This window comes from Hyperolius riggenbachi, chromosome 1 (assembly GCF_040937935.1).
Source record: "Hyperolius riggenbachi isolate aHypRig1 chromosome 1, aHypRig1.pri, whole genome shotgun sequence".
NCBI lineage: Eukaryota > Metazoa > Chordata > Amphibia > Anura > Hyperoliidae > Hyperolius > Hyperolius riggenbachi.
In genome coordinates this window covers 256,122,489-256,194,577 of record NC_090646.1, presented here as the reverse complement: position 1 = coordinate 256,194,577, position 72,089 = coordinate 256,122,489, and the positions used below count along the sequence as shown (strand labels likewise).

General features: G+C 43.4%; 2 protein-coding genes across 3 annotated transcripts in view; both read right to left on the bottom strand.

Annotated features, from left to right (window-relative positions):
• Positions 1 to 18,199, bottom strand: part of PKD2 (polycystin 2, transient receptor potential cation channel) — a 77,022-nt gene extending 58,823 nt beyond the window's left edge. For both annotated transcript variants that reach the window (XM_068233146.1, XM_068233152.1), the window contains exons 1-2: positions 17,546 to 18,199; positions 12,692 to 12,805 (exon numbers count right to left, since the gene is read on the bottom strand). In XM_068233146.1, coding sequence (XP_068089247.1) covers positions 12,692 to 12,805; positions 17,546 to 18,122 — 691 coding nt within the window. In that variant the 5' untranslated portion in view covers positions 18,123 to 18,199. The remainder of the gene's footprint in view (positions 1 to 12,691; positions 12,806 to 17,545) is intronic.
• A 12,856-nt stretch (positions 18,200 to 31,055) lies between these two features.
• On the bottom strand, positions 31,056 to 45,932 carry LOC137547649 (uncharacterized). The gene is made up of 6 exons (XM_068271108.1): positions 45,847 to 45,932; positions 45,681 to 45,748; positions 38,814 to 38,837; positions 37,390 to 37,518; positions 34,998 to 35,162; positions 31,056 to 32,888 (listed from the first exon to the last, which is right to left on the bottom strand). The coding sequence occupies exons 2-6, from the start codon at positions 45,732 to 45,734 to the stop codon at positions 32,688 to 32,690; spliced, it is 573 nt and encodes a 190-aa protein (XP_068127209.1). The 5' UTR covers positions 45,735 to 45,748; positions 45,847 to 45,932; the 3' UTR covers positions 31,056 to 32,687.
• Between the last annotated feature and the right edge of the window lie 26,157 nt (positions 45,933 to 72,089).

Here is a 72,089-nt window from a genome sequence, read left to right as displayed (position 1 = left end):
GCAGCAGCAAGCTGAAAAACTGACAAAAGGTCTCTCTTCCAGAGACCTGCAGAATGCAGACCTGAACAATGGTCAAAAAGCTGAGCAGATCATTACAAAGGGCTTGTAATTAGTGATATAGTTTAAACGAATGCAAAACTGAAAAAAAAATATTTACAAATAAAATATCGTCGCCATTCACTGTACCAGGGACACAATTTAAACATTGGAATAACCGGGACAAATGAGCAAATAAATGTGTGCTTAAAACTGAGAAATAATTTTTTCAATTTTTTTTCATATTATTTCCGTTAGTGAACCTTAACCGAGAGGGGATAAAAAAAAAAAAGAAAAAAGTTTCACTTACCTGAGGCTTCCACAAGCCCGCTGGAGATGTCCTGTGCCGTCTCTTAACGATCCTTCAGTCCCCTACAGCCAGCCAGTTTCGCTGACTGGCTAGTAGCCGGGCCAGTGCGCCTGTATGGCCCAGGCCATGCTCCCGTCGCCATAGCCATCCTGCGCAGGCCAAAACTAGCTGGCTGCGGGGAACCGGAGGATCGTTCAGAGACGGGCATAGGACGTCACCAGGGGGCTGGTGGAAGCCCCAGGTAGGAAACTTTTTTTTCCTCACAGTTAAAGCGGAATATAACCCAGCATTTCAACTTTGCTCTAAAACATTATTTACAGCATATTATATGCAACCAGTATTTTTTTTTTTTACTAGACCAGCATTGGAAGGGTTACACACAGAGCTTTAAAGTTCCATGGAGAGAAATGTACATCCGAAGTTTAGATAGATACATTTAAGTAAACACAATGTAACAAGTGGTGAATGTTACACTCTCTCTGGCTGTCCTCCAGCTCCTGCACAGTCAGAGAGTGTGTGTCACATTCCACACTTGTTACATTGTGTTTACTTAAATGTATCTATCTAAACTTCGGATGGGTCTGCATTTCTCTCCAAGGAACTTTAAAGAGTAACTGTCAGGCTGCAAAAGCTAATTTAAACCTCTATTCTCCTGTGTTAAACAGTTTAGAAGGAAGCCAAAAAGGCAATACTGAAGTTAAAAATCTCTCTTACTTTTGATGTGTGCTGAACAGCAAGGCTGTTATTCCCAAGCTCTTAAAAGTACGAGAGGCCGCAAAACATACTGCAAAGCATTCTGGGGCTGCTTCTTCCCACCTTGGGGCCTCCCCTCGGCTGCTAGTGAGAAGTTACAGGCTCAAGTTACAGCAGCTTGTAACTCAGCCCAGCTCACAGCACTGAAAAATCACGGCATATGTTCCGTTAGAGTATACTACATGAGTCCGCTATTGTTCCTAGCCACATGGCTAATTAATATTCACTGCACAGTAGTGTTGTCCGGATCATGAACCATTAGGATCTTTTTTGTGAGTTGAATCATCAGGAAGCAGGGAGGACATGACGACACAATTGGCTTCATACAAGACAGACAAACATGGAACCTGCCATGAGCTGTCAGGAGCACCATTCTCTGCAAATACTATATAAAAATTCTGTTAAATCCAAACGTAGACAGTGAAATGCATATGTAATGTAAGTACAGCCAATATTTAGCTACTGATATGTGTTTTTTTTTCTCTGAGACCTTATACCTAACAGCTCCTCTTTAAAGCTCTGTGTGTAACCCTTCCAATGCTGGTCTAGTACAAAAAAAAAATGCTAATTGCATACAATATGCTGTAAATAATGTTTTAGAGCAAAGTTGAAATGCTGGGTTATATTCCGCTTTAAGGTTCACTTTAAAATGCATTTGGAATCAAAGAATTCTTAGCAAAAAGTACCACCCAAAGAAAGCCTAATTGGAGGCAAAAAAACAAGGTATAGATCATTTTGATGTGATAAGTAGTGATAAAGTTATTGGTGAATGAATGGGATGAGTGGTGAAAGGTGAAAATTGTTCTGGTCCATAAGGGGAACACAACCTGTAGTGGTCAAGTGGTTAAGGTATGTTATTCAAACACTGATACCAAAATAATCAGCAGGACTGCCACGCACCTGGCATTGTTTAAAAGGAAATAATATGGCAGCCTCCATATTCCTCTCACTTCAGGTTTCGTTTAGGGCCTTTTTACACTTAATGTGTTGCGTTCCAACCCATTTGCCAAAATGGGGCGCTACACAAAGTAATAAAGCATTAAGTGTAAAAGGGCCCTCAAGGAAACAGAGAAGAGAAAGAGGGATGGTCGAGATGAATGTGCTGCAGATGGCTATGGAGAAGAAATAACGTCCTTAGAAAAAGCAGGACAACAACAATACGCAGCAAGGAAAGAAGGATGAGAAATGTGGAGGTGTGCGTGCGCCAGACACAGAGAGGAGGCAGACAGAGCAGGCACATGCAGCAGACAGAGAGAGGAGCAATGAGAGGAGAAATGTACTGCATGCAGAGAGGAACGATGAATGTACAGTATTGCAGATAGGTGAAATGTACTGCAGAGAGGAGTAATGTACTGCATGCAGACATCAATGATGAATGTACAGTATTGCAGAGAGAGAGAGGAGTAATGTACTGCATGCAGACAGGAATGATGACTGTACAGTATTGCAGAGAGAGGAGTAATGTACTGCAGAGAGGAGTAATGCACTGCATGCAGACAGCAATGATGAATGTACAGTATTGCAGAGAGAGTAGTAATGTACTGCATGCAGACAGGAATGATGACTGTACAGTATTGCAGAGAGGAGTAATATACTGCATGCAGACAGGAATGATGACTGTACAGTATTGCAGAGAGAGGAGTAATGTACTGCAGAGAGGAGTAATTTACTGCATGCAGACAGCAATGATGAATGTACAGTATTGCAGAGAGAGTAGTAATGTACTGCATGCAGACAGGAATGATGACTGTACAGTATTGCAGAGAGAGGAGTAATGTACTGCATGCAGACAGGGATGAATGTACAGTATTGCAGAGAAAGAGGTAAAATGTACTGCAGAGAGGAGTAATGTACTGCATGCAGACAGGAATGATGAATGTACAGTATTGCAGAGAGAGGAGTAATGTACTGCATGCAGACAGTAATGATGAATGTACAGTATTGCAGAGAGAGGAAGAATGTACTGCATGCAGACAGGAATGATGAATGTACAGTATTGCAGAGAGAGTAGTAATGTACTGCATGCAGACAGGAATGATGAATGTACAGTATTGCAGAGAGAGTAGTAATGTACTGCATGCAGACAGTAATGATGAATGTACAGTATTGCAGAGAGAGGAAGAATGTACTGCATGCAGACAGGAATGATGAATGTACAGTATTGCAGAGAGAGGAAGAATGTACTGCATGCAGACAGGAATGATGAATCTACAGTACTGCAGAGAGGAGTAATGTACTGCATGCAGACAGTAATGATGAATGTACAGTATTGCAGAGAGGTGAAATTTACTGCAGAGAGGAGTAATGTACTGCATGCAGACAGTAATGATGAATGTACAGTATTGCAGAGAGAGGAAGAATGTACTGCATGCAGACAGGAATGATGAATCTACAGTACTGCAGAGAGGAGTAATGTACTGCATGCAGACAGTAATGATGAATGTACAGTATTGCAGAGAGGTGAAATTTACTGCAGAGAGGAGTAATGTACTGCATGCAGACAGTAATGATGAATGTACAGTATTGCAGAGAGAGGAGTAATGTACTGCACGCAGACAGGAATGATGAATCTACAGTACTGCAGAGAGGAGTAATGTACTGCATGCAGACAGGAATGATGAATGTACAGTATTGCAGAGAGGTGAAATGTACTGCAGAGAGAGGAGGAATATACTGCATGCAGACAGTAATGATGAATGTACAGAATTGCAGAGGTGTGAAATGTACTGCAGAGAGAGGAGGAATATACTGCATGCAGACAGGAATTATGAATGTACAGTATTGCAGAGAGCGGAGTAATGTACTGCATGCAGACTTTCAATCTGAGCAAGCGCTAAGATTCCTCGTACTGCGCCTGCGCAGTAAGCTCCCAGAGACGTGAGCAGAAGCAAGGATGCACACGGCCGCGCATGAGCAGTTTCGTTCATCTAGCGAAGACAAATAATTGGACTTTGACCGGCGGCGGGGAACGGTGGATCGTAGAGGTAGGTGCGGGACAGGACAGCTGCAGGGGGCCAAAAGAAGCCCCAGGTAAGCGTCCCTATTTGTTTAACCTCTTGCCGTCCGCATAAAGCAAACTGGCGTGAACGCGGTGGCAGCCCCAGGACCGCTCCATGCCAATTGGCGTGAAGTCCTGGGGCGGGGTTTTGCAGGAGATCGCGCGCCGATGCACAAGCATCTCCGCTCGAATGACAGAGCTCCGCTAGAAGACTGTTAGACGGCGAAACCGCTGTCTATTTACTCTGTACAGCGCTGTGATCTACGGCAGCGCTGTCCTGGGGACAGCCGTGAGACACCACTGTCCCCCTGGGCGGCAGGGAAGCGATCCGCTGTTATAGGCTGAAGACTATAACAGCCGATCGCGCTGATTGGCTGGCGGGGGTGGAAGGGAAATTATAAAAATAAATATTTATAAAATAAATAAACATTGCGGGAGCGATCATAGCCCACCAACAGAAAGCTCTGTTGGTGGGCAGAAAAGGGGTGGGAAATCACTTGTGTGCTGAGTTGTGTGGCCCTGCAGCGGCCTTAATTGTAAAAAAATAGCCTGGTCACTGGGGGGGGGGGGAGGGGGGGGTTTAAGACCGTGGTCCTCAAGCGGTTAAATATATCCACAGAAACCCTTCAAAGATCCACCATGATGGTCGTTATCACGTGACGCTAAACGTCATCCGCCTGATCGTGCACCTGTACCCATGTCGTGAGATTGCAGAAACGATTACTCGTTGCTCATGAAAATTGTGTTGCGGGTATAGGCCTTTAGACTATCTAAGCTGAAAAATGGTTCACATTGAGACTTATTTTTGCAGATCTCTTGAATTGCTATATAAACAACAAATGACCACACACACTGTTTACCACCAGACACATCATTCATTTTTTATGTGACAGCGCTATTCAGGGTTCTAACTTGCGCGTGACACAAACATGCTCCTCTATAACTCTTAACTATCATGCTGCATATCTGACTCAAGAAAGCACACTCTTGTAACTGTTGTTTAGACAAAAGAAAACTTTTATGGCATTCTTGCAACGACAAAAGACTCCTATAAAATAGACAAACCCAATTGTTTCTAGCGATCTAACAAACAGCAAACTAAATTCTCCAGCTTGATTTTACTATTGCAGTGTATATACGGTAATCATAGTACTGTATGCCTAAATTCCCATATTATGAAATCCTCCCCAGCTATATACAATTTACACTTTGATCACTGAGGCAAGCACCTACGTAGTGGCCAGAAAACTTGGTGATCAAATATAAGCTAATAATGTCCAGCACCAAAAATCATTTCTGGATTGCCAAGCATCTTACCGGTTTCTACATACATAGGAACTGTTAATCTGGCAATAGGTAGCAAAAGTGGACAATGACCCTGTCACCTTTTAGCAAACAGCAAAGAAAATGTGGGCACTGATTTTTCTGTTTCCATAAGAGTAATAGCTGCAACTAATGGGGAGGCATTGTGAAATCCCTTGACGGAAGTGGGGTACTGCACTTCACAGAGAGGTGTAAGTAATGCTGTGACAGTAAAGCTACTGACAATGTGTAGGTGCTTTTTTGCCCTTTGTTTATATGTGGGTTTTAGGGTTGCTATAGTAAGGATAAGTACCTCAATCCATGTTTATTTTATAGGAGATAATCTCTTCTTTTTGGAAGTGAACAGACAGCAAGTTAATTTTCCTGTTTTAAACTACACACAATTTACATGACATGTGAATGAAAGTCAGTTATTTGCATCTTATGGACCATTTGTCACATATTATGTACATCTGTTCAGTCAGGTAAACAGGCATATCAGCTGTCCATAACCTCTGCATGTTCCCAAATATTTGATATTCTATGCTAGCTACCGTTAAAGCGGAATGAAACCCAGCATTTCTTCTTTGCTTAAAAAAAATTAATTACAGTATATACAAACAGCATTTTTTTTTTTTACTAGAACAGCATTCAAAGGGTTACACACAGGACTTTAACCACTTGAGGACCGCGGGCTTTACCCCCTTAACCTTCCTGGCGGTAACCCCTGCTGGGCCAATCTGCGTAATTTTTTTTTGCTAAACACCGATCGCCGCCGCCCCGATTCGCCGCTATCTGCGCCGCTGCAGAGCCCCCCTAGACCCCTGCGCTGAACGGGATTTCGTGATCGCTTATCGCCGCAGGGGCTGGAGGCTCGCTACATGATTTAAGCAAAAAAAAAAAAACGGCAGCGCTGCCCCCTGGCGGTTTTTAATATACCGCCAGGGAGGTTAAGGACCAGACCCTTTTTTTCCCATTCAGACCACTGCAGCTTTCATGGTTTATTGCTCAGTCATACAACCTACCACCTAAATGAATTTTGGCTCCTTTTCTTGTCACTAATACAGCTTTCTTTTGGTGCTATTTGATTGCTGCTGCGATTTTTACTTTTTATTAGATTCAACAAAAAAGACATGAATTTTGGCAAAAAAAAAATGATTTTTTAACTTTCTGTGCTGACATTTTTCAAATAAAGTAAAATTTCTGTATACATGCAGCACGGAAAATGTGGACAAACATGTTTTTGATTAAAAAAAAAACCCATTCAGCCTATATTTATTGGTTTGGGTAAAAGTTATAGCGTTTACAAACTATGGTGCAAAAAGTGAATTTTCCCATTTTGTAGCATCTATGACTTTTCTGACCACCTGTCATGTTTCATGAGGGGCTAGAATTCCAGGATAGTATAAATACCGCCCAAAAGACCTAATTTTGGAAAGAAGACATCCCAAAGTATTTACTGAGAGGCATAGTGAGTTCATAGAAGATATTATTTTTTGTCACAAAAGAGCGAAAAATGACAGTTTGTGACAAGAAAAAAAAAAATGAAATCTGCCACGGACTCACCATGCCCCTCTCTGAATACCTTGAAGTGTCTACTTTCCAAAATGGAGTCATTTGTGGGGTGTGTTTACTGTCTTGGCATTTTGGGGGGTGCTAATTTGTAAGCACTCCTGTAAAGCCTAAAGGTGCTCATTGGACTTTGGGCCCCTTAGCGCAGTTAGGCTGCAAAAAAGTGCCACACATGTGGTATTGCCGTACTCAGGAGTAGTATAATGTGTTTTGGGGTGTATTTTTACACATACCCCTGCTGGGTGGGAGAAATATCTCTGTAAATGACAATTGTTTGATTTTTTTTTTTTTTTTTTTTTTTTTTTTTTTTACACACAATTGTCCATTTACAGAGATATTTCTCCCACTCAGCATGGGTATGTGTAAAAATACACCCCAAAACACATTATACTACTTCTCCTGAGTACGGCGATACCACATGTGTGGCACTTTTTTGCATCCTAACTGCGCTAAGGGGCCCAAAGTCCAATGAGTACCTTTAGGATTTCACAGGTCATTTTTGTTTCAAGACAACTCCTCACGGTTTAGGGCCCCTAAAATGCCAGGGCAGTTTAGGAACCCCACTAATGACCCCATTTTAGAAAGAAGACACCCCAACGTATTCCGTTAGGAGTATGGCGAGTTCATAGAAGATTTTTTTTGTCACAAGTTAGCGGAAATTGATTTTAATTGTTTTTTTCCACAAAGTGTCATTTTCCGCTAACTTGTGACAAAAAATAAAATCTTCTATGAACTCACCATACTCCTAACAGAATACCTTGGGGTGTCTTCTTTCTAAAATGGGGTCATTAGTGGGGTTCCTATACTGCCCTGGCATTTTAGGGGCTCTAAACCGTGAGGAGTAGTCTTGAAACAAAAATGACCTGTGAAATGCTTTGGGCCCCTTAGCGCAGTTAGGGTGCAAAAAAGTGCCGCACATGTGGTATCGACGGACTCAGGAGAAGTAGTATAATGTGTTTTGGGGTGTATTTTTACACATACCCATGCTGAGTGGGAGAAATATCTCTGTAAATGGACAATTGTGTGTAAAAAAAAAAAAAATCAAACAATTGTCATTTACAGAGATATTTCTCCCTCCCAGCATGGGTATGTGTAAAAATACACCCCAAAACACATTATACTACTTCTCCTGAGTACGGCGATACCACATGTGACACTTTTTTTGCAGCCTAGGTGCGCTAAGGGGCCCAATGTCCTATTCACAGGTCATTTTGAGGCATTCGTTTTCTAGACTACTCCTCACGCTTTAGGGCCCCTAAAATGCCAGGGCAGTATAGGAACCCCACAAGTGACCCCCTTTTTAGAAAGAAGACACCTCAAGGTATTTCGTTAGGTGTATGGCGAGTTCATAGAAGATTATTTTTTGTCACAAGTTAGTGAAAAATGACACTTTGTGAAAAAAAAAAAAAAAAAATCAATTTCCGCTAACTTTTGACAAAAAATAAAATCTATGAACTCGTCATACACCTAACAGAATACCTTGGGGTGTCTTTTTTCTAAAATGGGGTCACTTGTGGGGTTCCTATACCGCCCTGGCATTTTACGGGTCCAAAACAGTGAGTAGTCTGGAAATCAAATGTCTCAAAATGACTGTTCAGGGGTATAAGCATCTGCAAATTTTGATGACAGGTGGTCTAAGAGGGGGCGAATTTTGTGGAACCGGTCATAAGCAGGGTGGCCTTTTAGATGACAGGTTGTATTGGGCCTGATCTGATGTATAGGAGTGCTAGGGGGGTGACAGGAGGTGATTGATGGGTGTCTCAGGGGGTGGTTAGAGGGGAAAATAGATGCAATCAATGCACTGGGGAGGTGATCGGAAGGGGGTCTGAGGGGGATCTGAGGGTTTGGCCGAGTGATCAGGAGCCCACACGGGGCAAATTAGGGCCTGATCTGATGGGTAGGTGTGCTAGGGGGTGACAGGAGGTGATTGATGGGTGTCTCAAGGTGTGATTAGAGGGGGGGAATAGATGCAAGCAATGCACTGGCGAAGTGATCAGGGCTGGGGTCTGAGGGCGTTCTGAGGGTGTGGGCGGGTGATTGAGTGCCCTAGGGGCAGATAGGGGTCTAATCTGATGGGTAACAGTGACAGGTGGTGATAGGGGGTGATTGATGGGTAATTAGTGGGTGTTTAGGGTAGAGAACAGATGTTAACACTGCACTTGGGAGGTGATCTGACGTCGGATCTGCGGGCGATTTATTGGTGTGGGTGGGTGATCAGATTGGCCGCAAGGGGCAGGTTAGGGGCTGATTAATGGGTGGCAGTGACAGGGGGTGATTGATGGGTGGCAGTGACAGGAAGTGATTGACAGGTGATCAGGGGGATAGATGCATACAGTACACGGGGGGGGGGGGGGGGGGGTCTGGGGAGAATCTAAGGGGTGGGGGGGTGATCAGGAGGGAGCAGGGGGCAGTTTAGGGAATTAAAAAAATTGCGTTTACAGATAGTGACAGGGAGTGATTGATGGGTGATTAGGGGGTGATTGGGTGCAAACGGTGGTCTGGGGGGTGGGCAGGTGGAGGGGTCTGAGGGGTGCTGTGGGCGATCAGGGGGTGGGGTGGGGGCGGGGGGGGGGCAATCCGTGTGCTTGGGTGCAGACTAGGGTGGCTGCAGCCTGCCCTGGTGGTCCCTCGGACACTGGGACCACCAGGGCAGGAGGCAGCCTGTATAATACACTTTGTATACATTACAAAGTGTATTATACACTTTGTATGCGGCGATCTGGGTGCTAGTAACCCGCCGGCGCTTCCGAACGGCTGGCGGGTTACAGCGCGAGGTGGGCGGAGCCAGGCGCCGGTGGCTGATCGCGTCACGAATGACGCGATCGCTCCGCCCATGCCCGTACAAGGACTGCCGCCAATTGTACATGCGGCGGTCCTTGCAGGATCCACTTGTCGGCCGCCTCTGTGCAGTGGGCGGTCGGAAAGTGGTTAAAGTTCAGTGCAGAGAAATCTGGACACATCCAAAGTAGAGAAAATGTTATCTTGTGTTTACTTAATTGTATCAAGTGAAGAATGTGACACAGACAGAAACTCAAAGCATTTCTGCCTTCAAAACATAATGAATAAAACCAGTTATAAATAAAATGCAAAGTCAACACTCAAAGCAAAAAACTGTAATTTTGGGAACTTGTAATTTCTAAATGAATAGTAATACTTATGCACAAATGCAAATATGATAACCATATGGCAACTAAAAAGTTTTTTATTGAATATTATGTCAGGGTTTTAAGGCAAGAAAGGAATTTTCTTGGGTTTAAAACATTTTTTTTTAATCCAGTTGTGAAAAGGTAGGGTGACAATTCTTAGATGTCTTGATTCCACATTGTGACTACCGTATATACTCGCATATAAGCCGACCCGCATATAAGCCGACACCCCAACTTTTCCCTGAAAAAACAGGGAAAAATGATTGACCCCCATATAAGCCAGGGGTAGGAAATACTGGCCGCCTTATTCCCCGAGTGTGTCCCAGTATAGCTAGTAAAGTGGCCAGTATGGGTAGGTAGTGCCCCAGTATAGCTAGTATAGTGCCCAGTATAGCTAGTATAGTGCCCAGTATCGCTAGTATAGTGCCCAGTATCGCTAGTATAGTGCCCCAGTTTAGCTAGTATAGTGCTCAGTATAGCTAGTATAGTGCCCCAGTATAGCTAGTATAGTGCCCCAGTATAGCTAGTATAGTGCCCCAGTATAGCTAGTATAGTGCCCCAGTATAGCTAGTATAGTGCTCAGTATAGCTAGTATAGTGCTCAGTATAGCTAGTATAGTGCTCAGTATAGCTAGTATAGTGCTCAGTATAGCTAGTATAGTGCTCAGTATAGCTAGTATAGTGCTCAGTATAGCTAGTATAGTGCTCAGTATAGCTAGTATAGTGCTCAGTATAGCTAGTATAGTGCTCAGTATAGCTAGTATAGTGCTCAGTATAGCTAGTATAGTGCTCAGTATAGCTAGTATAGTGCTCAGTATAGCTAGTATAGTGCTCAGTATAGCTAGTATAGTGCTCAGTATTGCTAGTATAGTGCTCAGTATTGCTAGTATAGTGCTCAGTATTGCTAGTATAGTGCTCAGTATTGCTAGTATAGTGCTCAGTATAGCTAGTATAGTGCCCCAGTATAGCTAGTATAGTGCCCCAGTTTAGCTAGTATAGTGCCCCAGTTTAGCTAGTATAGTGCCCCAGTTTAGCTAGTATAGTGCCCCAGTTTAGCTAGTATAGTGCCCCAGTTTAGCTAGTATAGTGCCCCAGTTTAGCTAGTATAGTGCCCCAGTTTAGCTAGTATAGTGCCCCAGTTTAGCTAGTATAGTGCCCCAGTTTAGCTAGTATAGTGCCCCAGTTTAGCTAGTATAGTGCCCCAGTTTAGCTAGTAAAGTGCCCCAGTTTAGCTAGTAAAGTGCCCCAGTTTAGCTAGTAAAGTGCCCCAGTTTAGCTAGTAAAGTGCCCCAGTTTAGCTAGTATAGTGCTCAGTATAGCTAGTATAGTGCTCAGTATAGCTAGTAAAGTGCCCTAGTTTAGCTAGCATAGTACTCAGTATAGCCAGTATAGTGCTCAGTATAGCGATCCCCCCTCCCCCCCGCCGCTGCTATTACCTGTTCAGCCGGCGGCCGCTTCCTCTACTCCAGGTGCCCCTCTCGCTCTGCTCTCCATGTCTCCATCACGCGTAGTGTATCCCAGCAGCGCGCCCGGCGCTGCTGCTGTGACGAGGCAGGAGAGAGCGGTTCCCCTGGTAACGGCGTCATCGCCGTTACCAGGGGAACTGCTCTCTCCTGCCTCGTCACGAATACGCGTGATGGAGACATGGAGAGCAGAGCGAGAGGCACCCGGAGTAGAGGAAGCGGCCGCCGGCTGAACAGGTAATAGCAGCGGCGGCCGCGGAGGAAGGGAGCGGGCGGGCGGGGGCCGCCGCGGATCACCACCACCCAAGACTCGCATACAAGCCGACCCCCCAACTTTTGGCCCCTTTTTGGGGGTCAAAAAGTCGGCTTGTATGCGAGTATATACGGTATATGGCTCCCAGAAGACAAGCATGTTTGTAGAGAGCCTTGGAATTATTTTATTTACCAGCAATCCAGAATTATTTCAAAAGAATCCACCGCATGCACAGCTGCCCGCCCCATTAAAAGGCAATCTATGCATCTATAGCCACCTTAAAGGGAACCTAAACAGAGAAGGATATGGATTTTTCCTTTTAAAATAATACCAGTTGCCTGACTCCCCTGCTGATCCTGTGTCTAATACTTTTAGCCACAGCCCTCGGTACAAGCATGCAGATCAGTTGCTCTGACTGAAGTCATACTGGATTAGCTGCATGCTTGTTTCAGGTGTGCGATTTAGCCACTACTACAGCCAAAGGGAACAGCAGAACTGCTGACATGCTACTATCCTCAGCAGCCAAATCTCCGGCATGTTTATTGTGACACATGTCAGCTTTGAAATCCTACAGGAAGCAACCTGCATGCCTTACGTAAATTTAATGAATGTCTATGCTTTTATTTTACAAAAAACACTGCTACTGACTTGCTGGGAGCAACTCAAGAAATCTCCTTTAGTTTGTTTTTGGTAAAGCCTGAGTATCAGAGATCGGCATATACTTTGTACATTCAAGAATACAAACAGATCATTTATCTGTGCAATAAAACAAATGAAAATAAAAGGTAAAATAACTGAATGAAAAGCAACGTGTGCATATATATATAAGAAGGCCTACTGACTGGCATGTAGAACTTACAAATACAGACAATGATTAGGAACACCACATAAGTGACAAGCTCGCGAAGCACACTCTTCAGGTATCGCTCTCTGGTAGGTATCCTGTCTTCTGTGTATCTTGTCCCCCAAAGACCTAGAACAGCAGAGAACAATATGAATACACTAGCAAGTAAAATAGTACCATAAATTGTCTAAAAAAACATTTCCAAGTAGTTTTAATAGTAAAAGTACAGAAATAAAATTTTCAGAAACATTCTAGCTTTTTATACTATCTATACAAGTAGAGTATAACACACAATCCGTTACAATGCAGAGATGTGACAGGCCCATAGAATTGAATGGGCAGTGGGTTGACATGCAGAATTATTCTGCAACACAACTGACCAGGTGTGAACTAACCCTTATGGTGGCCACACACATACACACCTTACACTTTTTTTTTTTTTTAATTCAATTCAACTATTTCAATCGTTTAACTCAAATGAAAAATTAGACTCTTGTAACTGTTCAATCCCCGAGCAGTGTGCAATCACGGTTCTGGCTGCGTGTGTCCTTGATCGCCCTCCCATCCCTGTAGTTGTCTTGTACATGTACGTATGCAGTACTACACATACATACGTAATACACGACTGCACAAGTGCAAGATGGCCACAGGGACGTGAGCACGATCAAGGATGCGGAGCACTGCTAAAAACGAAACTGAGCCAAGGCAGAGGATTGGATGATCGGTGAGTGACGGCAAGGGCACAGGATGTCCATTTTTTATCTCAGTTAAAGAGGAGCTGTCAGCCATACTATGCCAGGATAAACACACACACATATAAGTAGATAAATACTAGCTCTACTTACATGACAGATGTATTGCACTGTCCACGATTTCATTTCAGTGAATTTTATAAAACGAAAATACGGAAATGCAGAGAATTCTGTTCCCTGGCAGGGGCCATCTTTAGTCCCTCCAGCGAAGCCAATGCTGAGGTCATTTCCTCCCTTAACCCCCTTCCCTCCTACCTACAGCAATTGCCAGCGCTATGTTACCGACACCCCTGCATCCATGAGAACCCCCCAGCCCTGCTACTATATCAGTAGTGATTCCCCCTGTATTTACCCTCAGCCCTGCAGCGTCCATCTCATCTCCCAGCATAACAGCACTTAGCAGGGAAGAATATATGCAGCTCCAGCACCAGAGGAGAATCTGTGTGCGCTGCGTGTGTTCTTCCCCGCTGGGCTCTGTGGTGCTGCGGGCGGGGATGTTGCGGGGTGGAGGGATAATGCAGGGGGAGTCCCTTTGTAAATGGTGGCGGGGCCGGGGTCCCCATGGATGCGGAGATGCCCGCTGCCCCCGAATAAAGTTACGGAGATGCCGACAGAGTGCAGGGAGGGGGCGGACAGTGCAGACGCGAGGCGGCCAATGAGAGAGGGACAGGCTTGAGTGACACAGGCTGCAGCCAATCAGGCTGAACTAGCTGTGTCTGGGCAGAAAAGCAAAGGAGAACTCCCTCCCGCCCCAGCCTGCACTGCATCTTCGGTTATGCGGCTTCTTGCTGCGTCCTTTAGAGCTGGGGACATGAGGAGTTATCTACAATTAAAAAAAGTAAGATATGTTTTTAAGTTAGGCATTGCCTTTTTAGTATCCATTTTATCATAAAAATAGGGAATAGATTTTTGTTTTTAAGCCTAACAGTTACTCTTTAAGGTTCCCTTTGAAAGAAAATAAATATGGCTGCCTCCATATCCCTTCTCACTTCAGGTGCCCTTTAATTCAGATGTAGTTTTGCAGTGCAAGTTAGGAAACACAATGGGCTCTATTCCCAATCATTTTCCGCATGCGGAAATGCACTTGCGGTAAATTCCCGACTGAAATTAGACCATCTTGACATTCACAATATTGCATGCATGAACATTTACCACATGCGTAAAATTTTACGAATCATCCACATGCGTAAACAAATGCTATAAAAGTCTGCAAAAGTCGGTAGTTCCCGCAATCAAAAAAATTCACCAAAAAAATAAATAAAAATAGGCGCCTTATTTCTGACTTAACTACTGTTTTTGTATCACCTACTAGTACTTGGTGATATATTTCGCTTCCCATTGACTTAAGGCTGCTTTCACAGTGCGACGTTAAAGTGGTACGTTATAAAAAGGAATAACGCAGACTAACGCACAGCAATACAAAGTATGTGCCACATTCACAGTGCTCACGTTGCATTGTGTGTAACGTGTAGCAACATTTAGAAAGTGCTGCATGCTGTGCGTTATATGCGTTATTAGCTACGTTGGACCGTTTGCACATGCTCAGTAATGTTTTTGATTTTTTTTTTTTAAATGTGACGCATGCGCCATTTTCGTTCTATCAGTATGCAACGAAAACGGGGCATCAAGAGACGCATAACGCAGTTCAATATAACGTCCAACTTCAAAACTAACATGCGTTGCGTTAGGGGCACGTTGTGCGACCTTAACGTCGCATCAAACGCAATGTCCCACTGTGAAAGAGCCCTAAATGGAGTCTGGAGCCTTGAGTGCTGTGTTTGCTGAACTTTAATTTTTTTTTTTTTTTGGACACTTTTTTTATGCCACTTTTTTTCCGCATGGTTTCCACATGTTTACTATGTTATTACGCATGTTTCCCAAATTTTTTTACGCATTGTTCCCGCATGCAGGAAACATGCGGAACATTTTTAGTGACTGTGGAAAAAAAATGCGAAAATTATCACTGGCGGTAATATAGCGGTGAAAAATCTCTTAACACATGTGCGATTGTGAATAGAGCCAAATGACTCGACTAAGGGTTGTTCCACACCATTGCAAAGATGCCGATAAGTTGCACGAGTTTGACATATAGTGAAGCATACAGTACAATGAAAATATCCTCCACTGCCACTGTAAACACACACATTTGTCCAGTAAACTCAGTTACTCCAACAGAACCCACCACAATACACGCTATGTGAATGTACCATAGAAATATGAGCGCTAGCTCTAGTTTAGGGGACCCAGCAGGAAAACTCATAGAAAACAGTTTTCCAATCACAGCAACTTCTATGACACAAAGCATTGTGATTGGCCAAATAGTGTGGGCGTAATTTGCCACAAACCTATCTGAAACTTAGCCATTTGAAAGGGTGCCGTCCACCAAATCACATTAGCATTTTCCCAATGAGGTTTCCTACTGGATCACCTAAAGTAGACTAGCGCCGAAATATCATCGCATCATGTTGGGATGCGGGTGCTACACTACTTGAGACCCAGTGGAAAACCCCATAGAGAAATTCCACCAACATGATTAAATGGACAGCATCCTCTCAAACTTTTAGTTTTCAGATTGGTTGTAATAAACTACATCCACACTATTCAGCCAATTACAATGCTTTGCATTGCAGAGGGTGGTATAATTGGAGAACTGTTCTCTATGTGGTCTCCCGCAGGGTTCCCTTAAAGTGCACCTGAGATGAAAGTCGTCTCAGGTTTTATACTCAGCTAGTGCTTCCTCCAAGCCCCCTTGAGGCCACTCAGTCCCTTGCCATGCCCCTCCTGCCCCCCATAGACAGCCTGGTACTCTGCCCCAGTCACAATTTGGAAAGCTCCTGTAGCCGTAGCTCCTGTAGGGGGCTAAAGAAAGCCCCAGGTAAGTATAAAACCTGAGACAACTTTCCTCTCATGTTCACTTTAAGTAGAATAGAGGCGGCATGCTAAGATATTAGTTAGTGTGACAGGACCCCCAGATTAGGTGTACAATCTGCCTCTGAAGAAGCTGGTCTAATCCAGCGAAACAGCTGTCAGGCATCTGATACCCCCACTGCTATGTACCTGCTATTTCCCCAACCGGAATAAAGGGATTTTAAAGAAGCGGTGCCTCGATCTTTGTCTTCTACTCCATTAGGTTTACAATTAATCCATCATGCGCCATAAATGCATGCAGTAGTAGATTATGCACTGCAATGGATGCATTGTCATCAGGGGCGTAGCAATAGAGGGTGCAGAAGTAGCCACTGCATCGGGAACCTTGGGCCAGAGGGGCCCTCCCTCAACTACAGTATTGGTTCTCTATTGGTCCTGCGCTGATAATAAATCACATCTATAGATACTTTAAATAGTGGTAATCATTAACACACTGTTCCCCATCCCCTTCTTGCACCTCTGACACTGTGGTTGTCCTTAGCAGGTTTTGGTGTGGCATATCAATTGTTATGTATAGAGTGCTTAGGGGGCCCCATTGTAAAACTTGCATTGGGGCCTACAGCTCCTTAGCTTCGCCACTGATTGCCATTATGTTGTATTGGCACATCTAGGTAGCAAGCGCATAATGAATATAATTGCTTATTTTTTTACAATAGCATTCTCCCTGAATTACATTCTAAAATTCATCACTGGTGGTGAACTCTTTAGTTCTGCCAGGTGATCTGTACAGAATGTTCGTTACTGAGAGTTATATGCACAGAGGGAGATACTGCTTGCTTGGCAGTTGTAAAAATGACATAATTTCCCACAATGCAAGGAGGTTCACAGACAGAAACTGTCAGGACCCTGTTCATGACATCACACTGTGGGAGGAGTTTTACCACACTATCAGTCCCACAGATGATGATCTACTGGAGAAAAAGCAAAGATTTCTTGTGGGAAAAGTATCAAAGTTCAATCCTTGGTTAAGAAAACAGTGGCCAATTTATAAAGAAATAAAGAGGGAGCAATGATGAAGCTGTTACCTATCCCATATCTCACTTCATGTCCCCTGTGTTAGATGATACATGGCAACCATTAATTTGCGAGGCACAACACTGCCACGTTATATATTTGCCAATAGCCCTGCATGCCAGTCTGCAGGAGTACTTCTGTATGTACAAGCGCAGTGGAAGGGAGACCGGGTTACCTTGCAGAGTGTGCAGGACTTTCCTAAAGCCTTCTGGCTCCGGAGGGGGATCCGCTCCCCCACCAGGTCTAGCCGCTGCATTGGTCAGGTCCCCTCTCCTCCTGCGCCCCCTCTGCCCCTGGGTGCCCATGCTATTGGGGTGATGGTGGTATCCAACCATCCCCGTGCTGCCGCCACTGCTAGAGGAGACCAGAGAGGAGGACCTCCTTGCGTGCCCGGCTGAGGGATGCCACTCCACGTCCATCTCCACCACCGTCCCGTCTTCTCCATCCTCCTCTTCCTCCTCCATGCCGTCCTCCTCTGCCTCGAAGCCGGGGTTATCTCTGCTCCATGCCTGCCGAGAGCACGAAGAAAGCGGGGAAGGGGTGGATCCTCCCGGGGGCACCCTAAGGCCTGGGGCAGGGGGCAACTCCTGCCTGGGGATAGTGTCCATTTCCAGCATGACCTGTGGCTGCAGGCTGGGGGAGGATGAAGCTGGCACAGCCTTCCTCTCCGGATCCCTCCTCGGTCTCCTCTTCCTCTCCTCTCCCTCCAGCTCCGGTGCTGGCTGCGGCTTCACTTTGCTGTGGTTCACCATGCTGGGCAGCAGGGGAGCGCAGGGTTCAGCCTTTCCTTCTCTCCCTCACCAGCAGCCATTTTACTTTCAACTTTTTTTTTCTATTTAGTGACTTTTTTGTTTCCCTTATGTAATCCCCGCCCTCCTTCCTCTCTCTCCACACACATATCCCGTTATCCTGAGAGGCAGGAAAGGGCTGTGTACACAGCTGCTTTACAACTCTCTGGGCTCTATTCATAAAACCTTACCGCAAGTTTTCCGCTCAAAACAGCGGATTTTCCCGTCCATTTAGCAAAGTGGGCATTCAAAAAAGCTGTTCCCGCATGAAAAACTACAATCCCCCAGCAGAGCGAGAAATTTCCGCCTTCTCCAGTGTTTTTCTAGATTTATCTAGAAAAAAGTAACAAAATGGCCATTCATAAAGATTAGAGGAAGCGGTATGTGGACGGGAAATACCGCTTCCTCTGATTTTGCGGATTACATACAAGTGAATGGGACAGACCTCCCAGAGAGAGCAGTGCACGGAGGGACTCTGCTGGCTGAAGTGTTTCCGCATGCCTTCCGACAGCTTACCGCCAGCTTTCAGCGGGAGATCTCCGCCCTTGCATTGCAGCTTTCAAGATTTCTTTGAATGACCACCCAAAAGTGTAAAATACCGCTGCGGTATTTTCCCTCCAGGAGTTTTCTCGCAACAACTTTTTTATGAATAGAGCCCTCTGTCTCTGCACCTCCCTCTGAAACTTTCTCAGTCATCCCCTTATAGCAGTTTGCTTTTCCCTAGCATACGACTTTTGGGAAATATAGATTTGCTGGGAAACATTAAGTAAAATTACCCAAAGACGCTACCTTACTAAGCAGCCAAATCTCAGGAAAGACACGATACGTTTTTTGCGGTCAATACTCAGCGCGAACGATTCTCTGCTCAATTCTCTTATCTTCCGCAAGTTTTTCTTATCTATTTTCCATTCACTTCTATGAGAAATTGAGCGGAAAACAATCAAGAGGAGAATCGGACATGACCAGGGGCGTAGCAATAGGGGGTGCAGCGGTAGCGACCGCATCGGGGCCCTTGGGCCAGAGGGGCCCCGAAGGGCCCTCCCTCAACTACAGTATTAGCTCTCTATTGGTCCTGTGGTCATAATAATCACTTCTATAGATAGCTTTGAATAGCAGTAATCATTAACAAGCTGTTCCCCATCTCCTTCTTGCTCCTCTGACATTGTAGTTACCATTGGCAGGTTTTGGTGCGCCGTATCAATTGTTATGTATAGAGTGCTTGAGGGGCCCCATTGTAAGACTTGCATCGGGGCCCACAGCTCCTTAGCTACGCCACTGGACATGACGGAATTTATCAATCGAAGGCATCTATTGGAACGATTCTTCCTGCAAAAATGAAAAGGTGTATTCCCAGCATAAGGGCTCGTACACACATGCAACCTTTCCTACTTTTCCGTTAGCCGGGCGCATCCGCTAGGTGGCAGCAGAGTTACATCACATCTTTCCCTACTATCTATGACGGCCTGGAGGGGGAATAGTAATTAACGCCACCTCAGCGATCGCTATCTTTCCCTACTATCCATGGCATTAATTACTATTCCCCCTGCAGGCCGCCATGGATAGTAGGAAAAGATAGCGATCGCTGAGGTAGTGTTAATTACTATTTCCGCTCCAGGTCGCCATGGATAGTAGGGAAAGATGTGATGTAACTCTGCTGCCACCTTGCGGATGCGCCCGGCTAACGGAAAAGTACCCAAGCTTTTCGGCCAACTGTTGCGAAAACTTGGTCTATTGGATTAGTCGGGCCTTTGTATACGTTGCAAACTACTAGACGTGGGAGTGATGACAAGCAGTTTGTCTGATCTAGCCGGCAGATCAACTTACACGACTGTTGGGTTGATATCCTGCAGTTGGCTACGTGTGTACAAGTCGTTTGAAGCAACTGAAGTGTGGTCTGGTGTTAGTCGAGGAGCAGATATGAAACCAACAAATGTTGATTCTGGTGGTACCTTCAAGGACTAACTGTACATGGTTTACTGCAAGCTTTTGTGTGTGTTTATCTGTAGTGACAAATGCTGCCAGAGTTCAATAGAACAGTGAGGAAGTCTTTTTACATTTCAAAGGGGATACAACTGTGTGACATCATGTCACATTGAGCCTACAGAATCATCTATAAGTCTGTATGTGATTCAAAACTTCTTACTGTACGGTTCTGATCCAGTTCTGTAAAATGCCTGAAGAAGAAACTTAACGTTTGGAAAGGTTGCAATAAACCATTTACAGTCAGTCATTAAAGGTATCACCGGAATCAACGTTTGTTGGTTTCAAGTCATTTGAATTACTTGTTTTGAATGTGGCCATATAGTGCAGTCCATTGTTCCACTTGTGCAGTGTGCAAATAAGTTGGTCGTTCAGTTGGTTGATGTGGGGAAAATACATATACTGTATATTCCTGCGTATAAGACTACTTTTTAAGCCTTGAAAAGCTTCTGAGAAGTCAGGGGTCGTCTTATACGCTGGGTGTCATTGATGCCGGGTGATACACCCTATCCTGTTACCGCCTCACAGATCTTGCTGCTGAGGACAGTAGTGAAGCGGGGCAGGCGCACATGTGCAAGATCCTGTACTAACCCAGGATCCATAAATAATTATCAGTATTAGTTAACCATATGAACCCACAGATATCAATATATGTTTTTGCGCCATCCTTTCTCCTGTGATAGCAGTATTAGTGCCCTCATTTATCTGTCCCCAGATAGTATTATTAGGTAGACTTTGCATCTCCTAGATGGCAGTATTGGGTAGGCTTTGTGCCTCCCTAAAAGTATTACGTATCTTATGTTCCTTCTCACCCCCAGACAGCAGCAATAATTCATCTTTGTGCCCCCAAATCTTGAAAGCAGTATTAGGTTGCCTTTGTGCACAATTGGCTCGATTCGCAAAACTTCTCATAAAAAACTTATTTATCACCTAATTGATAAAAATAATTTTTCAGCACTTTTACAAGCAAAATTATCACTCAAAGTAAGTTGTTCCTGATTAACTTAATTTCAATACTACTTTTCTTTCCTTAATTATACTATATTTTTGATCTTTGGGAGCCTAAAATGTAACATAGATAAGGTGAAAACAGAGAAAAACAGGCGAAAAAGCTTTGTGAATAAAGCCCATTGTCTTTTACTGAGACAGCAGCATTTACATAGTTACAAATAGTTAGATTGGTTGCTAAAAGACATTCGACCATCAAGTAGTCCAACCAGAACATAATAAATAAAATAAAACCTTACAAGGCCTGGGCCAGTTAGCCATAAAAAAATTCCTTCCCGACTCCAGATGGCAGTGTGAGAAAATGCGGAAAAGCCGCCGCGTGTACTCAGAACCAGGCGGCTGAGTCCGCGTCCAACGCGGCGGCTTGCACGCGTGGGCCTGCATACTGTAGTGTAGCCGAATGCGGAGGAACCACCGCACGCCGTGATAGCAGTGCGGCGGATTCTGCGTCCAGCGAGGCGGGTGCTTCACAAAACATGTCTGGTGTGGCTGGGACTGATAGTTCACACAGGTTTAGAAGGACGCGCGCGCGCGGTGAGAGGCAGAACTTTTAAGACAGCCAGAAGGGAGTCAGCTGACCAAGCCGGTCAGCTGACGATGCAGCCAGTTTCCATTGGTCCAGCACTTAGGGGAGGCACTGGAGAGCGCTTCACTATATTTACTGGATGCTGGTCATTCTCTGGTTGTCTGCCGTTGCGATCACTACGTGGTAGCACTCAGACCTTTCAGTATCTGTGATATTTTCTGTTATTCCTCAGACTAGTTCCAGGGTGTTGATGATCAAGGAACTCACACCCAAGACTAGGGAATTGTATTACCATTCTGTTATATCTCAGACTAGTTCCAGGGTGTTGAAGATCAAGGAGCTCACACCCAAGACTAGGGAACTGTATTACCATTCTGTTATATCTCAGACTAGTTGCAGGGTGTTGAAGATCAAGGAGCTCACACCCAAGACTAGGGAACTGTATTACCATTCTGTTATATCTCAGACTAGTTCCAGGGTGTTGAAGATCAAGGAGCTCACACCCAAGACTAGGGAACTGTATTATCATTCTGTTATACATCAGACTAGTTCCAGGGTGTTGATGATCACGGAGCTCACACCTAAGACTAGGCATTGTTATTATTTGTTATGACTTTCTGCCTTCCTGACCATTCTCTTGATCTCTGATTTGGTACTTCGCTATATCTGATACTCTGTTGCTGAACCCTGCTTGTCTTGAGATTCCGTATCTGTCTCCTGTCTCTGTACCTGACCTGTCTGTCTATTACCGACCTGGCCTGTCCGACCTTGAGAACTATCTCCCCTGCTTGGAGATAGTTCACTGACCTGTCAGTGACACTTCACCTTTGGTGTCACTCACCCATTGGTCCTTCCCACACTCAGCCTGGCTCCGCCCCTTGGGGAGCATCAGGCCATTGGAAGGAAATAGTCCTCTGAGCAGTATCTCTTACTGCCATACACCCTCCATACGGGTGCCCTCTTCAAAGTATTACTGTTGCACCAAACACTCATATCACACAGGTGTCTAGAGGTTAGAGATATATCTGATTATCGGTGATACTGCAGATCATCAATAATCGGGTATATATCTGTATTCTCGGTGATACTGCAGATCACCGGTAATCAGACCCTCTCTGTGTTACACCGATCGTTACAGAACGGCAGACCAAAAAATGCAAATGGACGCACACACCGACCGTCTGGGCGCACTTACCACTTCGGTGGATACCATCGACCAAGTGCTGGGTAATCACCGGGCGTTAATTGACGCTTTGTCCGGGTCTTTACAAACCCTCCAGACGGCTGTGGACGAAGTGCGATCCCCTCCTAGCACAGACATACGTATGCCTGTACCTGAAAAATTTTCTGGTCACAGATCTGATTTCCGAAACTTTATGAGTAAAGTGTTATCATACTTTGAGTTGAGACCTAGATCTTCAGGAACCATGGCCCAAAGGGTCACATTTATTAAAACGTTGTTATCAGGCGATTCTCAGACCTGGGCGTACAGTCTACCCGCTGGAGACTTAGCCCTGTCCTCTGTAGATACATTTTTTAAAGGACTTACGAGGCCAAGTCCATAAAAAAAAAATGAAAAAAGTTAGCTACCTTGCTCAGCTTGTTAGGCACGGAGGACGCCGTCCGCGCCCTCCGTGCCGTTCCGCCTGGTCCCCGCCGCTGCACAGCCCCCCGAACGGTAGCCGACCGCGCGGCCCGGGTCGGGCTCTTCAGCCTGTACCAAGATGGCCGGCGGAGCTGGCCGCGGCTGCGCAGTCCGCATAGCCGCGAGTGCGGCTGCGCAGCTCTAAGGCCAACCCCCCGATCCACGCTACTGTTGCGTGGATCGGGGGGTTGGCCTTAGAGCTGCGCAGCCGCACTCGCGGCTATGCGGACTGCGCAGCCGCGGCCAGCTCCGCCGGCCATCTTGGTACAGGCTGGGGAGCCCGACCCGGGCCGCGCGGTCGGGGACCGTTCGGGGGGCTGTGCAGCGGCGGGGACCAGGCGGAACGGCACGGAGGGCGCGGACGGCGTCCTCCGTGCCTTACAAGCTGAGCAAGGTAGCTAACTTTTTTTATTTTTTTTTTTATGGACTTGGCCTCGTAAGTCCTTTAACGCTATGGCAATAATTTACGATGATCCAGACATTGCCTCGACCTCTGAGCGGAAGCTCAAGTTGTTGCATCAAGGCAAGAGTTCGGTCGAGGAGTATGCTGCTGAATTCAGAAGGTGGTCAGTGTCAGCCAGGTGGGATACTTTTGCCCTGTTAGATTGTTTTTTGTCAGGATTGTCAGATGAGGTCTCTGATCTTATGTTAAGTCAGCCTGAACCTAAGACCATTGACGAGGCCATTTCATCGGCCATCAGGATCGACCGTAGGCTGCGCTAACAGAGACAGACCCGGAGCAGAAACCATGTAAAGGTGGTATCCTACGCTGCGCCTCCTGTGACTTCACCTCCTCCCGTTTCGCCTTCACCCGAGCCGATGCAGATTGGCCGGTCGAAGTTGTCTCAGGTGGAGCGGAGACACAGGATTTCAGAGCAGTTGTGTCTTTATTGTCCAGAGGGGGGTCATAAAGTACAGAATTGCCCTAGGAAATCGGGAAACGCTATTGCCTAGGAGTAGTTGGGGGTAATACCCTAGACAACTTTTACCCCTAGATGATAAAAGGTTGCTTCTTCCTTGTACGATTGCATGGGAAGATAAATCTGAAGTCACTGAAGCCTTCGTTGATTCAGGCTCAGCGGCTAATTTTATGGATTACGAATTTGCTAAAAAATTGGGTATTCCGCTCACCCCGGTAACACCACCAACCAGGTTACGGCAGTGGATGACTCCCCCCTGCAACGTAGCCGTCCTCTGTCTCAGACACCAGAGGTGGAAGTCACTATAGGGGTGCTGCATAGGGAGAAGTTGCATTTCTTTGTGTTACACATGACAACCTCCACTATCATCCTTGGCATGCCTTGGTTACACCTCCACTCCCCTCGGATAAATTGGGCCACTGGTCAGCTAACTAACTGGTCAGCCCATTGCTTTCGTCATTGTTTAGTGAGTGTAACCTTGGATGAGACCAGGATTCATGTGGAGGGGGTACCGGAACAATATTCTGAATTTTCAGATGTGTTTTGTCCCAAAGCTGCAGATAAACTACCTCCACATCGCCCTTTCGATTCCCCCATCGATCTCCGATCTGGTTGTATGCCACCTAGAGGTCATCTCTACAATTTGTCTGGGCCGGAAAAAGTGGCCATGCGAGAGTACATCCGTGAAAACTTAGCTAAAGGATTTATTCGCCCTTCCCGGTCGCCTGCCGGAGCAGGTTTCTTTTTTGTAAAGAAAAAAGACGGAGGCCTTCAGCCATGCATTGACTACCGGGGCCTGAATAAAATCACAGTAAAGAATCTTTATCCATTGCCTTTAAATAGACGATTTATTCACTCAGGTCACCAATGCTAAGATTTTCTCGAAATTGGATTTGCGGGGTGCATACAACCTGGTGCGGATCAGAGAGGGCGATGAGTGGAAGACGGCCTTTAACACACCCGATGGGCATTAAGAGTACCTGGTGATGCCCTTCGGGTTGTGTAACGCTCCGGCCGTCTTTCAGGAACTCATTAACGAGGTATTCAGGGAGGTGTTGGGTAAATTTGTTCTGGTATATCTGGACGATATACTAATCTTTTCAGATAACCTCTCGGAGCACAGGGCTCATGTCAAATTTGTGCTGCAAAAATTAAGACAGAACATGCTTTATGCTAAATTGGAGAAATGCATTTTTGAGGTAACATCTGTCACCTTTCTGGGGTACATAATTTCCACCACGGGCCTTTCAATGGATCCTGCCAAAGTCTCTGCTGTCCTGGTTGGCCTCAGCCAGTGGGACTAAAATCTCTTCAGAGATTTTTAGGATTCACTAATTACTATAGAAGGTTCATAAAGGGGTGCTCCACAGTCATAGCACCCCTCACCAGTCTCACTAAGAAAGGGGCAGATACCAACCACTGGTCACCCGAAGCTCTGGCTGCTTTCTCCACTTTGAAAGAATTGTTTTGCTCTGCACCCATTTTGAGACACGTCGACACCTCCTATCCCTTTATTGTGGAGGTGGACGCCTCAGAGGTCGGGGTAGGGGCTGTGCTGTCTCAGCGTTCAGGGTTGCAGGGAAGATTACACCCGTGTGCCTATTTCTCTCGTAGGTTTTCACCAGCAGAGAAAAACTACGATATAGGCAACAGGGAGCTCCTAGCCATTAAATTGGCTTTCCAAGAATGGCGTCATTGGCTAGAAGGAGCGGAACATACGATTACCGTTTACACTGATCACAAAAATTTGGAATACATTGAGGGGGCTAAGAGATTGAGTCCCTGTCAGGCTCGGTGGTCACTTTTTTTTTTCGAGATTCAGATTTGTAATTACGTACACTCCAGGTAGTAAAAACATTAAAGCGGATGCTTTGTCCAGATTCTTTGAGCCAGAGACAGCACAGCCCTCAGACCCAGAGACCATTATACCACAGAGAGTAGTGTTGGCAGCCACAGAGACCTGGAAAGACTGGATGGAGACGTTAAGTCCCTTCCAGCAGGATGTCCCTGAGGGAAAGCCTGAGGGGGTGATGTTTGTGCCACTACCATTTCGTCTCCAGATATTGCAGATGTTCCACTCCCACAAAAATGCTGGACATCCTGGGGCCACCAGAACATGACATTGGCAACTGACTGCAAGGAGTACGTTAGAGAGTGTGCAGTTTGTGCGAAAAGTAAACCCTCCCGTCTGGCATCTGTGGGAACGTTGCAGCCTTTGCCCACCCCGAGTGAACCATGGACCCAATTGTCCATGGATTTTGTGGGTGAGCTTCCGAGGTCTGAGGGCATGTCGGTCATTTGGGTGGTAGTCGACCGTTTCAGTAAAATGGCCCATTTTGTGCCCCTCAAAGGACTCCCCTCGGCCCAGGAGTTGGCCGATCTTTTCATCATCCACATTTTCCGGCTACATGGCATTCCGGAAAACGTTGTCAGATCGGGGAGTCCAATTTTATTCCAAATTTTGGAGGGCATTTTGTCATCAAATGGGCATGGAACTGTCATTTTCGTCGGGCTACCACCCACAGACCAATTGCCAGACTGAGAGAATTAATCAGTCATTGGAACAGTTTCTAAGGTGTTATGTTGCGGATGCGCAAAATTATTGGGTCAAGTTCTTGCCATTTGCAAAATTTGCGCACAATAATGTGAAAAGCTCTTCCTCTGGATTTTCTCCATTTCAGGTGGTAACTGGAAAGTTGCCTAAGTTCTCCCCACTGCCAGTAGCCTCCACTCCGTTTCCAGCTTTGGAGACTTGGCAACAGTCTTTTAAGAACATTTGGGGGATCGTGAAAAATAATTTGGAGAAGGCTTTTCAAAGTCAGAAAGGTCAAGCTGACAAGAAACGCTCCTTAGAGTGGAAGTTCCGGCCAGGAGACTTGGCCTGGGTGTCCACGCGTCATTTGACCCTGAAACAGCCCTCGGCCAAGTTAGGACCCAGATTTGTGTTCCCTTTTCCAGTAACCAGGAAGATCAACAATGTTACTTATGCCATTGATCTCCCTGCCAGCATGCGTGGTGTAAGATCCTTTCATGTGTCCCTGCTTAAACCAGCAGTTCATGTGGGTCCCATTCCTCCTCCTCCTATGATGGTAGATGACCAACCTGAGTACGAAGTAGAAAAGATTTTAGACTCACGTTTTGTACAGAACTCAGTGCAGTATCTAGTTCACTGGAAAGGGTATGGTATTGAGGAGAGAACATGGGCACCTGAGTGTCGCATGCACGCGGATAAATTGAAGAGGGAGTTTCACGCCCTTCATCCTGAGAAACCGGGTAGGAGCTGTCCGGAGTCCACTCTTCAGGGGGGGGGGGCACTGTGAGAAAACGCGGAAAAGCCGCCGCGTGTACTCAGAACCAGGCGGCTGAGTCCGCATCCAACGCGGCGGCTTGCACGCGTGGGCCTGCATACTGTGGTGTAGCCGAACGCGGAGGAACCGCCGTACGCCGTGATAGCGGTGCAGTGGATTCCGCGTCCAGCGCGGCGGGTGCTTCACAAAACATGTCTGGTGTGGCTGGGACTGATAGTTCACACAGGTTTAGAAGGACGTGCGCGTGCGCTGAGACAGCCAGAAGGGAGTCAGCTGACCAAGCCGGTCAGCTGACCAAGCCGGTCAGCTGACGATGCAGCCGGTTTCCATTGGTCCAGCACTTAGGGGAGGCACTGGAGAGCGCTTCACTATATATACTGGATGCTGGTCATTCTCTGGTTGTCTGCCGTTGCGATCACTACGTGGTAGCACTCAGACCTTTCAGTATCTGTGATATTTTCTGTTATTCCTCAGACTAGTTCCAGGGTGTTGATGATCAAGGAACTCACACCCAAGACTAGGGAATTGTATTACCATTCTGTTATATCTCAGACTAGTTCCAGGGTGTTGAAGATCAAGGAGCTCACACCCAAGACTAGGGAACTGTATTATCATTCTGTTATACATCAGACTAGTTCCAGGGTGTTGATGATCACGGAGCTCACACCTAAGACTAGGCATTGTTATTATTTGTTATGACTTTCTGCCTTCCTGACCATTCTCTTGATCTCTGATTTGGTACTTCGCTATATCTGATACTCTGTTGCTGAACCCTGCTTGTCTTGAGATTCCGTATCTGTCTCCTGTCTCTGTACCTGACCTGTCTGTCTGTTACCGACCTGGCCTGTCCGACCTTGAGAACTATCTCCCCTGCTTGGAGATAGTTCACTGACCTGTCAGTGACACTTCACCTTTGGTGTCACTCACCCATTGGTCCTTCCCACACTCAGCCTGGCTCCGCCCCTTGGGGAGCATCAGGCCATTGGAAGGAAATAGTCCTCTGAGCAGTATCTCTTACTGCCATACACCCTCCATACGGGTGCCCTCTTCAAAGTATTACTGTTGCACCAAACACTCATATCACTCAGGTGTCCAGAGGTTAGAGATATATCTGATTATCGGTGATACTGCAGATCATCAATAATCGGGTATATATCTGTATTCTCGGTGATACTGCAGATCACCGGTAATCAGACCCTCTCTGTGTTACACCAATCGTTACAAGCAGTCAGATAAATCCCTGGATCAACTCTTTCGTGAATTACCTAATAATTATAGCCGTGGATGCCCTTCACTGCAAGGAAAGCATCCAAGCCCTCTTTAAATGCAGATATAGAGTTTGCCATATCTACTTCCTGAGGTAAGATGTTCACCTTTGTGTCCTCATCCCGCAGATTGCAGAATAAGGTTGTCTTTCTGCAACCAATCAAATCTTACCGAGCTGGAATTCGATTAGTACAATTTCAAGCTGCAGACAAAGTTTGCATAATCCTGCATCAACTAATTATTTGTACCTCATTGACCAGCCCTACTTCTGATGTTGTCTTTTGTTTAGAAGTGGCTTGACACTAGCAATGTGACAGTTGTAACCCATGTCCTTGATACGCAGGGGCGTTGCTAGGATCCTAAGAGATCCGAGGCACTTTTGGGCACTTCAACTGAAAAATGGGTGTGGCCATGCACCCGAATGTGGGTGTGGTCATGGGTGGAGCCAAATTTACATGCACTTAACAGTGGTCTAAGTAGGCCTGCCCAGCAAAATTTTGGATGAAGTCCCCCTCCCCATTAATACAAAAAAAACCAAGAATGCATCATATCACATAAACAGGCAGTATTATTTAAAAATAACTAGGAAGAGTTACCTGCCTTCTGTGCTGGCTGGTCTGGCTTTCTGCTGGGCGAGCTGGCCTGCTGCCAGTCCCCCCATAGCATTCCCTGACCTTTTCTAGTGGGCCCCATCCCATGCTCCCATGTGCCTCCCATTGAGGCACCACAGCTCCCTGCATGCCCCCATAGAAAAACCACAGCTCCCTGCATGCCCCCATAAAGTAAACACAGCACCCAGCGTTGCATCATAGCGCCAAATATGCCTACATAGAGGCCCAATAGCACTCAAAATACCCCCATTGCTGTGGTGCCATGCTGAGTGCTATGGTGCCTCTATGTGGTATGCTGGATGCTGTGGTGCCTCTGTTGGGCATTCTGGGTACTGTGTATTGCCATAATGGGTGCTGTGGTGCCTCTGTGGGGCATGCTAGGTACTTTGGAGTGCCATGTTGGGTGCTGTGGTGCCTTTACTCTGCCTGGGGGACATCTGGGGCACCCCAGAATAGATCCGGGGCAAGTGCCACTGATCTTTGGGGCTACCAACGCCCCTGTTGATACCTCTGTTTGGAGTGGCTATTGAAACACTGATTTTAGCTGCAGTCCACTCCTTGTGAATCTCCACCAAATTTAATTGGGCTGTGCTTCAAAATCCTCTCAAGGCTGTGGCTATCGCTGTTGCTTGTGCACATTGTTCTGGCACATTTTTTTTCCTTTCACTCAACTTTCCGTTTCTATGCTTGAATACAGTACTCTGAACAGCCAGCTTCTTAATCAATGACCTTTTGTGTGTCAGTGACTGTCTTTTACTCAGCAGTCTTCCCTATAATGGTGTGGCCTACTGAACTTGACTGAATAATCTTTTAATTAATTGTTAAAGGCTTAGTACGCTTTTGGTTTAGGCTAATTAGCTGAGGGGAATTTACAATACTGAATTATTATTTTTATTTTTTTTTCCAATATTCTAATTTCTGAGAAACTGAATTTTGGCATTTCATTAGTTATAAGCCATACTAAGCAAAAAGAAAATAAAAACATGTTTGAAATATATTACTCTGTGTATTGATAATCACTTATTTATATTCAATAAGTGAAATACATAAACTTTGATACTCTAATTTATTGAGATGCACCTGAATTTTTGCCAATTTGGTTGCTCTCTGGTATTCATTATTATTATTTAGTATTTATATAGTGCCGACATGTTCTGCAGCGCTGTACAGAATAGTTTAGTCACTTTAACTGTCAATATAATCCCTACCATAGTCATATGTATGTATAATTTCCTTTTTGGGGGGAGGGGGTATGTAACTTATCTGTATGTCTTTGGGATGTTGGAGGAAACCCAGGCAGATATGGGGAGAACATATAAACTCTGTGAAGATAGTGCCCTGGCTGGGGTTTAAACCGGGGACCCAACGCTGCAAGGCAAGAGAACTAGCCACTATGCCTCTCCATATATATTTTCCGTCTTATCTTTGTCTTATATCTATTTATCTATCTATTTATTTTTTATTTAAAACCATTCTTAAACCATTTTTGATATTTACCATGGTTAGAGGTTTTTGTATTATATCGTCTCACACATGCGCCAAAGTCTTAATACTTAGTAGTTAAAGGTAACCAAGAAGTCATCTTTGCCTACATCATACAGTTTAGTAATGACTACACTTAACTAGAAAAGAATATTGTCTATGTACCTTTATTAAACATCAAAATAACAGAATGGAATTTTGTATAGAGTATAAAAGGTATATCAAGAACAGTGATTGTAAGGCTTAAATGCAATACCATCTATGCAGTGAATTAAAAAGTAACAGTCAAGTATATATGCATGCAGTACAAGAGGTGTTATTTCTGCAATGCACTAAATACCAGAGGTTGCATATATGTCCCTAGTGTTATAGAAGTAGTCTAAGTAAAGTGTCATTGATACATCAGCAGCAAATACAATACATTCATATCCATAAGTTATAATAGCAGCTCCTCTCTGAGCCAGTACAGTAAGAAAGGCAAGTCAAATACAATGATTTGTTACTTTGGTTTTCAAGAGACAGTGGTGACATTAAAGCATACCTGTATAGAATAAAGTGAAAACGTTAGATACTTCAGTAACAGGAAGCCTCTGGATAGTTCAAAGGTTTCCCTGATCCTCCTGCAGCCCACTCTTCCTGTGCAGGGTCCCTCTATACCTGTTTGGCAAAAGCTTTTCAAATAGGTTTCTTGTGGCCCTATTCCCGCCCTTGACAATCCCATCTGCCCTGGGCTTGCACGGCTTGCAGTAAGATCCATGCATGCCCAGTAGAATGAAGCCTGTTTGCACGGAGGAAAAAAACTGTACATGAGTGGCTTCGTTCTATGGGGCATGCACAGGCCTTACCCATGCAGGACCAGTCTAGATGGTCCACAGACAGAAGAGGGACCCTGTGTTGGGACGGAGGGCTCAACATGGATCTGGGAAGCCTCTGGACCTTTCGGAGGCTTCCACATACTAAGGTAAGTAGCTATCTTTTACCCATCTCCCCATTACAGGGTTGCTTTAAGGATCTACCACTGATCTATTTTAATGCTGTATGAGTTAGGGCCTTGCATATTGCAAAGGGAACCTTTACTGAAAAAAATAATTGCCCATTTACTTACCTGGAGCTTCTTCCAGACCTCTGAAGTCCTCCTGGTCCTTTGCTGTAATCCCACACTCCCCCGTTCCTCCACTGTTTCCCTCTGTAAGCCGGGCAACTCACTAGTCTTTCCTGTTGCGCTCCCGTGGCTGGGAGTGTTTTGTGTATGAGCGGTAGCAATTTTTGCTTACTGCGCAAGTAGAGAGTGCTCACAACTACGGGAGCACATTGGAGGAGGCGCGTGGCATGGGCCGTGCATGAATTGGTTGGAGGCGGACAACGGAGGAAACGAGTGGCGCGGTATGATGGACTTCAAGGGCTGGAAGAAGCCCCAGGTAAGTAAATAGGCAATTATTTTTTTCACTTAAGGTTTTCCTTTATTGCTTGAGGCTATGATCAAGACTATCTATTAAACATTCTCCATGTGTATTTTCTTATAGTTAGGTTTAGGTTAGTTTGTTGGAGTGACCCATTTATATATATCAGCATGGAGGACAATCAAGCTGGCAAAGATTGGGGTTTAAGGGATAAAAACATGATAAAATGAGCCTTGAATAAGGCAGGATACACTCCCTTTGCCCAGCTTTGTACAAGTCCAAGTGAAAACAAATCATGAAATGTAATAATAACAAAAACATACATCGTTCTTACAAACAGAAAGATAAAAGGCTGCAGAAATAAGTGTCATAACATGACATGTTCAGAGTTGGAAGACAGGATTATTTGTTGTTCTCTCCTCTGAGCTTTCCTCAGATGTGTCAGGAACCGTAGTTGCCTCCTGAATGCCTTGCAGAAGGTTCTGTTTAGTGTTTCGCTCATGGCTATCTTCCTCTGAACTTTCAGATGTGTGACTGCTTGTGCTTTCGGTAGTTGCACTTTCTTCAGAGCTACTGTGAGGCTTCTGTGTCAAATTGAAATAAAATTTATTAATTAAATTAAATTATTCTAGGCCAGTGTTCTTCATATGCTTTATGTCTAGTTCTGTTACGATCATAGAAGTCTCAAGAGGCCTTTAGGTGTGTACACACATACAATTTTGATGACCAATGACTGGCCAATGTTACCACTTCCATGTAGTTGCAAGATTGTGACTGGTGGATCAGCCACTGAAGTATAGGATACTTTTCAAAATTTCTCTGTTACTAACCAGAACTCGCTGGGTACCTGAAGGTTGGCTAAAAGAGCAAGAGCAGACTTCATTCCTAAAAAAGAGCACTGGCTTCAGCGTTTAACTGGTGGGCAGCCTTTTACTGACCTAATAAGGGGGTTATCTGACCCATCTTCCAGGTCACATTAACAATTTAAAGAATAGGTTTACTTTTAATTTACTTTTTTACCAAATTTGAACTCGATGGACGTAAGTCTTTTTTCAACCAAAATAACTATGTAACTATGTAACAGTCCTTCAGTCAGACAACAAGATTTCAGGAAGATTTATTATAAGGCCTTAACCACTTATGTGGCTTGCGACAGTATATCTATGTCTCGCAGGACTTCAGGTCCTGCCCAGGGACGTAGATATTCGTCAATGGGTGCAATTGGCAGCCGCTCGTTCCCGCATGGGTACTCACCATCTGTTCGTGGAGAGATAAATGAACGGGAACACAGTTCCCATTCATTAATCTAAGTCCCTGTGTCAATGATCACCGGCATCTATGAGATGCCTGCGTCATTGTATCTTCTGGAGTAACACGTCCACGCATTACTTCCTGTTTAGCGTGCTTATAGTGTGGTCTTATCTTGTGATAGTGTACTTATCTTGTGGTTAAATAGTAAAAATACACCTACATTAATTTTTTTTTTTAAATAAAAAGAACCACCACTACATTTAAAATTAACCCCTTACCTCCCACCTTCTCCCATAGTTACCTAAATAAATGAAATGCTTATTTAAAAAAATGACTAATAAAAAAAATACATAAATAGTTACCTTAGGGACTGAACTTTTTTAATATGTATGTCAAAAGGGTATAATAATAGTATTTATGAAATTGTGGGTTTGTAATTGGTGATGGACGCAAAATTGAAAAATACACCTTTATTTCCAAATAAATTATAGACGCCATACATTGTACTAGGGAAATATTTTAAACGTGTTAATAACTTTGACAAAAGATTAAATAAAATGTGTGGGTTTTCATTACGGTAGTATGCATTTTAAAAATATAATGGCCGAAAACTGAGAAATAATGACTTTTTTTTATTTTTTTCTTATTTTTCCTGTTAAAATGCATTTAGAATAAAATAAAACTAAGCAAAATGTACCACCCAAAGAAAGCCTAATTGGTGGCTAAAAAACGAGATATAGATTGTTTCATTGTGATAAGTAGTAATAAAGTTATAGGCAAATGAATGGGAGAAGCGCTGAAAGATGAAAACTGCTCTGGTACAGAAGGGGGAACCCCCCTCAGTAGTGAAGTGGTTCATTGGGCTATTGTCCTTAATTGTCAATAAAGATTTCAAAAGCGGGCTTAATATATATAATAACACAAAATATATATAGATTGAAGAGGTATAGGTCATGCATTCACCACTACAATGAGAGATGGATGTCCAGTAGTGTGAGTGAACCAGTATGCTGAGATGGTCAATGTTCTCTGGGATGACAGGCAGGTAGATACAATGTGTAGGAGGACAGTAGATTTTTCTGTATGCCAATGCGTCAACTACTCCATTAATTCAAACATTTCATGTTGCAAACAAGACATAGATCCTTGGTGACATACTGGTAAGTATACAGTGGGTGGTGGATGAAGGAAGCCTACAGAAGAAGCTGCAGGGGGCGAAATGGTCATCAGGCTTTCCTCACCCATCGCCCACAGTCTACTTACCTGTATGTCATCAATAATATACGGTATGTCTTGGTCGCAATGTGCGTTGTTTGGCTGAATGGACTTTGCAAGTGAAGTACAGTAGCGTTGGGAATGTGTTGTCCTTATACAACATATATACAGCTGCTATGATGATCCATGATCCTTTTGAACCATTTTCTATGCCATGAGCTACATACCTTGCCGATAGCACGTTTACGTCGCAGGCTGTCTCCTCTTCCATAAATCACAGTTGTTGCATCAGGATTAGGGGCAGGAGCAACACTGACCTCTTCTGAGGAAGAGGAGGAGGTGTCAGGATATGAATCTGACAAAGATCTGCTGTGACTTTCACTTGAAGACACCTGTAATTAAGACCACACAGAACTATTTCAAATATATGGCACTAGAATATGACAATTGTTTCAATGCTTTTGAGAGAGAGGTACTGAGAATCAGGAATGTGCTTACTGTGTCATATCTGTCACACTGAGGACATTATGGCTGGGATATGCTTATTTGCTATCTAGCAGTGGCTGGATAGTGTAATGGTTAAGGGTTCTGCCTCTGATGTAGGAGTCCTGGGTTCAAATCCTGGCTCTTCCTACTCAGTAAGCCAGCACCTATTCAGTAAGGAGTTTCTTGGGCAAGTCTCCCTAACACTGCTACTGAGTGCGCTCTTGTGGCTGCCTCGCAAGCGCTTTGAGTCCGACAGGAGAAAGGCGCTATACAAAAAAAGGAATTATTATTATTATTTGTGTTTGTAAAAATCACTTTATATCAGATTTATGTTAATGATGCAAGTGGGTCACCAACTTGGAACAAGAATGGGGTAAGCGAGTATTGAGCCCTTACTTGCTACCTATGTATTCCAGTTGAATAAATCACAAAATAGCAATGCAAGGATGACAGCTCTTGAACTGGTACCTTGAAAAACAAGTCAGCGATGGCAATCCTCTTGTTTCTCTTCCAACAACTTTTTTTGAAAAGAGGTTAGCCCAATAAATGTCAAATGTCAAAAATTATTCTGCTTAATTTCTCTGTTCATTGGCCTAAATAGGGGCCAGTACCGTTTGGCTGGCTGTTAGAGTGCTCACTGTCTGATGGCTTGCCACAAGATGGGACAGGGCATTAAAAGGAACCCGTGGTGTGAGACCTATGGAAGCTGCCATATTTATTTCTTTTAAACAATACCAGTTACCTGGCAGTGCTGCTGATCTTTCTGGTCAGTAGAGTCTAAATCACACACCTGAAACAAGCATGCAGCTAATCTTGTCAGATTTGTCATAGACATCTGATTTCCATGCTTGTTCAGGGGTCTATGGCTTGAAGTATTATAGGCAGAGGATCAGCAGGACAGCCATGCAATGTGCAATATTTTAATAAACATATCAGCCTCCATATTCCTTTCACCTTGCTTTCTCTTTAAAGCCAGCAAACTGACCGTGTGCCCATGTAATTTAGTCTTTTTATCTGGTCTCTAACTCCCTAAAGTGCATAACAAAAATCAAGACAGTGTGGCATAGTACCACACTGCCCCACACTGGCAGCTATAAGCAATAGTGATGCCATCTCCTTTATAACTAGTAGCTAACTTCTAACATCACAGTTACAGAATGCCATAGGCCAGGTTTCCACCACCAAGAGTCTTGCCTTCACTTATACCCCCATGCTTACATTTTAGCTTTTTTGCATTGAAAGGAAATTATGTCAGGGGACACTAGACCACAGGGTTATATCGCTGTATATGGTCCAAGGTTGTACTCTTTTACCAAACAGTTGTATTAATGTGCATAGGTACAGGTTTGCTTTAAGATGAAAAGGGGGGGGGGGGGGAGAGAGAGAGCTGTCAAAGGAGTTTTTCCACATCATGGAGACCATTCATTATTTTATCTAGGTTAAATGGAGACAGATCCTCCTTATAGTGAACAGAATGCCATAGGCCTGGTTTCCACCACCAAGAGTCTTGCCTTCACTTAAACCCCCCTGCCTACCTTTTAGCTTATTTGCATTGAAAGGAAATTATGTCAGGGGACACTAGACCACAGGGTCATATCACTGTATATGGTCCAAGGTTGTACTCTTTTGGCAAACAGTTGTATTAATGTGCATAGGTACAGGTTTGCTTTAAGATCAAAAAGGGGGGGGGGGATTAACAATTATATTTATCCCCCTACTCCTAGAAATGACTTTTTTTATATTGCGTGGTTTTTTTTATATTGCGTGGTTTTATTTTATATTCCCAAAGTTAAAAACAAAAGGTCAATAGTTAATGTATTTTATCTCTCCCCACCTTCAGAAGTTGTATTCTGCCAGGAAATTTTTTATTGCTGTAATTTGCTTATCAGTGATGTTTAATATATTCCCGACAAGCTACTGACAAGACAGAAGCTGTCACTTCCATACCTAGAATTTAACTCTTTCAGACAGCAAAATAAAACAAGTAAAACAGCCTGGATATTAATATGTCTTGTGCTTTACATACACATGTTTATCTTATCATGTCACATGTCGCCTCGGGTACACTTTAAACCGCTAACAAAAGCATTTTTGTACAGAAAGTAGACACTGTACAATTCGCAGTGGCATCACCTGTCCAACAGCACGTCTGCGGCGTAGATTGTAACCTCTTCTTGCTAACAGTTTTTCAATCTGTGTTGCATTACTGTTACCACGCATTTCTTCCGAGGAAGAAATGGAATCACTTGGACTTTCAGGTGACTGTAAAAACAGACAACAGTATGAGGATGGCAGTTGCAGAACTATGATGGCTGCAGCATTCAAGGGATACACAGTAATAATGATAACTCAGGAACTCTCTGCATGCTAACTGGGCTTACACAGTGATGTGCTGCGCTACTGCTGTCCAGCTTATCATGGAAACAGGAAAACTGATGTTAAGCAGAGTACCAAGTTGAAAAGGCCATGCAAAAAAACAACTATCAATTCACATTTCTGTGTTCAGTTTGGAATACACTACACTACGTGTGGCTGTAACAAATATAGAAAACGGCATTTATCAACACAAGACAAAGATTTAAAAATAGCATCTTATAGTAATGATGTAACAACCATAAAAGCATTAGGTAGCTTATGTGCTCCCCAGATATATTCACAGAAGAACACAATACAGGACCACATTCCTCTCCTGTCATGTGACATGCATTGGGAGCAATAAGGCACTATGAGGTTGTACAGGATACAGGTGTATTGAGGAGAGGGGCAGTGGCCTAACCCACCATGGAAGTAGGTAAAGTACTGTGCTCTGGTGCACTATTTTGAAAATCATCGCAGGAAGGGGGCCCTTTTATGGGGGAAGGGGATAGGAGGCAATGTGGTTGCAATTTGTATGTAGATTGAAAATGGCCCAATCAAAATTTGCTGCAGCTGCTTTTCATTGGTTCATTTTCAGTCTACATCCAAATTGCAACTAAACTTCCATCAACTCCGGAAAATTAGTATTTCATTGATCATCATCTCTGGTAGCTACGGAAGGCCATACTAAACGAATTGTCTGATGAAAGGGCTTCTCTAACCACATACTAAAAAAATATTTCACATCATTGAATTAAGGCACTCGAACATAGAATTCAGCTCCACTATTAAATGTGTATAGAGAACTAGGAAAACATTTTAAAAACACCTGAAGTGAGAGGGAAATGGAGGCTGCAGTGTTTATTTCCTTTTACACAATACCATTTGCCTGGCAGCCCTGCTGATCCTCTGCCTTTAATACCTTCAGCCATAGACCCTGAACAAGCTAGCAGATCAGATATTTGAACACTGACTAGATTAGCCACATGTTTGTTTCAGGTGTGTGATCCAGATACTACAGCAGTCAAAGGGATCCGCATTACGCTAGGCAACTGGTATTGTGTAAAAGGAAATAAATATGGCAGCCTCCATATCCCTCAGTTAAGTGTCCTTTAAATGAAAAACACAATGAGCAGATATATGACGTGTGAATTGTGTACTTTGCATCCATTCCACAAAGATAATTTGTATATTATACTAACCTCTGGAGATGAAGATTCTGATGACTGAAATTCAATGAGGGAAAAAAAATAAATGAGTTAAAATTTAATTTGAGATACAGAGTTTTCAGCCAGTAATGGTTTATTTAACCAAGCTTAAAGTGGTTTAACACCCAGCATTACAACTTTGCTTTAAAAGATTGCTTACAGTTTAGAAATTATTATGCCAGATTTTTTAAAGCAGAAATTCACTGAATGGGTTAAACATGACATTTTAGTGTTGGATTTAACTAGGAATCCGCAACCGTTCTTATCTTTAGTTACAAATGTATCTTTGTTTGGAATGCAATTAGACCTCTGAAAAGCCTGCTGGGGAAGCCCTCTTTGTTCTCTCAGAGCAGTGTTTGTTTATTACTTTGTAAATAGATACATTTGTAACTAAACCTAAGCACTGAGGAAGATTTCTAGCTAAATGCAGCACTAAAATGTCATGTTTAATCCATTCAGTGAATTTCTGCTAAAAAAAAAAATCTGGCATAATCGTTTCTAAGCTGTAAGCAATCTTTTAAAGCAAAGTTGAAATGCTGGGTGTTAGACCACTTTAATTTAGGTATTTTTAAATAAACATTACTTATGCACAAATGGATATCCGCTATGGGGTATTAGGCCTTGTTCACATCTAAAATCACAATCGCTGACACCAGCGTTTTGTGATTTTGTGCGCGATTATTTTTAGCGCCTCCCGTTGCTTACCTGAGCGTTGGGGTTTTTTGTAAAAAAAATTTTGCAGAGCGATTTGTTTTTTCACTTCCTGATGCAAGTATTCTTAATAGTGCAGGGGAAATCACTATACAAAGCGCTTTTTCAAGCATTTTGTGATTCCCCTATACCTTCCATTGAGGCAAATCACCCCAAAAATGGTACAGGCAGCGCTTCGGTGAGCGAATCGGAATCGAATCTGAACAATCTCACAGGGAATCATTCCACAAGCGCTTTTAGGAAGATTTTGAAAATCCAAAAAGCCAAAAGCGCTCTTAGTGTGAACAAGCCCTTAGGCAGGGTCCATACTTGCAAAATTCATGTGTGTTTTTCTGCAGTGCAACAACATATTGGAATTGACATCCCATGTAAATCAATGGCTCCCTCACATCAATAAAAAAAAAAAAAACATAATTTATTTTTTTTTGGACACTTCACTTGTTTTAACAGTTTTTTTTAACTTTTTTGCATTGCTATGCACCTGCTGTCTGGAAAACATGCACAAAAATACATGCATGTTTTCAGTGGCGTAGCTAAGGAGCTGTGGGCCCCGATGCAAGTCTTACAATGGGGCTCACCAAGCACTCTATACATAACAATTGATGCCAATGGCAACTACAGTGTCAGATGTGCAGGAAGGGGATGGTAAACAGTTAGTTAATGATTACCACTATTCAAAGCAGGGGCGCCTCTAGCCATTTTGTCACTCCAGGCGAGAAAACATGTGGCGCCCCCCCATGAAATCAATCATAAAACGGCAGCATTTCACCAGGAAATAACCGTAATGCGGCAATGTTTCACCGGAAAATAATTGTAATGCAACAGCGTTTCACCAGAAATTACACTTATTGCAGCAGCGTTTCCCCAGATAACACATGTAAGAAAGAAAATACATGTAAGGAAGAAGGCACATGGGGGACATAGGGAGGCACAGGGGGACAGAAGGCGGCACAAGGGTCAGAAAAACTCACAAAGAAGGACAGAAGGAGGCACTAGGGGACAAAAGGAGGAACAATGGGGGTAGAATGAGACACAAAGGAGGACAGAAGAAGGCACAAGAGGACAGAAGGAGGTACACAGAGGGGCAGCGAGAGGTACAAGGGGACAGAAGAGGCAGGAGGGCCAGAAGGAGGCACAAAGGAGGACAGAAGGAGGCACAGGGGGACTGAAGGAGGCACAAAGTGAGGCAGGAGGCGGCACAATGGGGACAGATTGAGACACAAAGGGGGACAAAAGGAGGCACTGGAAGAAAGGAGTCACAAGGGGACTGAAGGAGACAAAAAGGGGACAGACGGAGGCACAAAGGGGACAGAAGGAGGCACCATGTGGACAGAAGGAGGCACAATGAGGGACAGAAAAAAAGCACAAAGAGGGGCAGAAGGAAGCACAGGGAGACAGTAGGAGGCACAAAGGGGCACAGAAGTATGCACAAAGGGGGACAGAACGAGACACAAAAGGGGGACAGAAGACGGCAGAGGGGGATGTAAGAAGGCACAGGGAGACAGAAGGAGCCACAGGGAGACAGAAGAAGGCACAAAGGGGCACAGAGGTGGCACATGGAGTCAAAAGGTGGTACAAATGTAGACAGAAGGAGGCACAGGAGGACAGAAGGAGGCAGAGTGGTACTGAAAGAGAAACGGGGCAGAGGTAGCACAGGGGGGCAAATAAAGGCAAAGGGGACAAAAAGGAGGCACAGGGGGACAGAAGGAGACACAAAGGGGCACAGAAGGAGGCAGAGGTGGCATAAGGGGACTGAAGGAGGCACATGGTGACAGAAGGACAAACGAGATCAGACATGGCACAAGGGACTGAAGGAGGCACAAGGAGACAGAAGGAGGCACAAGGAGACAGAAGGAGGCACAAAATGGACAGAAGGAGGCACAAAGGGGGAGAGAAGGATGCACAAGGCACAGAGGTGGCAGGTACCTGCAATTTACGCTAAGTAGATGCAGCAGAAGCAAGTAATAGAACACCCACATGGTGGGGCTTAGTCCAGGGGTGGGGCTTAATTTGGGGGTGGGGCTTAATCCAGCAACACTACGCCCCCCAGGACCAATGGCACTCCAGGCAATGGCCTGTACTGCCTATGCCTAGAAGCGCCCCTGATTCAAAGTATCTATAGAAGTGATTATAATGAGCACAGGACCAATAGAGAGCTAATACTGTAGTTGAGGGAGGGCCCTTTAGGACCCCTCTGGCCCAAGGGCCCCGATGCAGTCGCAACCTCTGAAACCCCTATTGCTATGCCCCTGCATGTTTTCTATAAAAACAAAAAAGTGTAAACCCTTCGAAACTTGGTTTATGTTCAACTTCTTGAGATAAGATATATTTTCCAGACAGCAATGATATCACTTATTATCGTTTGATCCAAAATCTGATTTAAATTTGCCCTTACTGGAAACATGCATTTTTATATTTAATGTTCTTTCCTATATAAAAAAAAATATGTTGTTACTAAATATCTGACACATTAAATATAATAAAGGGATGTCTTTCAAGCTATCTTGCTGTGCAATGTAATAAGCATGTCTCATTGCAGAAGCCAAATCTGCCATCTTGGAGACTAATAATAATTAAGTCCAATTGTTTACTACAGACTAGAGAAGGTCAATGAGATGTTAATAACTTTCAAAGTTTCTGTTATTTTTAAGCAGTTTAAAGTCAGACCATTCAAAATCCTCAGCCATTGCATTTATTTGGCCGAGTTCTAAGCTACATACATACATCTACATCAAATTTACTTCAACCTACAAATGCTAGCAGCTTATTGAACCACAACTTATCTTTAGTATTTTGTTAATAAAATATTTTCTAAATATAAAAAGTATCAGTAAAAACATCTCCAGAAAACCTAAAACCTCCTTTTTAAATATTTAATGTTTTCCAGATTTAGTGCTAAAACAACAAAATAAAATAAAAGAAATGGAAAAATAAGCCTGAGTTACTTCAGTATACCATAGACCAGTGATGGTTAACCTTGGCACTCCAGCTGTGGTGGAACTACAAGTCCCATGAGGCACTGCAATACTTTGACAGCTCTAAGCATAACTTGAGGAGAAAGAGGCATGATGGGATTTGTCGTTTTGTCATAGCTGGAGTGCCACGGTTAGCCATTATAGGCAACAGAAGAACAAGAGACTCACATTGGTATGCACTAAATATTACAATTCAGTGTACCGAACAAATAGCAGCCAAAGAGAAATGAGAATAGGGCAATGCATATTGAACAGATGTATTACTCTGCCTTAATATACATACAAATGACTCTTTCAGGTAATGAAAATCTAGCTCGAATATGTAGCTTTAGAGACTTCTTAACTCTAGCAGTAAAGTGATAAGGGCCCATATGCAATTATCTTTTTCTCCTGAGTTTTCTCCTAGGAGATAATTTTCCATATTCTATTTAAAATAAGTTTTAAGCATTTTACAATTGAAAAAGTACCCAAAAGTAGGTGAAAAAGTACTAGAAAAATTATTTAGAGTACTTTCTTGCTTGCTCGTGGTTTAACCACCCTGGCGTTCTATTAAGATCGCCAGGGCAGCTGCGGGAGGGTTTTTTTTTAATAAAAAAAAAACGATTTCATGCAGCCAACTGAAAGTTGGCTGCATGAAAGCCCACTAGAGGGCGCTCCTAATCCATATTTCTGATCGCCTCCGGCGATCCGCAGTAACAAGGAAGGCCGCAATGAGCGGCCTCCCTTGTTTCGTTTTGCTCGTCGCCATGGCGACGAGCGGAGTGACGTCATGGACGTCAGCCGACGTCCTGACGTCAGCCGCCTCCGATCCAGCCCTCAGCGCTGGCCGGAACTGTTTGTTCCGGCTGCGCAGGGCTCGGGCGGCTGGGGGGACCCTCTTTCGCCGCTGCACGCGGCGGATCGCCGCGCTGCAGCGGCGATCGGGCAGCACACGCGGCTGGCAAAGTGCCGGCTGCGTGTGCTGCTTTTTACAGCGAGCAAATCGGCCCAGCAGGGCCTGAGCGGCAGCCACCGGCGGTGATGGACGAACTGAGCTCGTCCATACCGCTAAGGTGGTTAAAAGGCATTTTATTAATAACGTGTAAAAATATCACCTAGGAGAAAACTCAGGAGAAAAAGTAAATTGCATATGGGCCAATTTCCCCTACTTGTAAATCCTGATGGGGAAGCTTCCCCGCAAAAAAACAACATATGTGTTTATAATACAATTATTTAACTTTTTTTAAAAAAATTTTGGGTGATGACAAACTTAATATGACACTTTTTAGTCTGCAAATTCAACACAGTTTGTAATAATTGGATTTCTGTACACATATAATGAACAGGGCTTCATAAAGCTTACCAAGCAACAATGAGGTATTGAAAAGTATCACATACACATACCCAAGGTGTAGTTTGCTATTGCTAACATAATAAAAAAATGTGCAATGATGAACAGTGAGAAGATCATTCAATCCCATGTAAAAAAAGAGATCATAAAAAAATAAACTGTTTACTTAATGATCATCTCTGCACATTACTGTATTGATAGTGGACATTCTACCAGCCTTGTCTACACATCTATATTATTAAATTACTCTTAATGATGAGCACACATTACAGCACGCTTTTTATCATGGAGGCTGACGTTCGGATAGTTTTATAATGAAAATAAGCTTGCGTGACCATTAATTATTGTTGCATGTTCTACCCAGGCACTTTTCTCTTGCAGCAGCAATTATTGAAGATAATTAATAAAACTCAAATCCGTGTAAAGGTAATAAGCTGTAGCTGACAGTAGCAAGTATGTAAACAGGCAACATCTGTCACTGGTCATAAGGCCTGAAATGATATTTGCAGATCACAGTACAAACACTCTGTTAAGCTTTTAGCTGAGCAACGTACAACGTTGGGAGAATATTGTAGCAATTTGTTGCCTATAGAAGGGCAATACTTTACCATGATATTCTTACCTGTGTGAGACAGTCTTGTCATTGCTGTAGAATACACTATACACAATATTGCACTGGATCTTTTATGGTCAATTTCTACATACAGAGGCTAACTGAACTAACCACGTGTCCGGTAGGGTCTTCACCGCATGCAGCCTGCACAAATTTGTCCCTCCTTAACACCAGATGACCAGCAGTGACTTTGAACAAACTGCTGCAGTCATTGTACGTACCATCTCTATCATATATGAATGTTTTAAAGAAACTGAATCAAAAATGGAACAGTTGCTCACATCGACCAATCATGTTTATGTGTTAAAGGACCACTATCCCGAAAAAAGTAGGCAGTTAAAATCTGACAGAACTGACAGGTTTTGGGCCAGTCCATCTCCTAATGGGGATTCTCGGGCTTTTCTTTGTTTTCAACATAATTTCCTGAACAGCAGTTGCAAAGTCTAACTGGCAAAATAGTGTGCAAGTGATTAGGGACGCTGGCTGGTATCTTACTATTGCTGCTCGCAAGAAACTATTCTTTAAACACAGAGCGCAATCTACTTTTCTATTCACAGGAAGACTGCACGATTAGGTAAATTCACCACAGCCTGACACCCGGTACCCGGCACTCCAACTACTGACGCTATCTCCAGACTGATACTTGGCGTATAAGACGACCCCCCACTTTGCAGAAGATTTTTAGGGGTTAAAAAGTCGTCTTATACGGCAGTATATACGGTATATCAATACTAAAGAATAATGATAATAATCATTAGTCTGACTCCACTGGCATGCCTATTGCAGGTGTGTGACTTAAAAACAACTAAAGCCTAGCTCAGTATGACAGCCAAGCAACTGGCAATGCTTACAAGGGAATTACGATGGTAGTTTCCGTGTTTTTCTCACTTCAGGTTACCTTTAGCGCTCCTGGCAGTAACTAAAACATTAGCTGTATATAAGGCATGTACAAGGCCCCTCGAGTCTAAAATATCACCCAAATCAAATCTATTTTTAGCTTGTTTTTCTAATCAAAAAAACTCATCTTTTTATATATGACCTGCAGACTATAAATACTGTATCACATTTACAATTGAAAACAAACTGTGTGTGAAAGATTTGCTTACATCTCATTGCGCAGCACAAAACTCATCTGTAAAGTACCAATATACAGATCTCTGCATTCTGTGTAGAAGCCTGTGAATCCTTATGAATTAATATCCATGTAAAACATATTAAAATGAAATACTTACTGAGTAAGCATAGGCCAGGCCAATAAGGCAAACGATGAACACCGCAGCTTTCATTTTTGAGTCAGCACCTGTAAAATCCAAAGTGAATGTTAATTTTAGGAATGGCTGTCATCTGCTTAACATACACAAAATGAAAACAGTGTGAGCAGCTGAAGATTTGCCTTACCGTAGCTCTACTTTGCCCAGATGAGACTGCAATATTCTGAGTGCTCTTCTCCTCTATGCAGAAGATTGATTATTTACAAGCAGAGGCTATGTTTTGCTGTGGAAGAGCTCAGGAGTAGCAGAATTTAAATGTGTCTGCAGGCAGGATCAGCCAATCACCGTTCCTGTTCTGGAATGACACAGTGAGGTTTCTGACCACCTGACCTGCCCACACTCACCCACACTTCCCCTTGGTTTTGTGGTATTTCTGTCAACAGAACGCAACGTCTTCTACACTAACATTACAGTTTGTGTACAGTGTAATTAACTAGTTTCATTCAGATGCACACTATTTAGCAATATGTAGGAAGTCTGAATAGTGATTTATGTTTTAATGTTTTCTGAATAGATGACATTGTGGTCATAGTATTTACCTGTCTAGAATGAAGGCAAATGATGAACTTGTGATGGTGACTAATACAGTCTGACTGACAGGAACTGCAGGTCATTAAGCGTGATGCTCGAGGAAAAGACATTATGAATTGTTTTTGTATTCTAAAACAAGTATTGGTTCAAATGAGGTAGTTGTGTCTTTAGCAGACACAGACATCGATTCTTTTGTACTGCAACTAACTACCCAGAAACTGTCTGGATTGGAAGTCAGTATGAAAGGCTGTGTCCATTGCCACATGTACATGTAGAAAAAGGGTGCCTGGGTAATTATGGTGCCAGATAAAAACAGTAAATTATTGCCAATAGTTAGAATATCAGTAATCGTACCAAGATTCAACTATCCCTATCCTGTCTCTCACACTAACCCTCCCCTACCCATGTCTAATACTAACACCCCTCTACCTAGCCTTAACAATACCACCATCTACTCCTAATTTTAGCGACATGTGGCAGCCGATGAAATGCAACTTGCTCACCCCTGTAGCAATCTCTGCCATTATCCAAAGCTTTGCAACACAGTGGCTGAACTTTATAAGCTGCTTGTTGCTTTGTGCCATTCTCCAAAGTTTGCTTACTCAGTAACCAAACTTTGTATGGTGCTTAGTAACCCCTGCCACTGATGTTTGGAGTTTGGCTATAAATTAGCTGAACCCTAGGTTCCGAATTACCGCTGCCAATATTCCCGCTGCCAAGTTGGAATTTAGGCCATCCTATCCTAGTGGAAAATTAGCTATCAGTAAAAATGGCACTGGATATAGCCTTTATTCTAATATGCATCTAGTATTGTGTCATTAGCATTCAACTTGAATTACATAATCTGTCTTTAGCATCTAACCATCATTCATACCTTTAGGCATTACAGAGTCCAGCTTATGTATGTATCTTGCCTCTTTTTTTCAGCAATTATTTCCTACAACTCCCGCATCTTCTTAGTTGGGGCACAAGGTCTGCCACCATCCCCTGTGATACACCATGGTCATATTCAGAAAAATGTCTCCTACATGGTTCATCACTTTTGGGAAAGGTGGGATCATACAGTCCTCTCCATGGGGACTTAGGTCTACTGTGTTGATCAAATCTGTGATTCTGATACTCCTCCTAAATATAAACAATGGTGGTTCTGTGTAAAGTGCACCAAACTGATGATCATGTTGGAGTATAGATCAATTTCTTTCACCTTACCTGATTGTTTGCAGTTCGCCTGAACAAAAAGGATCCTTCTAATTGTAGACTCCAGGATCCAGGTCTAAGGACAGATGGACAATCAATCTGCCCAACTTCCTCACCAAGGGTGTGGTCACACCAAGTATGTTGCACTGGGTTATAATATAAGCTATAACTGCATAGCAACATGCCGCAATAGCTCCACATTAGGTCCCTTGGCATTGGCGTGTTTCCCTGAGCTCCATTGTAATAATGTAAACTGAACTGTGGGCTACCAGCATACGACTGCATACAAATGAGTGGTGACGAGTTACCATGTGTTGTGACATGCACGTTGAGATGGGCCACATTCTGCTGATCCCTTTTTTGTCTATCTACATTGCCATTGGAGAAATCCACCCTGTGTTCACACTAGACCATAGCCATGCTGTGGATGGTCATAATGAATCCAGTGTATAATCCACTGTGTCTGTTCACTTCCATTTTGGTATCCGTTGGTGTCATATGTAAATGACTGCAAGGGAGATCTTCGATACCATGACAGGCTCTCATCATTCATACCAGCTCCTGCTGGGGGGGCATGGAACAAATAAAGATAAATGTTTGTCAGCTCTACATCTCAATAAGAGCTTTATTTGAAACACATACTGTATATAATTCTCAAATAAACTGTACTGCCATGCACAGTAAATAAAATCAGTGTATTAAAATTACTGTCATATGTGATTTCTTGGAGGATTGAGGAAAGAAATAGGATAATGTACAATTATGCAGGTGATGCCTCCAGTATTTTGTTGGTAGCTTTAGTAAACCGGAGATGCCATCTCTGGCAGTGAGGGAGCAGCAGCTCGTTGCTGGCCAACAGCAGGACACAGCCTGTCTCACAGGAAATAGGGACAAGCCAATATAGGGTCATCCTCAGTAGCTGATCTAGGCCAGTCTCCTGGGCTGCTCTACATCCACCAGGGAAGGCTACTGTGCCTGATGATTCGCATATCCCGGCATCCACAGTGGAGCCCCTGCCATGTCTATGGTATTACTGTTTTGCTGATGAAAACGTTAGTGAGAACTGATCTATTCTGTCTCTATATTGCTATATTGCTTCATTGTTTCCATTGGCAAATGTAGTGTACACTGTTTCCGGAAAAGTCATGCAAGACAAAAGTGTTCTGTCAGCACTCAACTGACATTTCAGTACATGTCTGAGAACATTCTATACTTATCATAGGATTCTTCATCCTGTACGTATGTTTGTTGCTCATTCACGATCATGCTCACACACTGAAGAAACCTATTTGATTAGTTTGAGTTAGTCGAGGTAGAGAGAGTCTCAGTGCTGGAACAGTAGACTGTAAAATGATAGAGAGACTCTCAGTGCTGGAGCAGTTGAATGTAAGAGGATAGGTAGAGTGGGTCCCAGTACTGGAGCAGTGGACTGTAAGAGGATAGGTAGAGAGAGTCCAAGTACTGGAGCAGTGGACTGTAAGAGGATAGGTAGGGAGGGTCCCACTACTGGAGCAGTGGACTGTAAGAGGATAGGTAGAGAGGGTCCCAATACTGGAGCAGTGGACTGTAAGAGGATAGGTAGAGTGGGTCCCAGTACTGGAGCTGTGGACTGTAAGAGGATAGGTAGAGAGAATCCAAGTACTGGAGCAGTGGACTGTAAGAGGATGGGTAGAGAGGGTCCCAGTACTGGAGCAGTGGTCTGTAAGAGGATAGGTAGAGAGGGTCCCAGTACTGGAGCAGTGGACTGTAAGAGGATAGGTAGAGAGGGTTCCAGTACTGGAGCAGTGGACTGTAAGGGGATAGGTAGAGAGGGTCCCAGTACTGGAGCAGTGGACTGTAAGGGGATAGGTAGAGAGGGCCCCAGTACTGGAGCAGTGGACTGTAAGAGGATAGGTATAGAGGGTTCCAGTACTGGAGCAGTGGACTGTAAGGGGATAGGTAGAGAGGGTCCCAGTACTGGAGCAGTGGTCTGTAAGAGGATAGGTAAAGAGGGTTCCAGTACTGGAGCAGTGGACTGTAAGGGGATAGTTAGAGAGGGTCTCAGTACTGGAGCAGTGGACTGTAAGAGGATAGGTATAGAGGGTCCCAGTACTGGAGCAGTGGACTGTAAGAGGATAGGTAGAGTGGGTCCCAGTACTGGATCAGTGGACTGTAAGAGGATAGGTAGAGAGGGTCCCAGTACTGGAGCAGTGGTCTGTAAGAGGATAGGTAGAGAGGGTCCCAGTACTGGAGCAGTGGACTGTGAGAGGATAGGTAGTGAGGGTCCAAGTAATGGAGCAGTGGACTGTAAGAGGATAGGTAGAGAGGGTTCCAGTACTGGAGCAGTGGACTGTAAGGGGATAGGTAGAGAGGGTCCCAGTACTAGAGCAGTGGGCTGTAAAAGGATAGGTAGAGAGGGTCCCAGTACTGGAGCAGTGGTCTGTAAGATAATAGGTAGAGAGGGTCCCAGTACTAGAGCAGTGGACTGTAAGGATAGAAAGAGAGGGTCCCAGTACTGGAGCAGTGGACTGTAAGAAGATAGGTAGAGAGGGTCCCAGTACTGGAGCAGTGGACTGTGAGAGGATTGGTAGAGAGGGTCCCAGTACTGGAGCAGTGGACTGTGAGAGGATAGGTAGAGAGGGTCCCAGTAGTAGAGCAGTGGACTGTAAGAGGATAGGTAGAGAGGGTCCCAGTACTGGAGCAGTGGACTGTGAGAGGATAGGTAGAGAGGGTCCCAGTACTAGAGCAGTGAACTGTAAGGATAGGTAGAGAGGGTCCCAGTACTGGAGCAGTGGACTGTAAGAGGATAGGTAGAGAGGGTCCCAGTACTGGAGCAGTGGACTGTAAGAGGATAGGTAGAGAGGGTCCCAGTACTGGAGCAGTGGACAGTGAGAAGATAGGTAGAGAGGGTCCCAGTACCATAGCAGTGGACTGTAAGAGGATAGGTAGAGAGGGTCCCTCACAGGACGTTCACACTCAGGACGTCCTGTTTGCCATCCTCCACCCTAACTCCATGGCTGCCTGTACACCTAACCCTGGGCTATGTATGTATACACCCTTAATTCACTGGCATTATTGATCCTTATATGCACTGTCCATACATGTTCATCATTTTCAAGTTCTTTGAGCATAATTTAAATGCACTAGCACTTTCATTTTTCTGCACTATGGCTGTGTAAGTATGCTTCATAGGTGATTGCATTTGTCTTAGGTATCTCAGACCTGGGTCTCACATTGTTTTATATTGGGTTCAGAACCTGAACCCATATTGACAATTTTTTCAGCTTGCAGTGCTTATCATGACTATAGGAGGTGAGGCATTTTTGAATGCATATTCCACATATTATTGTATTGTGGTGAATTGCTGATGTTCAGCGTCTTTCTAAATGATTTTATGATGTTTATACAGAATAATCAATAAAGTTTTGTTATATTATGATTTGGTGGTACAGCTTTTTCTCTTGGTTTTTCATGCGGTTCTTTTGATCCTGAGGCGGCTTGCACACCACAATAATTTAGGAGTGCGGATTCTAATGTTGGTATATCAGAAAGTAAATAAGTAACGCTAATGGAGTTACAGACAGTAAAACAAACCCAAATAGGCTCTAGCCCTGATCAACTTTATCCAAAACCCAAAATAAAGTTTTTTGACTGAAGTTCTACTTTCAGGCAGGAGTCACACTTGTCTATCAGTTCTCTGCTCGCATTTTTTTTCTGCACACCATGTGTGTTTGTATGCAGAAAAAAGGTGTTTTTTTTCACAGCAGCTAATGTAATTGATAGTGAAAACTGACAAAATGTGCAGAATTATCCTGCAGGATGTCAGTTTTTTTTCTGAGTGCAAAGTCTGCATTCAAGCGTAAACTAGCCCATTCATTAACATGAGTTCTCAGTTTTTCTTCGCCGAAAGCGCACACGAAAGCAGACAAGTGTGATGCCTACCTAAGTCTTGCCCCAATTAACTTTATAATGCAACTATTTAGCTTTAGACAGAGACTAAGGCAGGGAATACGCATGGCAGAATTGCATACATTTTCCGCTATGGGGAAAATGCATGCGGTTCTGCTAAGTGTGTTCCTTGTCTAAAAGGGTCAAAAACATATTTACTTTATGTCAGTCTGGAGTCCATTTGAGGTGATTTCTCTTCACTTTCTTAGGAACTGAGTGACAGATTGTGAAGAGAGGCATGGACCCACATGCAATTCACTTTTTCTCCTGAGTTATCTCCTAGGAGAACATTTTCATATTCTCTTTAAAGGACCACTATCGCCAAAAAAGTAGGCAGTTAAAATCTGACAGAACCAACAGATTTTGGGCCAGTCCATCTCTTCATGGGGGATTCTCAGGTTTTTTTTTTTTCAATAGTATTTTCTGAACAGTAGTCTAACTGACAAAATAGTGTGCAAGTGAGTAGGGAGGCCGGCTGGTATCTTACTATTTTGGCAGTTAAACTGCTGTTCAGGGAATGCTGTTGAAAACAAAGAAACCCCTGAGAATCCCCATGAGAAAATGGACTGGCCCTAAACCTGTCAGTTCTGTCAAATTTTAACTGCCTACTTTTTTCATTACCTGGAATAACATATAGGATAGTTTTTATCCCCATAACCAAAAAGTGGGCGGAGACAAATTCAAATTTCACTGGGAAAATGTAAACTGCAGCCATTCTTACACTGTTAATGGTAGGGTTCTCAAACTTTGCACAGTTGGTTACTGGGTGACTGGGATTAATAGTCATAAAAGTGGGTGGAGCCTACAAAGTCCAATCAAAATTCACCTATTGATTTTCAAGGGGAATATTTAATTGCTGCCATTCGTGCACTGTTAATGGCACAAGCCTCAAACCTGGTACAAAATAATTGTGAAATAAGAGCGCTGGGTATATAAGCAAGTAAATCTTTTATTTATATTGTATATTAAAAAGAGCAAGTAGTAATAATACTCATCCACATCACACACTTACATACACAATCTCATACAAGCCAGAGCATGCAAATGCTAAGAGGGTTAAGTGCAAAGTAAAGTATTGGCCTCTGTTTTCTGAAAACAGAGGCCAATACTTTACTTTGCACTTAACCCTCTTAGCATTTTTTTTCATTTTTTATACTTTTTTGGTGTATACACATACTCTTAAGGAGTATTTTTGAGGAACCAGTGTGCTCTGGCTTGTATGAGATTGTGTATGTAAGTGTGTGATGTGGATGAGTATTATTATTACTGGCTCTTTTTAATATACAATAGAAATAAACGATTTACTTGCTTATATACCCAGCGCTCTTATTTCACAATTATTTTCAACTAATCTCAGAGGGTGGGATACAGGGGACATCCCACCAATATAGGAAGCAGCGGGTGGAAGAAAATTGTTCAATTGATTAAGTTGATTTGGATGTTAATTGAACTTCCAAGTCTACCATTGTCATTTCAATTACGCATTTATATATATCTTTTACAAGAGTATAATTTATTGGCAGCGCCCCTTGTTGCACTTTCTCAAACCTGGTACAGTTGGTCATTGGGTGACTGGAGTTCAAATTCAGAAAATGGGGTGGAGCCACAGCCAATCAGATTTGTTTCATTTTAATGCAAATTATTGATGCCAAAGACTGCAAAGCTCACAAACTAGGTCATTGAGTAATTGATCAATTGTGTGTTAGGGTTGGAAAAAGTGGGCGGAGCCAACACCAGTCAAATACATACCTGGTCAATGCCAGGCCATCAGTTAGTGTAGTATAGTTGCCCCAGTATAGGTAGCTAGTATAGTTGCCTACACTAAAGGTAGCTGCCCCAGTATAGGTAGTGTAGTTGCCCTCAGTATAGGTAGTATAGTGGCCCCAGTATAGGTAGCTAGTATAGTTGCCCGAGTATAGGTAATATAGCTGCCTCAGTATAGGTAGCTAGTATAGTTGCCTACAGTATAGGTAGCTGCCCCAGTATAGGTAGTGTAGTTGCCCGAGTATAGGTAGTATAGCTGCCTCAGTATAGGTAGCTAGTGTAGTTGCCCCAGTATGGGTAGTAGCCAGGAAGGGGGCCAGCAGGCACAGCGGTGGGGAAGGGGGTTCGACCTGGGTCCCCCCTGTCCATGCTCCCCCTCCAAATATTAGGCCAGTGCATTCCTTGCATTCCAGGCGTCGGAGCACAGCTTGCGAGACGTCCCACAACTCTCCTCTTCAATGCCACCGATGGGAGCTTAGATAGGAGAGCTTAGATAAAAGGCCGGTGAGTGGATCCTCTTTACCAAAAAAAGTGGGTATGCTTATATGCATACCTACGGCATCTGCTCAGGGTCCCTTCAAAATAACTTTTAAACATTTTACAATTGAAAAAGTACCTAAGAAGTTGGTGAAAAATTAAATTTATTAAAATTAAAATTATTAAAATTATTTTGAGTATTTTCTCCTTTGCTGGTGGTTTAAAAGGCAATTTATTGACAAGTTTGAAAGTATCAGCTAGGAGAAAACTCAGGAGAAAAAGTGAATTGCAAATGGCTACTCAGGCAGCAATAAAGACGTTTTAGTAACATGGTAATATGTGAATATATCTTGTGAAGTGGTTCCTGAGAGATGGGAATTAGGAGAGATATCAGCAGCATGGGTAACCCAACAATAAAATTATGAAATGTTCTAACCTTTCCTTACTTTATAAAAATGATAGAAAAAACAATGTTTTGGTTTTGTGTTCCACTTTAAAATATCATGCATAGGGAAGTATAATTCTTTACATATCAGTGGAAAATGCTATTTAAAGCTCTGTAACCTAAAATAAATGTATTTCCTACTACCACATGATTATTTTGCAATGACGTGCAGAGTGGAAGAGTGGAAAGATGTGCTATAGACATTGTGGCTGGATAGACAGCTCATCATCATGACAAATATTTAGTAATGACAAGTCATCCTCCAGCAGCCTGCCATCTTTCTCTGCACACAGAAATATCACGAAGCCATTTAACTCTGTTTTCTTTTCCTTCATTCGCAAACAAAGTAATTCAGAAATGTATCTGTTATTCCATTTGGAATGCGACGCTTTTAAAACAATATCCCTTACAGCAGCTACACCTCATTGCAGTTTGCCTTTTTTTATGGAGCTGTTGGGTAGTGTTGGTGCTCAAATTTGGCATTACGTAGTTTAGAACCCGAACACACGCTTCAGCACCATTTTAGCACCAAACAGCAGGACCAGGTGCGTTACATGGTGGAAGTACCGGAGTTAAATGTAACACACCCCGTCCTGCTGTTTGGCATTGAAATGGTGCTTAGTGCGTTTGTTGGTGTTCGAATTTGGCACCACACGGTTTGGAACCCAAACACACGAATTCACCACCATTTCAGCACTGACAGGGACAGGACAGGGCGCGTTACATGGCAGAGGTACCGGAGTTAAAGAGGAACTCCAGTGAAAATAATGTAATAAAAAAAGTGCTTCATTTTTACAATAATTATGTATACATGATTTAGTCAGTGTTTGCTCATTGTAAAATCTTTCCTCTCCCAGATTCACATTCTGACATGTATTACATGGTGACATTGTTACTGTGGGCAGATTATGTAGCTGTTTCTAGCTGGTCTGGCTTTAACAGACAGCTATAAGCAGCTATTTCCTGTCTGTGAACATTGTTACATTGTGGCAGTTTGCCCAGAGTACCGTACGGTACCAGAGCCTCTTGTGGGAGGGGTTTCAGCACAAAATCAGTCATACAGCGCCCCCTGATGGTCTGTTTGTGAAAATCATTATTTTTCTCATGTAAAAGTGGGTATCAGCTACTGATTGGGATAAAGTTCAATTCTTGGTCGGAGTTTCTCTTTAAGTGTAACACATAGTGTGAATAGTCCTGCACTGAAATGGTGCTGAATGCATGTGTTGGTGTTCAAATTTGGCACCACGAACCCGAAAATGCGTATTCAGCACCATTTCAGTGCTAAACAGCAGGACAAGGTGTGTTACATGGAGGAAGTATCAAGTTAAATGTAACACACCCAGTCCTGCTGTCCGGTACTTAAATAGTGCTGAATGCGTGTATTTGGGTTCCGAACCACGTAGTGCCGAATTTAAACATCAACACTATGGTTCAGTTCTTATGTGCAGATAAAAAAAAATCTTAAAATTCACACACACATCCAGAAAATGGTACTTTTTTATGTCTGAACCTAGCCTCAGGCTAAATGCACACTATGTGCATTGCATAATGCATGCGTTAAAACTCAGGCATAATGCAACACACACTGCACCTTGTGATTTTTTATGAATTTTCACGCTAAAATAAACAATTTCATAATTTTATGTGAATATTTGCGGTAAAAATAACACATTTTTGCGGTTTTCACAAGTTTTTGCAAATTTGTTTCCTATGCCTATTTTGTGAAAATACAGTGTATTTCGCAAATATTTTCTCGACATCGAAAAGAGAATTTTCGATACAAAAATGACTTTGGCGGAAATTCGCAAGCAACACTGATCTCGATTACTCTCTTGTTTAAAGATATCTAAAAATCAGGTCCATCTTAACATATTTAAGACCTGCAAAACTTCTGACATTTTTGCAAATCTGAAAAAAACTAAAACGCTAAAGACCATGTCTTCACCTAAGTTTAAGCAATGTAATATAATCAAATGCAATGTAAAACTGAAAAGATGTGCTGTAATGTTCCTGCATAGAGGAAACACCAGTACTAAGGATGTGACCTTGTGTTTAATTCCTGGTAGGTTTACAAAAAAAAATCACGATTTGCTACAAATCATATTTTTAGATCGATATTTTTTCCTTTTCCAATTGACCAAAGAATTATATCACATCGATTTGCGCCACAAATGGCACAGTTTTCTATACAATTTGATCATAAAAATTGTATCAAAAAGGATCAAATTTGAAGGAAAAATTGTACCATTAATGGGCACCTTTATTATGCTTTTTTCATTATACTTTTGATAAAAGATCTAACTATAACAATATTTACTGTATTAGTTTAAATCACATTACGGTTTTCTATAACTCTTACAGTATTTGTTTTTATCATTGCAACTATGCGAAGTGGACAAAAAACTCTTAACACTTCAGTGTCACAACATGAACACTGTACATCTGTATAGAGGTCTATTGGGCAGCATATAGATTCATTTTCTGTGCTCCTAATGTGAAAGTGTCGTGGATCAAGGGAGCATGGTCAGCATCTTCTAGGTGATGTGTTCCTATCTAACATTAGTGGAATACAGTATGTCGAAATTAAATTTCCCTAGTGCAGTCTGGCTTGTAGTTATTATGGTCAGTCAGTGCTGGGAAGATTTATTTGCATCACTAGTAAAAACACCAATGATGTGTTATAGGAAGTGAGGGTAACCTCAAAAGTGGTGGGGTCAAGTTGTGCAGCTAGATGACTTTTTATGTTAGTAGCATAAATAATATTGTTCTGCGTTAGCCAACAGTTAAGGCAGAAAGGTAGGTCACTCCCATCTGCTGCAAAAATAATTATAGATACACCGTGGTGGCGTAGTGGTTAGTGCTCTCGCCTTGCAGCGCTGGGTTTGTACGTTCTCCCCGCGTCTGAGTGGGTTTCCTCCAGGCACTCTAGTTTCCTCCCACATTCCAAAAACATCCAGATAAGTTAATTGACTTTCCCCTGAATTGGCCCTAGACTATGATACATACACTACACAATATAGACATATGACTGGTAGGGATTAGACTGTGAGCCCCTCCGAGGGACAGTTAAGTGACAAGAAAATATACTCTAGAATATACTCTAGAAAATATACTCTGTAGAGCGCTGAAGATGAAGAAGATGTCAGTGTTATGTAAATATTAAATAAGAATTATGAATAAATATTTTCAGTCCAATAAGTGGCTCTTTGGGCATGACCAGACCCTGAAAATACTGTGGGGGATGTTGGTGTACAGAGATTCCAACCCCATGGCAAGAATAGTCCCTCTCAGACACTTGAGACCAATGGCACTGCATGTCATCCGTGTTTTGCGTTGCACACAGTGAAGCATACAGTCATTGAAGAGAATGCTTCAGTGTCACTGTTAACAAGCGCGTTTTGTAATAACATACTGCATGCAGTGTGATACAATGCCACATGCCGTTATGCCACAACGCATCCGCTGTACTATGAACGCCTCATAGGTGGTGCATTGCAGTGCAGCAAGCAGTGTTATAAAGCGGCTGTTACACTGCACCACAACACACCACCGTGAACCCAGGCTTACACTTCAATAAATTATCTCATCATGATTCAAAATGTTTTGCCTTAGCTTAAATAATGTATCTATAAGGGATAAGTTGTAGCAGGAAAAAAGGCAGATGTGGTAGATGGACTAAATGGGCGCCGCCATAGGCGCCAATACAAAATAGCAATCTTTGGGTGCCAGAGCGGAAATTTGGGTGCCCGATACATAGTGGGCACTGATACAACACCCGCAATATATATCGAGCATCGCGGGTTCCCAAATGCCGCTATTCTGCAGTGCCTATGGCGGCGCATATTTAGTCCACTTTTTTTCTGCTCCGGGTAGGTGTCCCCTCCGTTACCTCCCAGCTGCAACAGCACAGTACATACCAGTATTTGGTGGTTTTACACCTCGGGCACCCCTGATCATCCATCTTTCTATCACTCTGCAGGCTGGTGCGCCGCAATTACTGTCCTCCCGGCAACTTCAGCCTAATGCTGGGAATACGCAGCATGTTTTTGCTGCTCTAATCTACCGTTCGATCGTTTTGCTGCTTAAATCTTGAGTCGATTCTCTTATCTTCTGCTCGTTTTTCTTATCTTTTTCCATTCACTGCTAACACAAATCGAGCGGCGAAACGATCGAGTGGGAGATCGGACATGTCAGAAATTATCTATCGAGCCAACTATCTGGTTAAAAAAAATCACCCGTGTATTCCCAGCATAAAACTTTGGTTCCCCTAGTCGCTTGTACTCCCATGCTGTAGTGTCGCACTGAGAATAGATGTGCTTACTCGCCTGGTGTCTGCTAGAGAAAGCCAGTTCCCTGCAGGAGAGAGCCAGTTCCCTGGAGCCAAGAGTGACTAAAATCCTCCTGGAACAAATTATTTGCAGACAGGTCATGGGGCCCAATAACACCTGTGACACTGAGAATCTCCCATGAGAAGATGGACTAGTCCAAAACCTGTCAGAATTTTACTACCAACTATAGGGGACAGCAACATAGGAAAAAAGTAATTTATTATGTATATTACTCTGGGACAAGGATACCCAAGGTGACATGTGACATGATGAGATAGACATGGGTATGTACAGTGCCTAGCACACAAATACAGTAACTATGCTGTGTTCCTTTTTTTCTTTCACTGCTTGAAAGAGTTAAATATCATATATGTAAGTGGCTGACTCAGTTCGGGCTCTGACAGGAAGTGACTACAGTGTGACCCTCACTGAAAATAAATTCCGACTATAAAACACTTTCCTAGCAGAAAATGGCTTCTGAGAGCAGAAAAGAGATAAAAAGGGTCAATAGTTCATAGGTTTTAGCTCTAGCATACTTCAATGAATGTGTCATTGAGCAAAAACAATAAAATTAAAAAGTAGATTAAAACATAAAACTGTGGAATATCTTAAAAAGTCATTTTTAGGAGAAGGAAGATAGATACAATCATTTATTTAATTTGTTTATTTTCGCATCAGGTGTCCTTCAACCTCAATGACCTCAATGACGATAATCCCAGTGTTGCTGGTGATAATTTTCAAAAGTAATTTACATGTGAGGCAGGGTGATAGGAGACATGCATGCAGCTAGTTTTTTATTTGCTGGAAATGAACTGGGCCCAGTGTGGGAATGTAGCACAAGTGTAAATAAGAGTTCAAGAAGGTGGAATGGACAGAGATAACAGAGTTGAAACTGGCAATAAAAATGTTTGTTAAAGGATTACGTTCAGTACTTACCCTTTTTAGACATTACAAGCACACTAACACAACTACAATTATATTACCGGTTTATATGATTAGTTCTATTAATCATTAGAAGATTACACTGAAAAATCAAATGCTGATTCTGATGTGTATTCTTATTACTATTTTTTATATCCATTTTATACATCAGATTCATGATGTGTGTGCATAGGTCACATCTCTAAAACCTAAGCTCTGATTGGCTTAAAGTTCTGCCATTCAGCACTTTAGATTTTTGTTGGCCAATAAGAAGCCATGTGTGAAACATGGAGATAGACCTTTAGTGGTAAAGTTCCCTAATTAGTAAATCGGGGTACCTGGGAGTGGCCAGGAATGGGAGAGGGGCTTCTGCTAGCTTTTTGAAAATGTAGCAGTTTGGACCAGCAGCTTTTGCATTTCATTGGTCCATTCCCTAGCTGCCTAAACCTGTATAAAATTGGCATCAACTTGGAATTATTAGTACCGGTAACTCACTGATCATCCCTATTTCGCATTGCAAGAGCTCCATTAATAGTCAGTGTAGTTTTTTAACTTTTAAGGAAAAATAAAATAAAAACAACATAACAGCTGTCATCCAAATGGATCATGAATAAACCTGGCATTGAGGGTGCAGATTTCCAGGCCAAGAAAACTGGAGCATTGAGGGAGGATCCTAAAACCCCGCTTTCTGCACTTTAAAACCAACTTTTCATACTGGCATCAAATCACCTTATTTTCATGTTATACATTTTAATATATTTTCTAAACAAAAAAGGTTGTAGTCCTTTTCCTTCTCTGCAAATGTTTCAAGGTTCCCCTGAAGCTAATGGGAAGCGGTGAGATGGAGGCTGTGCGTGTGGCATGCGCTACTAGACCCTGTTGGTCATTGCATCTGGTGAGTGGCTCTGATTGGGTGTGATGGAGGTGTTCTGTCATATGCAAGATGAGGGACCTTGAAACAACTGCAGAGCAGACAAAGGATTTTTTATTGTGGAATTTGTGGAATTTGAGTGGCACTTGTACTTATTATTGAACTGTACTATTGTTAAAAAAAAAAAACAGGAGGCTCACCAACAGCAGGCTGAAAAAGGTGCAAACGGAGACAGCTAGCCCCTTATGCAATTCACTTTTTCACCTGAGTTTTCTCCTAGGTGATATTTTCACAATTTGTAAATAAAATGCCCTTTAAACTGCCAGCAAGCAAACAAATACTCAAAATAATTTTTACAGTATTGTTTCACCTATTTTTTGGGTGTTGTCAATTGCAAAGTGCTAAAAGATATTTTAAATTGTAGATTAAAAATTATCTCCTAGGAGAAAACTCAGGAGAAAAAGTGAATTGCGTATGGTCCCTAGTGTGCATCAGATATTGTGTATTGTTGCTGGCAGAGCCGGGACAAGGTCCTCCAGCACCCAAGGCTGAGACACCAAAGTGCGCCCCTCCATCCATCCCCCCCAGCCGTCACACACTGATTGCTATTAGACTAAGAGGTGCCACAGGGCCCACAACCTCCCCACCACATTAATATCTAGTTATCTGGCTTGCAGTCACTGCCACGTATCCCTTTTATTATTTCTTTCTGCTTCAAACACAATTAGGAATGACAGCTGAATGAATTCTGCGCCCCCTCCTACACTGCGCCCTGAGGCTGGAGCCTCTCCAGCCTATGCCTCGGCCCGGCCCTGGTTGCTGGTAAATGTTTGTTTAGCAGCATTAACATGAAGTCCCCCACCCTAATCCCTCTAATTGTAAGGAGAGGATTGTGATGCTACTGTAACAAAGGGTCTGAAAACCCTGTAAAAAGATACCGTATGATACATGCTTGAAGTTTGCCTGAGACAAGGGGAATAACAGAATTTTTACTTATCTGGGACTTTTTCCAGCCCCCTGTAATCAGTCTTTTGTGCCCCCCCTGGTCCACTCCACTATGCTCCAGTCACCCACATTAAAGTCCACGTCTCCTCAATTGCCCTCCTGATGCTGGAAGCATTTTGTGCATGCGCAGAAGGCTTCTGAGTCCTGACCATGGGAACGCAAAGAGGCACGCGTCCCTGAACAGAGCATGTGCAGTAGCCGATAGGCTTGTGGACATTAATCTGACTGACAGTAGCACAGCAGAGCAGATCAGGCAGACAGCCAGGCACAGAGGGACCTGACAGACTACAGGGTGCTGGAACCCCCCACCCCCCAGGTAATTAAAAATCCTCTTGTTTACCATGTCTCAGGTTTACATGTAAACAAAGGAGGTGATAATGTGGATTATTGAGAAATAAATTATGTCTAGAATAAAATGTTTATAGGAATGATTTCATGAAAACAGTCTTTACTTTTCTGATCAATCTCATATTGCAAACGCTTATGCTGGGTACACACGATTCGTTCCCGCACTCGGTGCCCTGCTCAATTCCCGGCCGCTCGATTATTTCCGAGCATTTCCGAGCGCATTTTGATGATTGTTAGGTCGATTCTCATGCAAAGTATGCCAAATCGACCTAACGATCCATCGAAATGGGAATCGGACATGTCGGAAATAATCGAGCGGCCGGGAATCAACAAAAATCGAGCGAGGAATTGAGTGCGGGAACGCACCGTGTGTACCCAGCATTACACACCATATTTCATTTACTAAATGTAAGTCTAAGGGATTCCAGAGCTGAAAGCAATTGGAAAAACGTGGAGAGCAGGCATGTATGGGAAGCTGTCCTCATGCCCGCCGCTCCCCGTTCTCCTCCGTCTCCCTCCTTTGTTACCTAAATGCCCCCTGCAGCCTTTTCCGAGTTGGCAGAAGTTGGCGTAGCATGTCATACTCATGCATAGTGCGCTCCTGGCCGCAGGTGCGGGATCTAGGATCAGCATCTGCGCACTGCTGCGCAACTCGCTGACTCAGAAGATGCTGCAGGGGGGCATTTAGGTGGCAAAGGAGGGGGATGGAGGAGAATGGGAGGGAGCGGTGGGCATGAGGACAGCTTTCCATACATGCCTGCTGCTGTTTTTCCAATTGCTTTCGGCTCTGGTATCCTTTAAGTTGCTTCGATCCATGTTACACATAAGTGATCATTTTCAGCAGGTGGCATACAGACAGTATGGTAAACAACATATTTTAATAAAAATAAAGCAGTTGAGTAGTCAGTTCAAATTTATGTGTGGTCACCCATGAGGAACGGAGGCTGTGTAAATAGCACTTGCGTATCGATGATGAAATTGACTATTCTGGCTTTATACAAATCCAGTACGTGGGCACCTTATTTGTCTACATGAGTTCACTTCCAGGAGTACCTCCCACTCACAGCACATTTATTGCTTAATTGCAAGAGGGCTTTAGAATGAAAAGAATATCAGAATTGTTGTTTGTTTCCAATCGCATTTCCTGAGGTTTCACAGGCCACAGTAAGCTGGAAGAAAACATGAACCGTCTCCGGTTACAAAGTTACTAATTTAACTGAGCTGCAGATAATTAGACACATCACCATGAGGGAATTGAATGGAATGCATGACTAAAGTTAAAGGGGAACACAGGCATAACATAAAAATGTAGATCTATGTAACCTAGTAAAATTGTGCTTATTTGGTCACAATTATGAGAATATTGAGCTATAGGTAAGGTTTGTGATTAACAGGTGAAAGAGAAAAAAAAAAGAAACCAAGAAGTACACATGAAGACAGGAAAAGTTAGAGGGAGGAGCAAGACCAAAAACCAGAGGTAGCTTAGACAAAGAGAGATTGTGGAGGAAGAGGTGAAGTAGAGAGAGGTGTGATAGTGGTATACATAAAAAAAGGCATCTTGAAAAAAGGGCAATGGGGATTGCGGCTAGTAGAATATCACTAAGGCCGGTTTAACATTTCAAACTAGCAGTAGCGTTGCAGTGTGGCGGGCACCTCATTAGGGGCAGACAATGTAAATTTCCAAGCACTCGCTATGCAATGGCGTAATTAATGTTCCCGCAAGCCCCCGGCGCCCACAATTCTTTCGGGCGCCTCCTGGGCACCAAAATTTACCTTTTCTGCAGCTAATCGGGCGTCTCTGAATGAAAAATTGACCTTCTTTGCTGCATATTGTGGCCATTTGCGATGGCCACAATGATTTGCGGCAAAAGAAGGTAAATTTCATCGGGTGCCGCCATGCGCCGAAATTTCTGTTCTATGCTGCAAATTGAAGCTTTTATAATAGTCGCCTATGGTGGTGCAGTTTTTTCCATACGGGCTCCTGCGCCCTTTTTTCCTGATACAATGAAAGAAATGGGGAAGAGAGACATATAAGTAACACTAATCTCCTTTTTCTAATGTAGCTTACATTAACCTTTCTTCCTGGCATGTCCTTGGGGCTCAGCCGTGTTATACCTACCTCTGTCAGTTTGGCTATAATGTACCGATTGATGCAGGCCGAGTGCCAGCACCCAACATTCGATTGGTTGTGACAGCTGAAATTACGCTCAGCTATCCTCTATCTCGAGTGTCTGCACCGTCAATGTGATCCGATATCTCTGGTGCCAAAAAGAAGGACTCGGCGCCCCATGGCCGCAAAACGTACATTGCAGTCAATGACAATGCTGAATAGCAACAGGTGCCTGTGTGCCAAAGACAGCTGCTTCGGAGCTCTAGAGTTATGCTAGATGCACACAATTTTTTGGCAGATTTACCTGCCAGATCGATTATTTCCAACATGTCCAATCTGAATTTCGATCAATTTTTTGATTTTCCGAACAGTTTTTTTGATTGATTTTCATAGAACTGAACAAAAATCGATTGAAAAAGCGATCAAAAAACGATTAAAAAACGATCCAAAAATTGAAATATCGATCGAAATTCAGATCAGACATGTTGGAAATAATCGACCTGGCAGTTAAATCTGCCAGAAAATTGTATGGTGTGTACATAGCATAAGGCTTGGTGAACAGAAAGATTCCATCTTAGACATTTTGCTCTGGGTACCCTACGCTAAGGCTTGAAGTATAGTTATTTTTCTGACACAATACTGATTTTATGGTAGCTGTACTGGACGCAGAAGCTGCCCCATTTTATAATGATATGTACTGCTCCCCGTCTCTGCCCCTGCAATGCATGTTTCTCCCTCTCCGTATTCAGCATGGGCTGACTCTCGGCATCTGTGGCTGTTTCTCTCTCTCTCTCTCTCTCTCTCTCTCTCTCTCTCTCTCTCTCTCTCTCTCTCTCTCTCTCTCTCTCTCTCTCTCTCTCTCTCTCTCTCTCTCTCTTGTGTCTGTCTTCCTCCATCAACAGCACTAGGAACTTTTATCCTTTTATTGGAGGGTTGGGCGTCACCAGGTGATTTTATTATGTGGGGATGAGGGGGATGTTGGAAAGCACCAGGCCACTTAGTTTAATGAAAGCATCAAGCCACTTAATTCTATGATGGGCCACCAAGCCACTTAGTTCTGTTATCAGGGCTACAAGGCCATTTAATTCTTTTATGGAGGGCACCAGATCACTAATTATTGCTATTACTAGCTGATGGTGCCCACTAAACTGTGCAGGAGCAGGAGTGTGGGAACCATCTCTCTAGATGTCGTTGTGTGCACCTTTTAATCGCACTTGCATCCGAGTCATATGGCTACTTAAATCTGGAACAATAGCTAAGAGAAGCTCTTTTTTGCATTGATAACTGATTGTTTTTAACTCTTCCTGTACTGGAAAACAATATGAGTCTCTATTATTTTACCAATGTTCTATTTCTTAGCTGTACTACACATACAATTCATGGGAGCGTAGTGGTTAGCTGTCTTGCCTTGCATTACTGGGTCCCCAGTTTGAGCCCCAGCCAGGTCAACATCTGCAAGGAGTTTGTATGTTCTCCCTGTGTCTGCGTGGGTTTCCTCCAGGCACTTCCCACATCCCAAACCATACAGATAATTTAATTGGCTTCCCCCTAAAATTGGCCATAGACTACAATACATGCCCTACACGATAAATACATAGACATATGACTATGTTAGGGGCTAGATTGTGAGCCCCTCTGAGGGACAGTTAGTGACAAGACAATATACTCTGTACAGAGCTGCGTAATATGTCAGCACTATATAAAAATTAAAATAAAAACGTTTATTTTTGCTTTCATGCACTGCCTACATTCAGTGGTGTAACAATAGGGGCTGCAGCCCCTGCACAGGTGGGGGGAACTCTGGGGGGCCTGCTCAGGGCCGTTTTGGGATAAATAGGAAGTAGCATGTGGTACTTAGAGATTGGAACCTCCAGTGGTGGAACACATACAGTAGATGCCTTTGTTCCTGCCACCACAGCTGCTGTCACCTATTAATGCCGGAGGGAAGTGCGCTAAGGGGAGAGCCCGAGGTGAGGGGGGGAGTGGCCCCCTCCCCACTGATGTGGGGGCCAATGCTCTCACCTCATGCTCTGACCCCTCCTGCCCCCCCCCGAAACCGCCCTGAGTGGGCCCTGGGGGGGGCATCCAAATTTTCGCAGGGTGGCCCAGTGATTTCTAGTAACGCCCCTGCATACATCACATAGCATAGGTTCATGTTATGGCCATTATTTGGATCAACCCTTGATCTGACCTACTATGACCAAAACCACTTTTTGCGTCAGCTCGCTCCGGTGTTACTGTATGTTCAACAGTCCACTGGTAGTAGTATTATAACAAAGTGGAAGCAATTCAGTGACTGCAGCCCCATTACTATGGGCGTGCGATACGTGCAATCGCCCGGGGCTCCAGATTGTGCGGCAGGAGGGGGGCGAACAGCAGCGGGGGGAGCAGACATAACAGTTATAACTCGCCTTCTTCAGCCGATCCCCCACAGTTTCAATGTCTTTCCTCTCCCGGCGTCCGTTGCATGGTAATAGCACCCCCTGTAATGACGTACCGCATGTTATCACAGGGAGCGCTGTTACTAATGAGACAGATGCCGGGAAAGGAAGGACATTGAAGCTGTGCAGGATCGGCAGCGGAAGGTGAGTTATAACTGCTATGTCCACTCTCCCCTGCACATATCTATCTAACCTATACTGAAGGAACCTACCTATCTAACCTAAACTGTGGGAACCTACCTATCTAACCTATATTTGGGGAACCTACCCATCTAACCTATACTGGGGGAACCTACCTATCTAACCTATACTGCGGGAACCTACCTATCTAACCTATACTGGGGGAACCTACCTATCTAACCTATACTGGGGGAACCTACCTATCTAACCTATACTGCAGGCACCTACCTATCTAAACCATACTGCAGACACATACCTATCTAACCTATACTGCAGGCACATACCTATCTAACCTATACTGCAGGCACATACCTATCTATCCTATACTGCAGGCACATACCTATCTCACCTATACTGCAGGCACATACCTATCTAACCTATACTGCAGGCACATACCTATCTAACCTATACTGCAGGCACAAACCTATTTATTTATTTATTGTATTTATAAAGCGCCAACATATTACGCAACCTATGTAACCTATACTGCAGGAACATTCCTATCTAACCTATACTGCAGGCACATACCTATCTAACCTATACCGCAGGCACATACCTATCTAACCTATACTGCAGGCACATACCTATCTAACCTATACTGCAGGCACAAACCTATCTAACCTATACTGCAGGCACATACCTATCTAACCTATACTGCAGGCACATACCTATCTAACCTATACTGCAGGCACAAACCTATCTAACCTATACTGCAGGCACATACCTATCTAACCTATACTGCAGGCACATACCTATCTAACCTATACTGCAGGCACAAACCTACCTAACCTATACTGCAGGAATCTACCTATTTAACATATACTGCAGGCACCTACCTATCTAACCTATACTGCAGGCACCTACTTATCTAACCTATACTGCAGACACCTACCTATCTAACCCATACTGGTGGCAACTATATGGGCTACCCTATACTGGAGGCACCTAAGTAGCTAACCTATACTGCAGGCACCTACCTATCTCACCTATACTGGGGGCACCTATCTATCTAACACATACTGGTGGCAATTATATGGGCTACCCTATATTGGAGGCACCTACATAGCTGACCTATACTGCAGGCACATACCTATCTAACCTATACTGCAGGCACATACCTATCTAACCTATACTGCAGGCACAAACCTACCTAACCTATACTGCAGGAATCTACCTATTTAACCTTTACTGCAGGCACCTACCTATCTAACCTATACTGCAGGCACCTACTTATCTAACCTATACTGCAGACACCTACCTATCTAACCTATACTGGGGGCACCTACCTATCTAACCCATACTGGTGGCAACTATATGGGCTACCCTATACTGGAGGCACCTACGTAGCTAACCTATACTGCAGGCACCTACCTATCTCACCTATACTGGGGGCACCTATCTATCTAACACATACTGGTGGCAATTATATGGGCTACCCTATATTGGAGGCACCTACATAGCTGACCTATACTGTAGGCACCTACATATCTAACCTGTACTGGGGGCACCTATCTAACATATACTGGTGTCTACTATACAGGCTACCCAATACTAAAGGCTCCTACACAGCTAACCTATACTGTGGGCACCTATGCCTGGCTCCATGGGGGGGGGGGGGGGGGAGGGAGGATTTTTACACCCTCGTCCTGGGGGAAATTAACCTAGAAACTGCCCTGAGTGACTGTTTACATCTCTACCCAGCTGGCTGTAAGATGTAAATGTGCAGTGTAACCAACCATGTTAGCATTAGCATTACCATAATAATTTGTGGTACGCATCTCCTGTAAATGTATTTAAATGTTTTTTCTCTGACTAGAGTTTCTCTTTACTTTTTTGTCTTTTAGACAAGGAGGCCAACAGAGATGAAATGACTCAGTTCCTAAAGATTAAAATTGCAGCTATAGCTTAGCCCTCCTGTACTTGTGAACTGTACAGAATTAGCTAAATCCAGCCATAGCTGGGAAGGTATGCCTGATGTTTTTATGCAAAGTGTTGAAATCTTGGTAGACTGCCATGCAGTGCTGAAGGAATGGAAAAAAGAAATGTTTCCTGGCAAACATTGAGTATTACTAATGTGTCATGTGTATTATTCAAACCAACTCCCATACTTGTAACATTTCAGAATAGTCTTTACCATCAGACATACACAGACAGGCCCGGATTAACATCACAGAAGCCTATAGGCACAGATATTCTGGCACCCTAGACTTCGCCCTCCACACACCTACAACCCCCTGCTGAACCACATCAGAAATGTGCTGGCCGTCCCCGCTGTCACTTCTTCCTTACCTCCTCTGCCCAGTATAGGTAGCCACAGATGTCCCTTAACACTGAGTGTACCTCTGGCTACCTATTACTAAGTAGCTAGAGGTGTCCCCAAGTGAAGGGAGATCTGGTCAGTGGAATGCAGAGAGCCGGGTGAGTAACTACTCGTTTATGCTCCACTTAGAACTCTGCATAGAAAGGGAGGGAGGCTTTCAAGGAGGGGAGTGAGCCGCCTTTCTATCATCAAGCGCCTGTAGGCATGAGCCTACAGTGCCTTATGGTAAATCCGGCCCTGTACACAGAAGAAATGTAAAGTTACTCACTGATGGCACAATATTCAGCAAAGAATCGCAAGAGTGATCGGATAAATTTAATCGGATTGGCAGACAATAAACCTCGTGGATGTCCCAAATCGACCGTGAATGTTTCTAATGGTGAACATTTGACAATTTAGTCGACCAAAAAGCAACTTTTTTAACAATTGGTTGTGATGGATAGGAAGGACACATTGGTTCATTGATGGTGAATTGTATTACAATTTTATTTTTCTTATCGCATTTATTTGATTGCTCGGGCGATTTTTTCCTGGAAATTGTACCGTTAGAGGGCCCCTTTAGACTTGCTATAGTTATCCTCTAGGCTACTATTACAACTAGGCTTCTTTTGAGCTACTGTTATATGTTAACTAATACAATTCAAAGTTCTTAGCTGCTTTGCTGAAAGACTGTATCAGAGTACAGGTTTTCCACCATAGTACTTGTACCCTATTGGAATGGATACCTCTACCGGTTCAAGTTAATTCATCATAATACATTCAGAGTCTTGCAAAAGAGTACATTACATTAGAACAAAACAATGTAAATAATTTTAGATATTTCAAAACATAAGGCAACGTTTGGCAAGTAGTCTCATAACTAGGGTGTACTGTTGTAATATTGTCTGTGCCAGGGTGTACTTAGCAAATACTGGATTTTGTATTGGGGTTTATAAGTAATGTGAACCTGTAGGTGATGCATGCATTGCATCCACTACATGCAGTAAAATATCTAATGTGCTTGGCTTAGGTCATGTCTCAGATCAGTAGTTAGTGAAATACTGTATGTCACAAAGGAAGAAGCCATAAATGCAAGACTAAACAAATGTTCTTTCACTGCAGGGATGGAGGAGCCCTGACTGAGCCTGGTAAGGGTAAGAAGAGCATTATACAGTAGAAGGCTTTGGTTTACAGAGATTTTGAGCTTGACTCTGGGGATGACCACATTTTTAATCCTGATACCAGAATAAAGCAGCCACATATTCCCAGATATCAGGATTAAGCAGCCATGTCATCCCAGAAGCAGCTATGTGACCCAAAATATCAGCATTAAGGCTGTTTGTGGGCTCTGCTGTACTTAAAGGGAATCTGAAGTGAAAATAAACTCATGAGATAATGAATTGTATGTGTAGTACAACTAAGAAATAGAACATCAGTAGCACAGAAACCAGTCTCATATTGTTTTCCAGTACAGGAAGCGTTAAGAAACTTCACTTGTTATCTATGCAAAAAAGCTTCTCTGAGCTCTTGGACCCAGCTTGGGTCGCTGTTTTCTAATGCACTTATACTTCAAAGAAACAGTGACAGGCAACTTGAGCCATGGCATTTTTAGTCTGTTACACCATGTTTTGTTGTACCCATTCTTATATTGCAGTCATGTTTTTCTGCCCTTGTTTTGAGCTTTTTTCGCGGTGCCAGAGTAGTGTAGGTGACGCTCACAGCTTAACAAACACACTACATTTTTAGTACTTCTATGACTGTGTCATTCATCTTATGTACACTACCACTTACTTTGGATTCAGACTTTGTTTTCTTCAATCCGTTTTCATGCAATGCACTCCCCACATTTAAAGCAGCCTCTCATTGGTAGTCAAATCTACTCTCTCCTTATAAAAGTACTAACTTATTTTTCAATGTTTGTGCTCTTCTGTAAATAACCTGTGGTTTATTCCATAAAATCAGGTCATTGAATAAAATTGACCAATATTTATCTAAAGACTTTTTACAACATCTTGCTTGCATCATTACCATATTGTGTAATGAAAGCAACCTGTTTCTGTGCCCCGTACATCATGACTTTTCACTCAAAAACCCACTCCTATCATTCTCTTGAATTGTTTTTGTATGTTTCAACATGCTGTGTCTTCTCTGCAACCCTCTACTTCAATATTTTCTACAGCTTATGGTATACAGAGCTATCTGTGTGTGAACTCACCTGTGGCATGTCAATGGTCACAGCTGAGCTGCAACCAAGAAGGTCTGACTTCCTTGCACATGTGCATACTATGCAGCTGTAGAGTGTTGCTAGCATTTGCAGTGAGTAGGGTTATGTTCATTTGCAACCAGTCTGCAGTTCCCAATCAGAGTAGTTCAGATTAATTTTGCTGGGTATTGCGTAATAACCGTTGGTTACTTTGCCCTGTATCCTAGTGAATGTGTGCTTTTTCAATGGTGGCCAATAGCAGCGTTCCTAGCAACCCTGTCACTGCAATCAAGTTTGGTAGATGCTCTCTCTATCCTTCCGTGTGGACGCTGCCATAGCTGCAGTTGTTGGTAATGCTCCTTCTAGTCTTGCTGTCTGGACGTGGCCTTTGCTGCAGTCATGATTGGTAGACACTCCTTCTAGTCCTGCCATGTGGATGTTACAATAGCTGCGGTCGCTATTGGTAATGTTCCTTCCTGTTCTGTCCAGTACTGTTTGTATCTGTGTGGATTTTTACTATCCCTATGCTAGTGATTGGATTGGTAAACCTGTCTGTCCTTGTCTTGTTTATTGTGGTGTTTACCAGAAGCTCAGCTTATGGAAAAAGAGCATAGTACACAAACTGGGTATACATTCACATTATATATTTTTATTAAAGCAACATAATAGAGACAGAAAAGTGTGAAGGCAGGCTTGGATTAAAACAATATAGATAAGGCACCTGGTGCAGATGGCATCCATCCCTGGGTTTTAAGAGAGTAGAGTTCATTTTTGATAAGCCACGTATTCCTATTTACTGTGAATTTCTTTCAAGCGTGTCAGTTCCATATGACTGATGTATAGTTGATGTTTTCAAAATCAGGATCAGAATTAATTTCTTTGGCCAAGTAAGTTTGCACTTACAAGGAATTTGACTTGGCAGTTGTTTAAAAGACACAAACAAAAACATTACAAGGACAGACAGTATCCTCTGTAATAAAACCCATGTGCCCCTGCATGTGCCTCCTGTCTCTGTGTAGCATTGTCTGTGCTTTTTGCTACTGCCGAGCGGGCGGCGTGTGAGCGGGCGGCCGGATGTGCTGCACGTGAGCGGGCAGCAGTCGCGTACGCTGGCGGTTGAGTGGGCGCACGCGCAGAGGCGGGAGGAAGGCGCGCTGGTAGCGGTCGCGTGCGCTCCCAGAAACACAGACCTAGAGCCCGTTTTTAAACGGGCTTAGGTCTACTAGTATACAATATATTACAAGTCAAGGACAGTGTGTAAGCATCCCCTTATCCTATGGAATGCTGTTTAAAATTACAGTACTGTATTTTTCAGCATATAAG

Bases quoted from the DNA above. Each gene is read 5' to 3' on its own strand.
- LOC137547649 (XM_068271108.1), bottom strand. From the start codon at position 45,734: ATGAAAGCTGCGGTGTTCATCGTTTGCCTTATTGGCCTGGCCTATGCT. The intron at 38,838-45,680 runs GTAAGTATTTCA...ATTGAATTTCAG, and splicing joins GCCTGGCCTATGCTTACTCA to TCATCAGAATCTTCATCTCC. The intron at 37,519-38,813 runs GTTAGTATAATA...CTGTTTTTACAG, and splicing joins CAGAATCTTCATCTCCAGAG to TCACCTGAAAGTCCAAGTGA.